The sequence below is a fragment of the Olea europaea genome, chromosome 15 (assembly GCF_002742605.1).
Source record: "Olea europaea var. sylvestris chromosome 15, O_europaea_v1, whole genome shotgun sequence".
Classification (NCBI taxonomy): Eukaryota; Viridiplantae; Streptophyta; class Magnoliopsida; order Lamiales; family Oleaceae; genus Olea; species Olea europaea.
In genome coordinates, this window is record NC_036251.1 from 10,654,708 (window position 1) to 10,717,188 (window position 62,481).

Here is a 62,481-nt window from a genome sequence, read left to right on the forward strand (position 1 = left end):
ATTTCTTAATCTTTATTATTATAGCAATTATTTTTTAAATTTATTCGTCGACATCTTATATTCAACTTTTCATTAATTAGTACATCTCGTCCTTGATGATGATTATATTAAAATTTTTTGTTTCTATGCTTTGAAATGAAGGAAAATATTTTTTCATCCTTTTCTTTTTTTTTTTAATAGGATGAAAAAAATATGTTGTTAAATGCTATTTTAATACACACACACACACACACACACACACACACTAACTATTATCAAATATAAAATGTGTTAAATAATGAAAAGTTCGAAGATAAAAATGTTGTGAAAAATCGTTAGGAGCATAAATGTTATAATGAGTAAAAATTGAGAATCTTAAGTGTATTTAAAATGTGTTGTAAAAAATAAAAAATTGTTATATAAATATAATTACTCTAGGCTATAAGGCCATAACTCTGCCAAATAGAATGCTATTTTTCTATAGTTATTATTCGATTCAGTTTGGGCATCGACTCGATCAAAATATTGGATCATTAATTAGATGATAGGTTGTTGTTTGGAAGATTTTATATGAAACGAATGGTTTCGAAATGTGGGTAGCACAAATGAAAGGTTTAGATAAAGCCTTAAAAAAATGAAATGTTTGTAACAACATGTGCAAATATCCTTTTTATCTATTATTGAGTAAAAACTTTTGCATATTGGAACGATTGTCTTATCAAAAAATTATTTCCTTACGCACACAGGTTCAATTGTTCGCTAACAACGAATGCATCCCTACCTTCCCAACTTATAGAGAGAAATATATATGGATTGACATTTTACTCTATAATCGCATACTTAACTCACATTTTGCCACAAGCTTTCATACGATCAAGTGCATTCTAGGATCTATGTCACAAAATATTTTCCATTTGAATAACCGCAAGCCAGATATCGTACCCACAAAGATTATATTAATTCAAGTTTGAAGTAACTTAGCCTTTATTGAAATTATGAAAATTGATGTTTTTTTATAACTAGATTGTCGCTTCTTAATGTACTTATGAATGCAAGAGTTAAAATCAATGCATGCTTTATGAAAATATGATGATGAAAATCACGCTAGTATCCCGAATCATCTTAAATCAATCTTCTTTAACCTGGAACCTTATGAATTTGGCAACACAATTCTATTATGAAAATCAATATTCCAAATTTGTTGAATAATCTCTCTTGAATAGAATTAAACATATTTTTATATGTGATTCGACTATATTTCCATGACGGATACAAACATGCAAGAATGCAATGATTTATGAATATTTAACGATCACATAAAGTATAACTATATATTTCTATCCATCATCAAATTTTATGACAACTGACGCTATATTTAACTTCTTTTCAATTTTTCAAAGGTAAAACAAGCCATAAAATTAAAACAACTAATGCGCATATAATTGTAGAGAAAAATAAATCAATGTCAATCATTCAAAATTAAAAACATGCTTTAATAGCAAAAACAAGATTTAAAAATTAAGGTTTCATAATACAAGATTTATCATAATGCTATAATTAAAAATACTTTGTCACTTCTAATGTCAAAATTAGATTGATGAAAAATATGTGGTTAAAAATTAAGGAAAAGTTCTGAATTTGCATGTAATATTATTTTTATTGAAAAATGTGTGGTTGAAAATTAATTTTGAAAAAATGAATTTTTAGAATAACGAGGCTCAAAAAAACGCTGATTCACAAATTCCTTGCCTAATTCTTGATGAAATATTGAGCAAAGAAATCTAAAATTATTCTTCAATTCAACTTTTTTGTTTGTGCTTGTACCTTTTTCTTGGCTACCCTACGTGTCTCATTCTTCTTGTCCAGTATGCTTAATTTCAATGACTGGTTGATGTTTGTACGTAATCCCACTTTTTCTTTTTTCTTTTTTTTTTTAAATCCCAACAACAACCCAATTTTCGTGTATATCTTTTTGGGAGAGTTGGTTAAATGACCCAGTCAAACAGTGTATTTGGTTAAATAACCTCCCTTTAATATTTGTTGGTAAAATAGCCTTTAATTACAAAATACAATGAACATATATTATCAAATGTCCAAAATGCCCATACTATGGAAAATACCCAAACACCCTTTTCAATTCAATTAAATTCCTCAATTCATCTCCAAAACCAATCGACATGCTCTTCCTGTGCTTGCAATCCCAAAATTTTTCGACTATCTTCTCCAATGTTTTGAGTATTTGAACAAGATTTTTTTGTTTCCATATTATGTACATTAAAATCTCTAATATGTTTGAATAAAAAAGAAATGCATTTTTAAAAATCTCATGTACATTGGTACTTTTATTGTTGAATATAGTATGAAATCATATTTTTAGTTGATTTTATTTTCGCATTTGGTGTATTTTTGAACTGTCATCAACTATTGGACGATAACGGCTCTCCAGCCGTTATCTGTGATGTAGAACGATTCCACAGTCATTATCTTTTATGTAAAATATAAAAATAATATTCAAAAATTAAATATTATTTATTTAACAACGATTAATTTCGAAACATACACAGTATCAATTATTCATATCATGTTTACATATTTAGCAACATTTGTGCTAATTTCATAACAGTACTGACATTTTGTGCTGTTCTTTTTTTCATGTTGATTAAGTAAGGAGCAAATCTTTCAAATTTTGTAAACAACAGGTCTATCTTACAACATAAATGAGTTCAACTTATCAAATATCGGGACTTGGATAAGTCGTGATTACTCATACTTGTGTTTATAAACGAACGACACACGTAATGTTTAACGGCACTTGTGACTTTTCAGTCGATTTCTTCAATATTTTGCTTCATTTGCAACGCCTCGAACATTGGACCCCAAAACTTAAGAAAGTCGGAAATATTAGTTATATGAAAAATATCGATAAGATTTAAATAGATTATATGATATCGAGTGGGTGACATCACAAACCATGATCTATATTCATTATAAAATATAATTAATGAGCACATTTCTCAAATTTTATAAATGACACATCTATCTTGCAACATAAAAGAGTTCAACTTATCGAATATTGGGGGCACGTATGGATAGTGGCTAGTCATACTCGTGTTTATAAATAGAACAACACATGTGACGTTTAACGGCACTTGTGTCATTCTGTCAATTTCTTCAATATTTTGCTTCCTTTTCACCCCACGACCTCAAGTATTGGACCCCTAACTTAAGAAAGTCAGAAATGTTAGTTATGTGACAAATATCAACAAACTTGACATAGATTATATGACACCGATTGGGTGACATTACAAGTCATGATCTACATTCATTAGAAAATATAATTAATGAGATATCGTTCAAATTTTGTAAACGACACGTCCATCTTGAAACATAAAAGAGTTCAACTTATCAAATATTGAGGCTCGAACAAACGGGTCTTGATTGTTCATACTCGTGTTTATATACCGCAACGACCTTAAGCATGGGCCTCTCTAACTTAAAAAAGTCAGAAATATTAGTTATGTCACAAATATCGATAAAATTGACAAAGATTGTATGATATCGAGTGGGAGACATCACAAGTCATGATCTACATTCATTAGAAAATATAATTAATAAGCATATCTCTCAAATTTTGTAAACGGCACATCAATCTTGAAACATAAAAGAGTTCAACTTATATAATATTGGGGCTCGGATGGGTCGTGGTTGTCCATACTCGTATTTATAGACAGAATGACATAGTGACATTTAATGACGCTTGTACCGTTCTGTTGATTTCATCAATATTTGCTTCCTTTCCACCCAATGACATTGAGCATTGGATCCCCTAACTTAAGAAAGTCGGAAATATTAGTTATGTAATGAATATCGGTAGAATTAACATAAATTATATGATATCAAGTGGGTGACATCACAAGTTATGATCTACATTCATTAGAAAATATATCACCCGTTTAGCCTCCGTTACATCTCATTAAATTAAATTAAAATTTTCTCTCTTCTATTTTCAACCACACAATCTTCAATAAAATAATATTACACGTAAATTGAAAATTTTTAATTCTTTTACAACCATCTATTTTTTTTTTATAAAAAAACACTATTCCCCTATTATAATCAAAATTAATAGGGCCAAATGGGGGCATAATTAATGAGATATCTCTTGAATTTTGTAAATGGTACGTCCGTTTTGCAACATAAAAGAGTTCAACTTATTTAATATCGGGGCTCGGATGGGTCTTGACTGCTCATACTTATGTTTATACATAGAACGACACACATGGCATTTAACGGCACTGGTGTCATTTTGTTGATTTCTTCAATATTTTGCTTCATTTTCACCGCAACGACCTCTTGCAGCTAAAATAAGTTTCGAGATATGGATGGGTTGTGGCTGAATATACTCATGTTTATAGATAGAAAGACATGTGTCATTTTTTTACAGTAATGGCACAAGTGTTGTTCTCGTAAAAAAAATATTTCGATAATGACACTTGTGTAATTTTTTTAGAACTTTTCATCTCAGTAACAGTACAAGTGTCGTTCTAAATGACATTTTCATCCTCTAACGGCACTCGTGGCTTTCTCTCGGAACTTTTTATCTCAGTAATGCCATAAGTGTCATTCTCAACGACCTTTCATCCTCAAACATTAGATCCATAAAAGTACGGAATACAAGTAGATCCGTGACAAAGAACGATTGAAATGATATTAATTATTTGATATAAAGTTGTTGAAAGTATAAGTGATTATATTATTTTCAACAAAATAAAAATAATGAGCATATTCATCAATTTTTTTAAATGTCATGTCCACATTACAATTTAAATGAGTTCAATTTATTATTTCTCGAGGCAAGGATAGGTCGTGGCTGCTTAAACTCATAATCATAGACAGAATGACGCAAGTGTTGTTTTATTATCAATGACGACAGTTGAGCTGTTCTATTGACTTTTCCTTTAGTTTCGTTTCTTTCCAATGCAATGACCTTTAGAGTTGGATACCCGAAGTTGTATGGCTCTCACAGTAATAATATAAGTTTATATTTCAGTAACATCACTTGTGTTGTGTTCTTAAAATTTTTCATCTCAGTAATGGCACTAATGCCGTTCCTAGAGACCTTTTAAATACTATAAATGGTACTTGTTTTATTTTCGTGGACAAGAATAACAATAGTTGTAAAGTTCTTATAAACGTTCTCATTTTAGTAAAAGCACAACTTTCATTTTCATAAACAAGTAAATTTACAATTATAACAGTCGACGTGCCATCATTGAGAGGCTAAACTAACAATTAATGAGCATAATTTTCAACTCATATTTATAGATAGAACGATGGAAGGGTAGTTTTCATTTTAGTAACAGCTCTTGTGTCGCTCTATTGATTTCTCCTATATTATAGTTTTATTCCAGTACAATGTCTCAAATATTGGACCCCCAAATGGATCATAAATATTTTAATTTAAGTAATGGTATTTGTTCTGATCTCATGAAAGTTTGTACCAAACATAACAACACTTATGTCGTTCTCATCTCCCTCTTATAAGTTCAGTAACGGTACTTGTATAATTCTCGTGGATACTTATATTTCTAATAGTGTAACATGTGTCATTATCATGGAATAACAACAAATTAAAAAGAAACGTATAATTGAAACGCAAACATTTAACCTAAACGACATTAACAAAAATGTAAGAAAAACCAAAAGAATAGTACAAGTGCCGTTATTAAGATGAAAACGACCCTTATGCTATTATGAGGTCGTTGGAGACCTTTCTTTTCTTTTTTTTTTTTCAAAAAATGAAATTTGTAATAGTGTTTTGATGGAGAATATTTAATTAAAAAATAAGAAAAACTATTGAATTTGCGCGTAATATTATTTTGCTAAAGAATGTGTAATTAAAATGAGATCAAATTAATGTTCAAGAATGCATTTTGATGAAAAAAATGAGGCTCAAACAAGGGCCATATATCAAAACACGAGTATAAGCAGCCACATTTTATGTGGGCCCCGAGAACCAATATTGGAACTCATTTACATTATTTATGGCATTGTCAATTTTTCTATGTTACATACGTTAGGGAATCTATTATTAAATATTGGTTTGTTGAAAAAATCGGATATAGGTGAAAATTTTGGAATGACGCAAGCATCGTATTGGAGATGAAAATGACGCTTGTACTATTTCGTGTATAAATACGATTATAAGTAGTCACGACACATGTTCCCTGAAAAATAATAAGTGGAACTTAATTATAATGTAATATGTACATGACACGTACAAAAGTTTATGGATTTGTTCATTAATTTAATCGACACATATGAGTGTGATGACTTGTGTTTTCACCATCTCAATAATATAAAAGTTAGGTCATTTCAATCTTTTTTGTGACTAGTCAATCTTCTTGTGTTATATACTTTAGTGAGTTCATTATTAGAGGTCATTTCATTGGAAAAAACAAATTATAGCAAATAACAACTACAGTGGCATTTTACTTTACAGATAACGGCTGAAGTTGTGTTTTGTATTCAAATAGCAGTTGGAGTGTTATTACATCCAATGGTTGCAGATAATATAAAAAGTACACTAAATGCGAAAAAAATACCAACTAAATAACATAGATGCGATTCATAAGAGCATATAATAAAGAACATAATTTTAGGATAACAAGCATGGTGATTGAAGAGAAGAAAATAGATGATTGTAATTTTGAGAATCTAAAATTGAAGAAGATAAAAAGGAAAAGAATATCTTATTTTCAAAAAAAAAAAAGATTTTAAAGTAAATTTGGAAGAGAACTGATAAGATGAAATGAGAAAAATAAGAGGATATTAAGTTAACACGAAAGGAGAATTTTGTCATTTTGTTAACTAAAATATTTCGTATTTTTATTTATTTTTATTATTGGTTAAAGGTCATTTAACCAAATACATTGTCTAGTGATGCTAAATGGCCAAATCCTTTTATCTTTTCCGACCGTAAAATTGATTTTTCTTTCAATGGGAGTCCAATGGATGAATTTCATTAGGAAAAATTCATATCTAAGAGTTTAACTATAACCTATTTCAAAACTAAGAAATAAAGTTTAAAACTTCAAAATCAAATATTATTAAATTTTTATTTATAAAACTATTAATTAAAAATTATTTTATTAATCAAATATATTACAATCACAAATATATACAATTTGGTCACAAATTATCGAAATAATTGGTTACAAATTATTGTTTGGGTCACAAATAAAAAATTTTATAGATCACAAATTATTTTCAGTTACAGATCAAAAATTTTATAGATCACAATTTATTCATCAATTACAAAATCATAAATTATATAAGTTACAACTTATATAACGGCCCCAAATTATCAAATGAATATATCACAACTTAGTAAATTATGAGTCACAATCACATATTTTATGTCACATATTATTTATTGATCACAAATTAATCAATTTATTGGTCATAAATTATTTATGGTTACAATTGACCAAATAATTGGTCACAAACACTTCCCATTCCCCACCCCCATTCAACCAACGATACAATTACACCATTGTCGGCATCGTCGATGCCACCAACCTATCATTCCGCATCCACAACCCATACCAAAAAAATTCCTAAATCTGGGACAAGGGCACCACCACTACTGCCTATATCAACAAGAAATACCGCCAAGTCTAATAAAATCACAGCCATTACCACCACAACTGCCACCATCAAATCTAACAAAGATATCGCCACCGTCAGATCCATCCCATCTAGATCTATCGTTGATCCAATAAAACCCAAATCCACCACCACTAGATCCATCACCATCTCCACAATAAAAACCACGGCCAAAACATGTAACCCACCGCCACAACCATTCACTAAGCGAGGCGCCTCAGCGTGCGACGTCTTTACGCAGCGACGGTGATGTCATTATGGTCAGCGCTGAAGCAGAGAAGCCTCGCTGATGCTACAAGTGACCTTTACGCGTGACATTGTGTAGAGAAGCCCCATCGACGGTGGCGTCCGACGACGACTGTGAGGTAGAGAGAAGAAGAGGTAGAGTAGAGTAGAGAGAGAATGGATTGAGAATGAGGAATGAAATGAATATTAGGGTTTGGGGTTTGGGTATATAATCAATTGAATTTTATAAATATTATTATTTAATATTAAAAATATTGTATTATGATATGATTTTTGTATATATAAACTATAATTCTGATTTTTCAAATCAAACTTTAAAAATAGAGTTCCATGTAATTTCCACAATTTCATTTCCATTACAATTGGTCTAGATCCAATTAATTACAATTTATCTTCCAAGGCCTTACTTCATTATAATTAATGCAACTTAATTCTTCAATTTCTAACATGTAGAGTTTGATCCCAAAATTGCATATTTTATCCAAATTTCGTCATTCGTGATCCTTCTTTCTTTTCCAATTGCTTTGAAATGGGTCCAACACTGAAAGAAATGAAAATGTTAAGTAAAATTTGGCTAGACATAAAAGTTTAGTAATTTGACTCAAATAAATACCCAAAATGCACTTATCGATTTATTAATGGGATGTGTCATTAGGTTTTTGATCGGAACTATCCGTCCAATTTGAAATTGATAACTATAGCATTTATAAAACTTGAGATATTTCCTAGACGACTTTGACCTGACATGCTAGAACTCATCTCTGACATGTTTCACGTGATATTGATTTATTTTTTATTTCTTTTAAATTTTAATATGTGAGAGACCTGATCTCGATATCTAATAGGCACGATAAACTTCATTTTGCATACTCGAGCTAATTAGATCATTTTGATAAATAACAAGTCGAAATAACGTGAAAATATTATGAACTTTTTGGTCAATTTTGATTTAAATCACTTTTCTAAGTTGTATTTTATACCATAATTATCAAACATGCCTAATGCATCGATCCGGCTAAGAAATCGAGTTATTGGATGATTTGCTTGATGTTTGTTTTAAATGTTTTGAAAACTATTAATTGAAATCATAGTTATAAGACCCGACTTGAATATTGACCTAATCAATACAGTGTTCATCAGGTTACTGGTTGAAACGATGTGTCACTATTTGGAAAATTATTTAAGAAATTTCAGAATTTAAAATTCTCTTTGAAAAAAAAAAGTCAAAGTTTTCAAGTTATTTGTCACTAGTTATTGTTATATCTAAAAATTATTGATATTGTAAACACATGTTTTAATATATTGAGTACAATTAGTCCGTGCTTGATTCCCTTTAAAATTTTAATACATTTTCTTTCTCTTCTATTGAACCACATATTATACAATAAAATAATACTATACATAAATCAAAAAAATTTCCTTTTTCTTTTAACGACAAATTCTCTCAAAAAAGCGCTATTCCAAAATATATTTTGTCCAAATTTCTCATTATAATGATTGTCAAACAGAGGCAATTTTATATACTATAGAAATACAATTAAAATTTATATCATTTGAATTCTTGTTATGTACTTATCGATTAATTTCACAAGTGTACAAATTGTGATAAGTAATAAAGTGGAATTTTTTAGTTTGAATATCGTTTCCACAAAAATTAAGTACCTACTATCAATTTTTATTCTAATTTAACTTCAATCTAAATTGAAGTGTTAACGAATTAACAAATCAAATGATTTATAATTAAACAATTTATTCTAAACAAATATAAATTAATCTAAAGTAACAAATTTTTGGAGAACTAATTAAATTAATTGGTTAGAAATTTCTATTTCACTTAGGATATTTAAGATGATGTGTTCAATTAGAATTTTTAAAGACTTTTTGGAATTTAAACAATTTATCGGTATTCTATTTAAACTTTTTGAATCTCTTTAAAAGTATTGATGTGTTTAATTGAGATTTTTATAGACATTAAAAAAAATTAAAAATTACGATTTATTCAACTGAAACTTTTTAGAGGTCTCTATAAATTTTGGATATTCAATTTGTCAATGACTTAAATTTTTTTTTTTTAAAAGTCTCAGGAGTATTATTTTTTAAACAGAAAGTACAAAAATAAAATCTTAAAATTTGTCTCTCATTCATTCAAAGATTTTTGGGGATCTTTTTTCATTTTTCTTTTTATGGACAAAAACAAAAAATACTACTAAATGTATCATTCAAACACTCAACCCTAAACTCACTCACTCTCTCAACTTTGAATCTACAGCTTCTCGAACTGGAATCGTCCACTACCTAATAGTGACCACCGTTAATCAGTCCACTGCCAACGAAGACCATCGTTTTTCCATACGGTTTGCTTTTTCCTTTCGTTTCGCATTTTCTTTCCTTTTCTGCATTTTTTCATTAAATCTATCACAAACAAAAGAGGATAATGTTACAAGTTAATATTCGTGTTCCAATCTAAGAGGAAGTATTTGTTGTTGCTTTTGATAGTGAAGAGTTACTGGACATCTAGCAGTTGAGGATCATCCGAAGCCCTCCTAGTAGACATAGTTTTCTGATTAAACCACTATAAATTCTTAATCCAACATTCTTCCCCCTTCATCTCTGGTTAAATAAGCTATAACATTGATAACCCCTGTAATTGTTTATTTCTTTCATTGTGATTTCGATTTTAGGGTTTGCAATTTGAAATCCCTAATTTTAGATTCTCAATTTCAAGTGGGTAGAGGGTAGAGGTCGTCGGAGTAATATAGAGGTTAGAGGTAATATTGGCCAAACGAGTTGCGTATAATAAATCCTAAACCATATTAGAATTTTATAATTACATATAATTAACTTGTATTACTATTACTAAGTTAAAGACCTTATTTATCAAGTAATAAATAATGTTCTAAAATGCACGTATAGGCATGAGGTGCGGGCAAAACACTTTAACTTGGCAATAAACATGAATTAAGCGGAGTGGTCATATTGATAGAATTGAAAGGATATAAACCAAGAAAAGATATGAAATAAGAGATGATTTAATTTTCTATTGTTGAAACATAATCTTGCTTATAGTTTTCTTTGCTCAATCCATGCTACTTTGGATAGAAAATCCTTCCCATGGCAATTCGTTGAAAATCAAATTCTCACATGTGCACTAACATGGCTATTTCCTTGAATAGATTCCAAGAATTAGTACACTAAGAAAATCTTAATACACTAGTAAGGGAAGATTTACATTAATACACATATTGTAATATTCATGCTTTGACTTTTACCATTAGCGCTTCTGTAACTGGCAAATCTAGAAGTAGGACTATCTTGTACAGTAATAAATTATGCCACAGTTTTACTAACAATTTTTCCTAGGTCAGAATATGAACTCCATCTGAGGAATAAAAGAAAAGAAACATCCCGAAAATAATGATAAGGTCAAGCTTTCCATATTACCATGATTGACTTGTGGAAGGAAACTATTTAACATGCATTTTATCATTTACATGGTTTGATCCATCTTATAACAAAAGAAATGGATAAATTACTATAATTGAGTTCGAAAAAACTGGCAAGAGTAGTTATAGTATTTTGTTTTCCCTGAGTGGTAAAGGTGGGACGTCAGCCTTATATGTTAACACGAGGGGTCGAAATCCACAATAGGGAAGAAAATGGGCTATATTTATAATTTTATCCATTGCCAAGCTGACTTCTGAATGCGCGTCTAGCCAAAACTCCTAAGAAATAGTTCGAAAACTGGTGTAAATTGATGATAATCTCGGAATATATTGAGGTACCACTGCGATAGAATATTTCATTATGATGTTTAAAGAAAATTAGCATAAAATTATTGGAATGAGGGTCTAACTTATTTGATCTCTTAAAAAAAATGATTGAATAGAGTTGTTGCAAACCTATTAACTATTACAATCGAAAAAGTAGTGAATTGAAGGGTCAAAGGTCACAACCCGTTCAAATCGACTGGGTTTTATAGGAATCGACGGCTCATGATTCTTGAACTCGAGACATCAAGTTTAGCACTAGGCTACCTTTATTGGTTGTTCAATCATTGATCAAAACGACATATGTAGTTATGTGGCTTAATTGAGATTATAATTTTGAAAGGTACTTGAAATATTTATGTCATGTAAAAAACAATAATCTAAGTTACATCATGTGTTTTCAAATTTTAAATAAAACTTTTGAAAAGTCATATATACCTCTAGATTGAATATGGGAGGTAAATATTATATAGTTTGAAAATTGAACTACGATGTGATATGATGCCTAATATAAAAGATATTAGAAAATTTATTATATTTTAGTTACTAAATAAAAACTTCTTATGGTAGGAAATTATTGTGCTTACTTTCAATCAGTTTTTGTGATCTTCTTCAGTTTGATTTGTTAAACTCAGATTTCAAGTTCATTTTACACTTTAAACTTGAAAACAAAAATGCAGAACATTGCTTGAAATCGAAACAATATTGTGCTTGTTACTTGTCAAATTGGAAATAATCTTTCTTTCACTTGCAAGTCCATATGTTGTGATGGTACTCGTATATTTCACATTGTGTCTTTTATACATTTGGGTGGAAAATCTTGATAAATACTTGACATATCCGTGGGTTTTAATGCTTTTGTTTGCTTGAATATGGAGTAAGATATAATCTTACTTTTACTTACAAGTCCATATGTTGTGGTGCTAGTATTTGTATCTTTCACATTGTGTCTTTTATGCATTTAGGTGAAAATCTTGATAATTACTTGACATATCTATGGTTTTAATGCTTTTGTTTGTATGAATATGGAGTAAATAGCTCTTGAATAATGCCTATTCACTCAGGTGCGACTGATATCGAGAACAAGCCTAGAGTTTTAGGTAATTTATCAAATGTGTTTTGTGAAACTTGTTTAAAAGTTCAGATTAATAAATGTAACGTCATTTGAGCAGTTCCCATTCTACCTTTTGGCCCATTCTACCTTTTGCTGACATTTTTCTTAATATTACAACTATAACTTAGAAGTATATAGAGGATACATAGAACCATGTTAGGATGACCATGACGGTCCATTGCCTAGTGGGAACTAAGAACCGCAAGGTATATGCATTAATTATGAGGAATTCAAAATTCTAATTCATGTCATCTTATTCTGGGCTACGCAAATGTCAAATATGGAACTCGTTTACATCATTACAATTGTTATTTTCAACCAAATGAAGGATGCTCAGATGATCATGAGGGTCCGTTGGGTACCGAAGTGCAGGATGTGAACAATATGTGTGTTAATTATGAGGATATATATATTGATTCGTATTATAGTATCATCTCATTCCCTAGTCCACAAACTAGAAATATTGAACTCGTGTCCATTAATATTGAGTATGCTATTTTGATGTAGATGGAAGAGGCATGGATCTTGAATAGTCGTGCCCGGACAATGACGAAGTTCCTTCGACTTGTGGCATGACGGAGGTAGACAGTAAGTTTTTTATTAGAAAAGTGTCCATCTTATGCTACATTAAGTGGTTAGCATTTCGGCTAAGTATTTCGGCCCATTTGGATTTTGCGTAGGTGATGTGACTGAATTACTAGTTGAGGCTACTATACCCGTAAAAGAAGGCAATGTTAATAAAAAAAGGCAGCGATCGACACTCCTTCGATGTCCTGCACCTTGTACCAGAACTTTATACACAAAGGAGAGAAGAAAGAGAATAAAGAAATAAGTGAGACGATATATGTTAGTATACTATGAGAATATATTTGTTCTCCTGTTAGTTGATTCTTCGATGTTGTTGAATGAAGGAGGATTATTTGTTAATGTCTATTCTTGTTATTTACATTTGTATGTTATATAATTTAATCATTGACATAGTCTTCGTTAATTGTTTCAGAAGGCTGCCACCACTGTCATAAATTATTCTCAAGAAGCTTCAGATCACATGCAATTCCATATATTATTGTCAATGTTGCTAATATAGAGCTAGATTACGAGGCATTAAATGAAGCTCTTAATGAGATCTATGTGAAAGAGGAGGACTATGACAGATTGCATGAATCAATTGGCTTCCATCATAACTTTGATCAGATTGGCCTTGTACAAAAGGTAAATTGTATTGTATTTCTTAACTTTGCTTTGTAGTTCCTTGATCTTGGGGCTAATTTATGTCATTTATATGGGTTTCAGCAGATTGACAAACATGAGCTTATTCAGATGAGGCATGTGCTGCTTACATTTGTAAAATAGTAGGTAGATAGAAGCAATCCATTACATTGTCAAAGGAAGTTAACATTTACAAAGGTGCAATAGAGCTTGCATTAAAAGTGTAGATACTGTCAGTGGCTTCGCATGGAAGAACTTTTTTTATTTTTCCTTAATGTATAATATTTCCAACTGCTGGTGAAATTTCTGTGACATTGATACTTGGTAATTGAGCAGATTGTCAGAAAAGGTTATGATTAAAGTTGAATCTAAATCTAAGGCCCATGGACACTGTTTGAAAATATTGTATCTCTTATCCGTGGTAAAATATTGGCAATGTTATCCATATTGTTCAAGCTGGCTACTATTTCTTAGTTTGAATTTTGTAATGCAATAAATCAATGTCCTTATGTGTGTGTTCCGAGTTAATGATTGATGCATGATTTTTGCAAATCATAGGTGATTGCACATGAACGCTTTCAATTTGGACATCTTCATAAGTTGTACATCTGCTAGGTGTGAAGCTTTTGTGTTTACTTGGAGCCTGGTTGAATACAAACCTTAAGTTTGATGTAACTAACACTTCATACAAATAATTAACAGGTATCTATGCTATTATGTAGTCAATTAAGGCACGTACGTCTCACTAGCAATTGTAGTTTCCCATGAACATAAGTTTCTTGTTTCTCATATTTGTTGAATTGTTGAAATGATAGAAGAAAAAAATTTTGAATTTCCTGATTGAATTCTGATTATGAATTTTTTTTAATTTGAAAAAGCCATGAGAACCATGCTACAATTAAGATACAAAGTACTAATGAAATTAATTAACAACTACTTGCATGAAACTTGAAGATACAATGGTACACGTGATTTAAGAGTCACAATTTGCATAAATTATGGATAAAGTTTTGGTACCAATTGTCTTTCAAGTTTAGATGAAATTGGACTTGGTGGTTGGGTACTAAATGATCATAATTGCTTCCCCCAAGAAGTTGATTAGAAATAGTAGGGAATCACTTCATTTGAAGTTACATTTAAACATTGCATGATCTTTGTGAGACTTTATACTACTCATATACACAAACAGTTCTCATCCATTGCATTGCATCGAAATAATGGGTTCGTCCACAAGAAGCAACGAGCCGTTCAATTTGAATGAGCCTCTATCAATACCCTGTTCATCCCCATTATTTCCTATCATAATTTCGTCAGATGATGATGAACTCGACTCTCGGAATGGTAGGAAAGCCATTTCTGCTTTTTTTTTCCAATCTGGATGAAGTTTCAAGTAAAGCATCACAGTCACCGAATGGTATGCTCGAAGAGGTGTTTGAGCTCATGGTTCCGTACGAAGATGATTCTGACAATGATGAGTGGTTGGCAAACATTCCACCTCATGAGATAATTGTGATAAACTCGGATGATTCTGATGAAGACAGTTAAGGAGAAGGTTCAAATGTCAAGAAAAAACGAAGTGGGCAATAATGAAATATGGTTGTGTATTAAATTATGTATAGTATCTTTTGTGAGGAATGAATTTGGTAATGTCTTTACCAAACATTCAGCAGAAGCATGTCCCTTATACATCTTATGTGTAGTTAAATTTTCTATTCCAGACCAATTGTCGAGAATAACAGAAGCAATCAGTCGGGATGTTATGCAATATTCTGTTTATGAATCCGTATTTTGCTTATGAGTATAAACATGTCTTTACCTATTTGCAAACAACAATGGAATGATAAATGATAATGTAAGTTGAAAATAATAATATAAGTTGACAATGTGCTAGGGAACATTGTACTACTTTATCAACTTATGTTCGAAAAAGTGAAATTTTCTAATTTGCAACCATCTGTCTAGAATGGCAGAAACCATCTACTGGGATCGACAGTTTAACTATCAAGATGTTGTGTAGTACGTCGATATAAGGATCTATAATTCTTATGTGAACGTAAGAAGCAATAACATCTGCAAAAGATAATGAAAAGAAAATGATAATATAATTTCAGAATGTACAACGCCATGGAGGAACATTTAACACACAACTTCAATCACTTTTTGGATAACAAGCTTATTTAAGCAAGTTGTGTTACATTGAAGTTTGAACATGTGGCCCGGTTATGATCAACTCTACCACAACGAGTGCATTTTTTGAGTCATTTGTGCCGTGTCAATGGTCTACCCAAATGAACGGCGTACAATGGGTGACAAAATAAGAGTATATGCAATTTCGTTTGTAACAACCTAGTCCACTTCCAACGTAATAAGATATATTACATCACTATATGCACCCCTCTAGTATTCAGATGTGTAATAAGAAGAACATAGATCGTACAATGACTTTCCTCTCAAGCAAACAGCACGAGTTCCATGAACACATGGCATACGATTTAGTTAGAACTCACGACAAGTGCACGTGTTATCAGAAAAGTCTACCATGTCTCTGTCATTGGATATTCCAACCTGGATTAAGTTTTTTGTTAACACATGAGCTCGAAGCCGAGTACCAAATTCAAATATTGTCCGTAACTCATTCTCTACCCTCGATGACAATACGATACTGCATGCAGTCGCTTTTGTTCAACATTCATAAAATCACTTCTGGATAGTACTCCAAATGTGTACGACCAAGCAGGTAATTGGTAACGAACGGGCTTGTCTTCATTTTGAGTTCAAAGATTCAGTTTTGTTTGTCATAATGTTGTACCATTGGCTAATGAATAGTGTTCATGGCAAAAAAGAAAAATCTACTCGCTTCAAGTACTTGTACGATCTTTTGCTCACCTTATAAATCTATCCTACAAGTGTTTCAAACTCTTCAACCTGATAAGTTGTAGCTGCTCGTTTGAATAGAAATATTAAACTTGTATTATTGTATCGATGTATTAAGTTCTTTTCCATATGCCAGATAAAAAAACCATGGTGAGACAACAGAAATAACTGAGTAATTGCTTTTTCAATACTGTTTTTTCTGTTCGAAACAAATACGAGTTTATCCAAGTCGTCTATAAGATCTTACAAGTTTGAAATAAATCAGATCTAGGATTTATTGATTTTCGCATCCACATCTCCCATGTTAAGGGATAAATCTGTTTGTTGACATCTTGGGCAGTTGTCAGTAGAAGTGTACCTTTGTATAGACCTTTCAAGTGACTACCGTTAACACAAATAATGGGCCTTAAGTACTGCATGTAACCACAAATTGTTGCACCGAATGCTAGGAAGAAATAATAGAATCTATTACGAGAATCAACTTCAATGTGAGTTACCTTCCCTAGGTTACTCTATCATAGGATGTGACAGTGTAAAGATAGTTTTCAAACTATCCCTCGATATACCATGTAACATATATAAAGCAGCTATCTTCCTTTAAGTAACTGATTTTCATATCGAACTCACATTCCATGTCACATGCAATAGCAATAAGGTCATACAATCAATATGGATTATCCAAGTTTTTCAAAATGTGTTCGGCAATTACAGAACTAGTGACATGTCGATGTGCATTATGATGAAAACCAACGGAACATGTATGCACGTTGTTGAATTTATGGATCATGAAGATTGCAGATTGCTTCACAGTCGAAGCACATAGCATCCATTTGCAATTGTCGTCCATGCATACAATGGTTAACATTTTCATGCTTGACCTACTAACCTAAAATTGGAACTTGTCTTGCAAAACAAGTACAAGAATCTTCGAGTACAACTCTTTTTTGCTGAAGAATATTTGCCTTCCGGTAAGATCGGATATATTCACAGCTGTAATCCATTCATATCTATCTGATGTCCTGACATGTGATGACATTTGCTCGTCAACATCAACAATATTAGCACCCTCTGTACCATGTAACGGGTTGTCTATGATCTCATCTAATGGTGCAGCCTCAATATCAACAATTGGATGTTCGAGTGCATTATTGTTTGAGAAACTATACTGATGATGAACTTTTTGTACATTTTGGTGAACACCGCTGCAGCGAACAAATTCCTTACTCAATTTGCATCCCTCTCCATGTTGAAACTCGGGAGCTCGATTTTCAAAATGGTAACGCAGAGTGCAGTTTCCTTATGAATAGATATGTACCAATTTAAGTCTTCATCTTTACGTATTTTGATCGGAGGTATATTCAAGTTTGGAACTTTGAACATCAATTCAATTTTAGTGCGGGGCTCAGCAATACGATGTTTTTCTTTCAACCGTAACACGAATTCGGCTATGGTAATACTTGTTAGCACTAAAATGGAAGTGGTTTTGTCCCTTCTCCACTTCCATTTGTCATCCAGCTGAACAAACTTTCTTCTATGCGACACAATGAATATCAAATGATTACTCACCTAAAATGTTGGGATTGCAAAAGTAAGAATTCTGTGTATTTCATATGTTGACATTTAATACCGTCAAAGTGGAACTTTTGAATATTTAAATCCATGTAATAGTAAAAAAGGAAATCAAGTTTAAACAGTTTTCAAGTGTCGAGAAGTAGAAGACTAATCAAGAGAAAAGGGAAGACAACCATGAGAAGAAAAATTCTAGGGTTAAATCAGTTTTTTCTTCTTCTCCATGTTCTAGATATTGAAATTGATTATGTGTATTACATTGATCATGTTCTAAATTTCTAATCTAGGGTTTGATGTAGCAATAACTTGATATATGTTTGGATTTTAATATTAAGTATTTCTTCCAGTTTTCGATTAGTTTATTGGTGTTGATTATTGCACATTGCTTTCAATTACCTGATTAATAATTGAATGACTTGATGCCTTAAATTTCGGCACATGAGACAAGAAAATTTAGGCATGATCTAAGAATAGCAACCTGGATTTTATAGGTTTGATAGAAAGTATGAAATCTTTGAAGCAAGTTACACTTAAGAACCATAAATGTGATTATCTCTAGATTTTAATTCGGAATAGAGACATTGGATTTAAAATATAGAGTTACGTTCTATTCGGCATCTAAGAGGGAAATATAATTAATTTAGAGTTCTTGCTTATAAACTTAGGGAAATTGATAGAAGTAGTTTTATAAATTGAGAAACATCATTGATACCGCATGAAATCATTCCCTAGGCCTTCTTCTCTTGACAATTTTCTCGTATAACTTGCGTTAATTCATATGAAATTGCCATCACATCCATTTTTAGATTAGCATAAAAACATTGATTTTTAAATTTGATCTTCTAGATAAAATAAGGGCTAAAATTATTATAGAACTCAGTATGAATTTAATTTCAATCTCTGTGAGTTCGACATCCGAACTTATCTTGTATTACAAAACTTGGTAGCGCACAATTGCGGTAAAATCTATGATGTGGAAAAAACGTAAAAAGTTTTTGGTGCCATTGTCAGGGAATGTTTTATTTGATTTCTATTGATATTATTACCAATTAGCTTTTATCTTAATCTAGATTTTTATTTTTATTTCTATTTTTAATAGTCTCTTTGTTTTTATTTTAAGCTGTGTATGCAAAGAGCAAGGAATCTCGACCTATTACCTGTTGATCTTGAACCAGAAATCACATTCCATTTTCTAAGGAGTATGCAGAGAAATGAACGTGAAGTAACTACAGAACATGAAGCAATAATAGCTAATGAAAATAATCAACAATGGGCTATTAGGGATTATGTCAGACCAATTGTCAATGAAAACTAATCCAGTATTGCATGCCTAGCTGTTGCTGCAAATAACTTTAAATTGAAGTTAGGACTGATACATATGGTATAGAATAATCAGTTCCGAAGAGCTTCAACAGATGATCCAAATGCTCATTTGGGCTCCTTTATGGAAATCTATGATACTGTGAAGATGAACGAAGTCATTGATGAGGCAATTAGATTCAGACTATTTTCCTTCTCCTTGAGGGATAAAGTCAAAGCTTGGTTTCCTTTACTACCGTATGAATTTGTTACTACTTGGAATGACCTGGCTTAGAAGTTTCTTACCAAGTTTTTCCCACCTTCTAAGTCGGCTCAATTGCGAAGTGAGATTTTTCAATTCAGATAGTTGGACTTCAAACCATTTTATGAAGCTTATGAAAGGTTTAAAAACCTGTTTAGAAGATGCCCTCAACATTATTTACAGAGTTGGATGCAGATTGAGATCTTTTATAACAGGTTATATAGGCAGATAAGAACGATTGTGGATACAGCTGTAGGACGTATTCTAATGGGTAAAACAATAGATGCTACATATAGCTACTAGTTGTTGAGTGAGAGATCAAGTGTAAACAGAGTAGCAGGACTCTATGAAGTAGATCTTATCATGGCACTATCAGCTCAAGTTTTTTCACTTACTGCTTAGAGTAATCAACAAAATGTAGGTTCAATTATGGCTATTTCTTCAGCACTTTAGGAGATAGAGATAGAACATGAGCATGCTTATTATGTCAACAACAGGATCTACAATCAGAGATGAAACTATTCTTCCATTCATTATCATCCTGGCTTAGAAATCATGATAATCTATCATATGGCAACAGGAATGAACTTCAACCTCCTCCCAGGTTCAAAGCTCAACAATCTAAAGGAAAACCATCATTAGAAGACCTTTTGGGGGCTTTTATCACAGGGAAGAGATCACGGTTCAACAATAATGTAACAAACATGGGAGCCACAGTGAAGAATCTTGCCGTCCAGGTTGGTCAATTGGTTATATCAACAAAATCTTAATAACGGGAAAAGTTGCGATACAGAGGTAAATCCAAAGGAGCACTGCAAAGCTATTACTATAAGGAGTGGCAAGAAAGTTAGAGAGAACATAATTGTGGAGGAAGAAGAGCAGGTAGCTACAAAACAAAAAAATCAAGCTGATGATATGAAGAAGGCTTACAAGCCTAGTTCTATATCATTTCTTGATAATCTATCAATCATCAAACCAACACTTCCTTTTCTACGGAGATTTCAGAAGAAAAGTTTGATGCACAATTTACCAAGTTCTTGGATAATTTCAAGAAAATTCAAATCAATATTCTATTTGTAGATGCCTTGGAATAAATTTCAAACTATGCTAAATTCATGAAGGAGGTAATGTCAAAAAGAAGTTGGAAGAAAATGAGACAATGAAGCTGATGGATGAATGCAGTGCTATTCTTCAAAAGAAACTCCCTCAGAAATTGAAAGATCCGGGTAGCTTCACTATTCCTTGCATTATTGAAGGCTCCTCATTTGATAATGCTCTTTGTGATCTTAGAGCTAGCACCAATCTGATGCCCTAATCAGTTTTCAAGAAGTTAGGCCTTAGGGAGGTAAAACCAACAATGGTTACTCTGCAATTAGCTTATAGATCCCTCACATACCTACTAGGGATTACTGAAAATGTTTTAGTAAAGGTTGATAAATTTATCTTCCCAACGGATTTTGTAGTATTGGATATGGAAGAAGATCAGGAGATTCCATTGACTTGTTAGGCCATTCTTAGTGTCAGAAAGAGCTCTAATTAATGTTCAAAGAGGACGGTTGACCCTAAGGACAAGTGAAGAAGAAATGATGTTCAATATCTACCGGGCGATGAAATTTCTAGACGATACCAACACCTACCATAGAATTGACTTTATAGATTCAGTGATAAAGGAGAAATAGATATTCATTCAGGAATTCTTGAAGTGTTCTATGATTATTAGTGCAACACAGGAGGACATGACTACCGCGGGAGCTTACATAGGAAGTAGAGGCTTGGTTGATTGTATACTAGCACTTGGATCTTTGCTAGTTGAAAACAACCCATTATAAGGAGAAAATATTAAGCAATTAGTGAGTTTAGAGAGACCAAAGGTCATGAGAACGTCATATCTGAGTTAAAGCAGCTTCCAAAACATCTTCGATATTCATTCCTTGAGGAAAACTCTATCGATCCAGTGATCATTTCTTCATCACTTACCAAAGATGAAGAGGAAATATTACTCAAGGTATTGAGAAAACATAGGGGCATTGGGTTGGTCTATAGTAGATATTAAAGGAATTAGCCCTACAGATTACATGCATAAGATTCGTGTAGAGGATTCCTATAAGCCATCTATCAAGCATTAAAGGAGACTGAATCCAACATTGAAAGGGGTAGTAAGAGCAAAGGTTCTAAAGTTATTGAAAGAGGGGATCATATTTGCTATTTCAGATAGTGGATGGGTCAATCCAGCACAGGTAGTGCCAAACAAAGGTAGGATGACTATGATCAATAATGATAACAATAAGTTGATCCCTACAAGAATAGTCACTAGTTGAAGAGTGTACATCAACTATAACACGTTGAACAAAGCAATTAGAAAAGATCATTTTCCGTTTCCATTCATTGATCAGATGCTGGATCAACTAGCAGGCTATTCTCATTACTGTTTTCTTGATGGGTATTTTGGATATACTTAGATAGCAATAGGACAAGAAGATAAGTAGAAAATGACTTTCACTTTTCCTTATGGGACTTTCGCATTTCGAAGGATGTTGTTTGGGTTATGCAATGCACCGACCACTTTCCAAGGATGCATGATGGCTATCTTTGCAGTCATGTTTGATGAAATCATGGAGGTATTTATAGATGATTTTTTCTATTTTGGTACTTTTTTTGATAATTGCCTTCACACTCTTTCTTTGGTGTTACAATGCTATGAAGAAAAAAAATTAGTTTTTAATTGGGAAAAGTGTCACTTCATGGTACAAAATGGAATCGTACTAGGACACCATGTTTCTAAAAAAAGACTGGAAATGGATAGAGCAAAAATTGATACAATAGTAAGGTTATCACCACCCATTAATGTCAAAGGAATTTGAAGTTTATTGGGACACCTTAATTTCTACAAGAGGTTTATTAAATATTTCTCAAAAATAGCTAACCCCTTTGCAACCTTCTGGAGAAGGATACAACATTTGTCTTTGATAAAAACTGTCTCAAGGCCTTTGAAACTATAAAAGGAAAATTGGTTACTGTTCCAATTGTGACAGTGCCATATTAGAGTCAACCATTTAAAGTCATGTGCGATGCAAATGATTGTGTCGTGGAGGCAGCTCTTGGACAAAGGTGTGAAAAGATCTTTCAGACAACTCACTATGCCAGCAAAACCTTGAATAAAGCTTCACTATGCCAACAAAACCTTGAATTAAGCTCAAATGAATTACACCACAACAAAGAAAGAGATGTTAGCAGTAGTCTTTGCATGTGATAGTTCAGACCATATCTAATGAGCACCGAAGTGATCATCTACACAAATCATGCAGCAGTCCAGTATCTGTTCGCTAAGAAGGATGAAAACCTCATTTAGTTCGGTGGATCTTATTATTATAAAAATTTGATAAGGAAATACGGGATAAGAAAAGAAGTGAGAATGTAGATGTTGATCATCTCTCGCGGTTGGAAAATAAAATGTGATAGATAATAGTGGCTTTTCCTGATGAACTTCTGTTGGCAGTTTCATTTAGACTCCTATGGTACGTAGTTTTGTTAACTACTTGGCTTTTGGAAATATGCCACTTGATTTGACTTCTCATCAGAAGAAGAAATTCTTGCATGATGTTAAAGTCATATTTATGGGATGATTTACTACTCTTTAAGAACTGCATGGATATGATAATTAGGAGGCGTGTTTCATTGAGAAAACAAAATCAATAATGAAATATTGTCACTTCTTATCATATTAAGGCAATTTCTGTCCTACACGTACTGCCTCTAAGATATTACAGTTGGGATTATATTGGCCAACACCTTTCAAAGATTGCTATACTTTTGTGAAGACTTGTGACTGTTGTCAACGCACTGGAAATATTTGAAGGCATCACGATATGCCATCGACTAATATGCTTGAAGTAGAATTATTTGACGTACGGGCTAGACTTCATGGGTCCTTTTTTACCATCTTTTGGCCAAATATACATCCTTCTTTCGGTGGACTATGTACCCAAATGGGTAGAGGCCATTGCCACACCAACAAATGATGCGAATGTACTTTTAAAATTTCTACAAAAAACATCTTCACTCGGTTTGGTATGCCTAGAGCAATATTAAATGATAAGGATACACATTTCTATAACAAACTTTTCAATTTTCTTTTGGCTAAGTACAATGTCAAGCACAAGTTGGCACTTGGTTATCATTCACAATCCAATGGATAAGCAAAGATATCTAATAGGGAAATAAAATAAATATTCGAGAAGATAGAGAACACCAATCGCAAGGACTGGGCTCACAAGCTTGATGATGCTCTATAGGCATATCAAATAGCCTTTAAAACACCAATCGAAAAGTCACCGTACATGTTGGTATTTGGGAAAGCATGTCACCTGTCGATAGAATTGGTACATCGAGCCTATTGTGCTATGAAGAAGTTGAACCTAGCTATGAAATTAGCGACTCCACAATATATGTTTCAACTCGACTAATTGGAAGAATTTTGGAATGAAGCTTATGATAATGCGAAGATATATAAAAAGCAAACAAAGATGTGACACGAAAAGAAGATCCTAAGAAGAGAATTCAAGCCAGGAGAACAAGTGATTCTCTTTAATTCTCGCCTAAAACTTTTTCAGACAAGCTTAAGTCATGATAATCGAGACCATTCATGGTTTATAAAGTGTTTACCTATGGCTTGGTAGAGTTGATAAGCAAAGATGGGACCATTTTCAAGCTAACGGACGTATCAAACACTATTATGGAGAGGAAGATTAGGATGTAGATGAGATCATTCTTGGAGAATCAACATAAGTTCACATCACTGTCTAGCTAATGACAATAAAAAATCGCTTCTTGGGAGGCAACCTTAGTTCTATCTCTCTAGTTTATTTAGTTATATAGGAGTTTATGCATCATTTTCATGTTCTGACTAGTCTATTATTATTGTAGAAAAACTTCTCAAATTTGGGGGGTGACGTCAAGCATGCATAGGCAAGTAAAGGTCAATATATTGACTTTGGAGATAAAAAAAAATAAAATAAAATCAAAAATCGAGTGCCTTGTCCACTAACCCATTTTTCCCGTAAACTAGCGCCCAGCCGCCTACTACCCTTGTACATGAAATTCAGCATCTAGGCACCACCTTTAAATTTGTTTTAATTTTTGTTTTTTTTTTCCTTTTTTTTTTTCCTTCTCTCTTTTCTTCCATTCCCCTTTGTTTCTTTTGAAAATAAACACCACCTACCCATATCCTCACATAATCAAAACGTCCCCAAATCTAATAATTTTTTCTCCATTCTCTTTCTCTCAATCCCGCTCTTCCGATCTTATATTTCCTTCTTCACCTTCTCTCATCTTCTTTTTACTACACACATCCACTACTCCCTTCTCTCAATTCATGTATCCTTAGCCCCAAGGGAGAATATTGAAAGAGTTGCATGATTTTGGGAAAGCTCATCAACCACATATAAGTGTCTAATATTTTTGCAAACAACGGTTGTACTCAATTGTGGGAAAGTATTGCTTGTTTGTTGATTGGAAGCAATTGGGTATTTGGATGTTGGATTTGGGGTGTATGATTACTGATGGACTAAGTTGGATGACTTTGGAGATAAGTTAGACATAATGGTGGTAGTTTTTGCTCACAAAGTGTTTGTAGTACGTCCTGTGAGAATTATCAATTTTGTGAAAGACTTAGGTTGCAAAATTTGGGGCTACATTCCATTGGTAGGTTGTCATTGGAGTTGTTGTCTAGCTAGTGCAAGGTGCTTGGGTTTGTTTGATGATAGTTCAATATGCCTCCGTCACGGATATTTAGTTCCTTACAGTTATCGGGACTGCCCTATGCTAACGCCTAGGCATTTTTTGAAGAGAGCTCGAAACACTACTTCTTTTTCGACCTCTTTTGATTGGTCAAATTCATTCATGAAGATGCTATGGAATGGTACAATAATATGGTGGTGCATAAGACTTGTATTCAGTAGAAAGGCTTTGATAATTATATGACTGAGCAGATAGAACAACGGGAATGGAAAATGTTTTCTCAACAACCACGACTAGCCTTCATTCCAGTTATTCAGGAATTTTATGTTAATACGAGGGAGCATAGAAATTTTTGGGTATTTGTGTGGGACAAGTGGATTGCATTTATAGAACCTCCATTAGTATGTTTTATAACCTTTCGGATGTGGATAATGATGATTATTCTAAGATTCTTGAAGAAGGTTTGGATCCCGGGAAAATAATGAGGGTTTTGGCTAAGACTAGCACTACTTGGAAATGGGTTGACACTAGTGTGATAAAACTTTCTTACCTTAGGTATGATGATAAAGGGTAAAGCTTAGCATCACTTCATATCCGCCAAACTCCTCCCAAGTAGCAACCTTAGTGAAGTCATGAAAAAGCATGTGATACTAAACTATGTTATTCAATGCGGATTATCCATAGATGTTGGTCAGGTCATTCATAATAGCATTCTACACACACTGAAGGGTTCAACGATTGATGGCCTAGGACACTTGGCCTTGATTTATGAATTGTGTAGAAAATGGGTGTTGTGTCTCATCCATCTGAAGAAGTGTTTCATCCCAAACCATCTATCACTAGAAGTTGGACATGGAAGTTCATAAGTCGGCATGGCTCCACTAGTATAGCACCTCCGGAGGTAGGGACACAGCCAACTTGATCACGTCGACCCCATCCAGTCAGTGACCCTAACAATGACCTCACTACCCAGCTATATAGGATGCAATTGCAAATGAATATGATGTAGAATGCGATGTATGAATAGTTCCATTACTAGAATGAGTTTAATTTAGTCTTGGCTTCAATCTACTCAGATAGGATTTTCCTTCAACCACCTCTGCTCCCCGCTGACACTGCTAACCCACCTCATATGATACTAACTACGACGGAGAATATTGATATCTCCACTCAACTGTCCTTTTCCATTCTCTTTCATTTAACATTTGGGACAATATTTTGTTTAAGTTTAGGAGGGATTGGCTTTGTATGTTTGTTAATAGTTTGTGTGTGATTTTCTTTCTCTCTTTTTCTTTTTTGTGTGTGTGAGATTTAATTTGTGTATATTGTTCCATGCTTCTGTGAGTTGATTAGCCTCGTCGGGCCATGGTGCATATATTTGAGAAGTTATAGTAGTTTGTGGATTGTGAACACATTATATGCTTTAGTTGAGTTCTACTTATTCTTATGAAACGCGAAGATCTTGATGCACGTTAATTAAATTAATGTTGTACAGGAAATAAGCTGATTCACTCATGTTTATAGGTTGACATAGGGAATATAGATGCTAAACCCGAACAACCACTAAATAGTATTATAGCCATAAACCAAATTTAGGATAATTCAATTGGGTGAGCTATTTTAGGGAAACTTAGAGATAATTGTGGATTTCATGTGTGCTTTTATATTGTGTCGATCGTCTGAAACCAATGAGATGAAAACCTTAAATTAGAGGTCGTTTTTTGAAAATGAGTGTTTAATAAGGGGCATTGCACTAGTCATAAAAATTGTAAGAATCTTATTGTGAAATATCTCTTCGTAGCCTTTATTCTTAAGTAATTAAGCCTATAAGAGTTTAAAATATGGTGTCTTAAAATTATCTAATTTCAGAGTCATCAATCTAAGGCTTACTATAGGGGTCATTTAGAAAGCTTAATGTAGAGACATCCACAAAAAAAATTAGGTAAAGAATATATAAAAACAGGTGCATAAAATAGAAGATGTACCACATGCCTTAATTAAGCTCCAAACACTTGTTTAAGAAGCTTTAATAAGAGGTTAGCAACTTGGTTTGATTCTTGGAGGTTGAAGCAATCAAATTTAGGAAGAATCCTCATTTAACATTTGTTAAACTGCAATCAATAAATTCTAATCAAACCAGAGAGAGTAAGGAGTAGTGATTAGTAAAAGCAACCTTAGATTACACCCCTAGGAAGAGAATAAAAGAAAACAACTTTGGGGTGTAAGAATCCCATGAGCGATAAAAGGATATACATAACTTCTAAGGTTGGAAATTGGATCGTCTTATTGAATGTACAATGATGCAGTTAATTCTTCACTCACACACCCGATTTACATGGAATGAGTATGAATTTAACTTATGCACTATAACTTTGAAGCGATTTATAGACATGATATAACGCTCTCATCCCTGAGCCATAAGGGCACTCTAGCTAACTAAATTTGTTTTAGATATTGCATGTTTTCAATTGAGTTTGTTTATTTTAATTTATTGTTTGTGTTTGCACGAAGACTAACAAATAATTAAGTTTGGAGGTGTTTGATGAGTGAGTTTCACTAATTTTTTTAATGCCACTTAAGCTTGAAATTTTAGTTGTCTTTGAGAAATTCAGAACATTTTGATGTGGGTGTTCATGTTGTTTTACAGGTTAGGCAATTTGGTAAAAAAGATGAGTTTAAAGTATAGAAAGGAGCCAAAGTTATATGGAGGTGAATGGATTGGAAGAAACGTAGATTTAATCACAGAAGATGACAAAAAATTAACCAAATCAAGAAGGAAAAGAATAGGCAGAAGGTGTGTAGGTATTGCCCAAGCGTCACACTCCCAGCAGAAGGTGGCTGCCTAAGCGCCACACAGAGCAAAGAAGAAACAAAGGTCTGGCTCATAGGCCCCAAACCTATAGCGCCCGGGTACCACATTCCCAGCACCTAGGCATTGCACCGTAGGTAAGGTTTTCGAAATTTTTACCTTTGTTGAAAGCTTAGCTGCAGCCCAAGTCGAAGGAAACAAAAAAGAGCCTATAAATACAATTTTATAGGCACTATTTAGGGGGACTTTTTCAACACCAAAAAAAGGTGAAAAGTAGAAAATTAATCAAGAGAAAAAAGGAGGCAACCACAAGAAGAAGAATTCTAGCATTGAATCAGTTTTTATTTCCTTTCTTCTCCATGTTTTGGATATTGTATTTGATTGTGTATTACATTGATCATGTTCTAAATTTCTAATCTAGAGTTTAATGTAGCCTTAAATTGAGACATGTTTGGATTTTAATATAAGTATTTCTTTCAGTTTTCCATGAATTTATTTGTGTTGATTCTTGCAATTGCTTTCAATTATCCGATCAATAATTGAATGATTTGATGCCCTCAATTTTGACACTCGAGAGAAGGAAATTTAGGCGTGGTCTATGAATAATTCAACCTAGATTTTGTAGGTTTCAAGCGAAAATATGAAATCTTTGAGGCAAGTTCCACTTAAGAACCACGAACGTGATTATTTCTAGATTTTGATTTGAAATAGAGATATTGGAATTAAAATACATAGATATATTTTATTAGGCACCCGAGAGATGGAATAGAATTAATTTAGAGTTCTTGCTTATAAACTTAGGGAAATTGATAGATGTAGTTTTATAAATTGTGAAATATCGTTGATAGTGCGGTGAAATAATTCCCTAGACTTTCTTACCCTAACAACTTTCTCATACAAGTTGCGTTGATTTAATCGAAATTACCATTACATCCATTTTTAAATTTGATTCTAAAATTTGATCTTCTAGATAAAAATAAAGGCTAAAAAACTATAGTACTTAGTGGAATTTAATTCCATTCTCTGTAAGTTCGACTATCCGTACTTTATCTTATATTACAAAACTTGATACCATACACTTGCAACATAATTTACATTGTGGAAAATGCATAACAATTTTGATTGAAATCGTAGACTCAAATTAAGGGAAAAAAATTGAAATAGGCGGTAACATATTTGATTTAGAGTCAATAATATTATTGAAAACTAACAAAATATAATATTTAAGGTTGTCACAAGTTAACTCAAGAGGAAAGGGGCGTCATCTTCGTGTATTGTATTTTATACTTAAAATTTTCGATTTTTGAACAATTGGATTCAGTGAGTAAGTTCAATGACCACTCGAAAACATTTTAAAGTTCAACAAGTAAAGTGTGATGAAAATATAAGTTCAATGACTTATGAAATATGGTGAATGAGTAATAGAGTGCAATGTTTTAATTTCATGGACCATTGGAAAAAAAAATTTAAAGTTCAAGTGATTAAAGAAACATATAGAGTGAGTGTTGAAGTGCAATATTTTAAAGTTGAGTGACCAGTTGGAAATGTTATAAAGTTTAATGTGTAAATCGTGAATGACGTGTAAGTTCCGTTACTAATAAAACATGTAACTCCGGGATTTGTATACTAAAATAAAAGGTCAGTCGTGACATTAAATGATATATTTATTTAAATACAAGATAGTAATTTATTGGATGGTTTGATAAGTATCGAATGAATTAAAGAAAATAAAATTTAGCATAAAAATTTAAGAGAAGAAAATTGTATTCAAATTGTATTTTCAAAACTTAATTTTTATGATTCAAATTTTTTGTAATGAAGAAATACTATAAATGAGAAATCTTTTTATATTACATTTGATATATAAAAATTAATTGTTAATAAATTAATTTAAATACCCCATTAAATTTTTTAGATACATGAATATGAATAAATTAATCTATAATAACTCTAGATTCATATGATATAAAATTCATCAAGTGAAAATTCATTGAATCAAGATTAATGTGAATATTAATTAATTAAAAATTAATAACACAAATTTCATAAACGATAATAATTATATAGTATTTTTTACATATCATTATTGAAATAATTGAATTGTGGAAGGTTAGAATCGTTCAAAAAATGATTCTTCCTTGATGTGATACTTTAATAGATTATAGATTACAGATATTACATACAAAAGAGACTTTGTCTAATCACTATTTGGTGTAGTTAAAAATTTTAAATCAAAATTAATATTTAATTTCAATTGCATTTCATGGAATTCATTTTTTATAATTTTTTATTAAAAATCCAATTTTTAATTACATCACATAAGATTAATCCGAAAACACAGGAAAACAAACGTCCCACATACTTCAAGCTCTATCCCATTTGGAATGGGGCTAGGATTCCAACGTTAAGTTGAAAATTAGAATGGGGATAGGAACGTGGTCATGTTAGAACTTCATTTTTTATTTTTATATTTTTAAATATTAAAAATAAATTAATAAGAAAAACAAGATGGGAATTAAAGATATTTAAGTCACCTTAATTAGACAAATAATTAATTAAAAGAAAAAAATATATTTTATATAATATTTCATGTATTTTTTGATAAAAGAAAGAAATATACAAAGTTCAAAAATCATTATATCCAAAATTAATTATAATTTAATTACAAATTAATCTTTTACATAAGAAATTGGATTAAGAGAAAAAAAATATAAAAAAATTGAATTACAGTTTGATCCTTTTTTGTAGAAAATGAAGGAAAACAATAATAAAAAAAAAAGATAGAAAAAAGGAAAATATAACAAATACAAAAAATAGAAGAAAAATAATAAACTTTTAATAATGGCTCTAAGGCTAGTATGAAGGAAGAAGAATGAGGATATTAAAAGGACAAAAATACATATTTAACAAATATTTTGTAGAAGTTTCTCAAAATTTTGGAGTAAATGAGATACATTATTTTTATTTTTATACTTTTTGCTTAAAAGTTAGTACTCTAGAGACTTTTATCAAAACTTCTAAAATTTTTTGACATTTTGAATACCAAATTACTTATAGAGATTTCTAAAAAAAAATTAATTGAATATAACGAAACTTCTAAACACTTCTTAAACATTTTTACGAGTCTCCATTGCATATATTAATACTTTTAAAGAGTTTTCAAAAGTCTACATTGAATATCATTAAACCTTTCAAATCCTTAAAAATCTAAAAAAGTCCCAAATAAATAAGCCCCGTTAATTCTCATCTTTTTGAAAACTTGGGTGAGGCGAGAGATAGGAAGGTTAATCCCATTCTGGCATGTACCGTTGCCATCCTTAAATTCCTTTATTTGAATTTTACAAAAAAATAAAATAAAATAAAGAGAGACGATAGAAAATAAAATTGGTTGAAATCATTATAAATACAAAATTGCATTACAATTTTGTATATATATCACAATTTAGTATTGCTAACATTAAAAGATTGTTTGAGACCCGTTTTTTAGGAGAATATATTTTGTAATAGTGATTTTTTGTAAAATAAGTATAGAGGAAAAAAATTTCAATTTATGTTTAAAATTAATTTATTAAGAGAATGTGTTATTGGAAATGAGATTAAAAAATAAATAAATTAATTTAAAAAAAAAAAAAGAGTTTTTATAGAATGTGGGCCAGATAAGGTTTAATTCTCTTATAACCCATAAGTATAATGGGCTACACAAAACTAATAATTGGGCTCTACTCAACAAACTCTTACACAGCTCATGGAAAATCAACCATATATAAAGATATTACAATTAGGGTTTTCTCTTTCTCATTTACCTCAAACTCTTCATAGGAAAATTAGTGCATTTGCTGAAGAGTAAGAGCAACGATGGTGGAGAAAGGCAGCAAGGCCAGGAAAGAGGAGGTTGTCTCAAGGGAGTACACCATTAATCTACACAAACGTCTCCATGGATGGTATTTTTTTCTCACTTTGAATATACATTCAAATATGTTCTTGAATATGTCTGCGTGTGTATATCTGTATATATACATGTGCTTTCTAACAGTTCAGATCTGCATTAGTTTGTTTATTGTTACTTTGTCGAACTGTTGGTATTGAGTTTGATTGCTTTCTTGCAATTACGTTGTTCGTTAGTATCAAGTCGTGTCTATTTTTGTTATCATTAATTCATAAATCCGATGGCTATTTATAAAATTCACAGCTCCCCTTTTACCTTTGTGCTTCTGTGTTTGAAAAATTTTGAGAGGTGAATTATTTTTATTGTATTTACATATGAATCTCGAATTTCATATGGAAATATAAATGATTGCAAACGAAATATAGTTTACCTAATATGAATGTATACCTATCAAAGAGACCATCAAGAATAGTGTGTGAAATTGAAGGAATCTTATTGATAACATTCATTTAAGCTGTTGCCCATTCATACTGGACTATTAATGTCCAAAGCAGGTTAAAATGCAATTAGTCTGTGCTATGGATTTCTTTCAGTGCTCCAAACTTAATTCTGTAGAACAATTTTCTGATTTAAGCAAAGACATGCTTATTTTTCATCTGTGTAGTGGGTGGTGGTTTAATGTTTTGTGATTGCACTGCAATTGTTAGCTAAGTGAAATATCATCTTAGTGTGACTGTCTGTCTACCTGAAATGACTGCTTTCATTCAGAGTTTCATACTGTGATAAATGGGAGAGGTCTTTCTGTTGTAGTATAAATATTATATATGTGAATTTTTTGTTAGACAGATGCTTCTTGTAATAACTACAAAAAAGAGTCAGTTTTTGGCTAAATTCCTAAGTGTCCAAACTCTAAAATTAGGAGAGATTGTCATTTTCTTCTCATAGCTACAGCATAAAAGGTGGCTTTCTAAATTTATCTATATTTTTTTCACAATCTGGCTTAAGATCTAGTTGATTAAAGTGAAATTGGTTTCTTTATGATCTCTAAAGGTTTGAAGTTGCTGCATTATTTGGAACCTTGTTTTCATTCGTCTACTGGTCTTTTGATGGATGCTCTGCTATATCTCCACATTTGATTATATTGTTTCGGTAAAAATGCTGTGTTTAATTTGTTGTCTACCGGATCTGCCTGCAGCACCTTCAAGAAGAAGGCTCCAAAAGCCATCAAGGAAATCAGGAAGTTCGCCCAGAAGGCCATGGGGACTACAGATGTTCGAGTTGATGTCAAGTTGAACAAGCAGATATGGAGCCGTGGAATTCGTAGCGTGCCAAGGAGAATCCGGGTCCGCATTGCACGCAAGAGGAACGACGACGAAGATGCTAAAGAGGAGCTTTACTCTTTAGTAACCGTTGCAGAAATTCCTGATGGTGGGTTGAAGGGATTGGGCACCCAAGTTATTGAGGACGAAGAATAAACTTCTGTTTTAAAATTTACTGACGCCCAATTTTGCTATACCTCTGATTTTATCTTTAGACTATTTGATGTATGTTTGGAGACATCGATTTCTATGGATTTTGTCTTGTTATTTATTATTGCAGTTCAGCTTGTTCAGGATTATCTGTCCCTTCAATGCTAGAATTTACTTGATTTTGTTTGATGTCTGCCTCTGAAGTTGTATACGTCAGCCTTAAAATGCTTAGTTTGATCCATAAATTGATTATGTTATGCTGCAAGCCATTTAAATGGTACATGGTGTAGATTGAGTCCCCCAAATAAAACTTCGATTGTGTTCTGTTAAGCAAACAAAATATATAGTAATTGAGACATTCTTTTGTTTGTATTTTTATGCATTGGGTTTTGCTTGAATGCCTAACAGATATGGACTAACAACCGACATATGAGAGATTTTACATGCCAAACAAGTGGCAAATCAAAATCATACTATTCAAAAACAAGATATTGGAATCTTATGTAGGGGATACAATACTATTGCTGGACAATTAGTTCATGTGACCTATCGCACTCCGTGACTGATGGTTTTGGCCAACAAGTTGCTAATCCATAGATGAATCTAATCAAATAAGAGAAATATGGTTTGACATGGGTTCTCGTCCGAAGCAAAAACAAGGGAGTCAGGACTGAACTTCAAGATGAAAGCTTGCTTTCGTTTCTTGAAGTTGAAGTACTACTCAAGAAGTTTTTGCAATTCAATCATAGATGATGGAATCATCAAAGATTTGATCTTTTGGGCACAAATTTGGTGATCTGTTTGAAAAGGTCAATAAGCAAGTTTAAGCAAAAATGTCTTCAGCTACTAATGGTGTTTCACTGTCCATACGAGATTCCGACACATTTTGGAGCTGCTCATAGTTTAGCTGTCTAGAAGCTTCATATAAAGCGATGCCAACACTGACCGATAAATTCAGACATCTAACATATGTTTCAACCATTGGAATCCGAATAGTGCCACCACCCAAAGGTTCACTGTTACAGTCGAGCAGGGCTTCAGGGGGTAAGCCACTAGTTTCAGAGCCAAATACGAGCCAATCTCCTCTCCTGTAGGAGTATTCCTGCATGATGAAGAAAACTTCCATTATAGCAAATTCATATTATTTAAGACTGTTAGATTAGGTGGAAAATATTTGAATTACTTAGAATTCATCACAGTTTGTAATCGTCTCACCCTCCAACAAAAAACTTCGAAAAGAAACTTTTGAGGTAGATCTCGAGACCCTAAGATTTTCGTCAGTTTCTCTGAGGGATACCCTACTACATGAGCCTTTGCATGATCTCTTTCTTGCGTGATTGAAAGTTAAAAGAAAATGTTGCACAACTTAAGGAACAAAGGACTGTATAATCTGAATATGATTGTTGATAGTCATAACCCAATCAAAAGGGGAAAATGGTAAATTTACTTTAGAGCATGCACCAGGAACATGCGGACAAATCCATTTAAAAAGCAATCCAGGTAAATTATTCCATCCTTATATATTGAGGCAAGATATAAAAAGAACAATCAGAAAAAAAGTAAAGGATTGAATATACTGATTTTTTATTCAAGAGCATAGATAGGATCATTCCAAAATATAAATAGCAAGGTTCTGGGGTAAATATTCACCATCTTTTTCAAATAGTTAAGAAAAAAAAAAGAAGGAAAATCAGAAATCAGAAATTATGTAGTTGTTCTCAATTTGTGAGTTCTGTATTCTTGTAGGTGTTCCTAAATGTATCCGATGAAGAAGTTGAAAAGCTAAATCTTTACGGTAAGAAGTGAAAATTCTCATTTGAGCTGATGGTAGGAGGTATCCATGGACGGGATACCACCAAAACCACATGGAATTGGTAATATGAGGAATCAGCAAGATGATGATGTTAGCAAGCTGAGCAATCTTGCTGATTTATATCCAGAGGGGTGAGAATGCAGATGGTGTAGTCATGCTCCTGGAACAGTATAGTTTAAGTTTTAGTGGGGGGGGGGGGGGGGGGGGGGGGGAACCCAGAGTGAAGAAAAGAAATATATGCTAAGTGCTACCAAGACAGAAGGGCTAAATAATGAGATGTGCCAGTAATGAAATGAAGCAGTCAACCAAAATAAGTTTAGATTATGGAAGAAAAAAACTTGTTAAAGCAACAAGTTAAATGTTGGGGCATAAAGGTCAGCAAGATAACAGCTATACGTGTTTTGACCCTTGCAATGTGATTCGAGAACTCATCCCACCACAAGAGAGGCACAGAATGACGCAAGAGAAACGTGAGCATGTAATGAATCTTCTCCCATCTAGGCTGACTACAGGTTGTAAATAAAAAATACACATGGGCACATGAAGAAAGCACAACACTCAACAGAATCAATGACAAGCTCACTAGTAAGAAGCCGCCATATGTCATTTTTCTAAATGACCAAATTACCATGAAGTTTAGAGGGAAATCTATAAAAATCCCCTTCCTCAAAGAGAAAATCGTGCAATTCAAATATTTCTCTCAAATAGTTATTATCCCTCTTGCTCCAAATTTGAGCATTGTAATCAGAGACCTTAAGAGGTGGGAAATCATAGCCCTGCTTGGGTTCCATTAAAAATATATTTTGGGGGAAAATGTACTTTGGAATAATATTTTTTTTAAATAATGTGCAGTTAAAAAATAAAGAAAAATTATCAAAAAAATAATACTAATAATAATAAAAGAAAAGAAAAGTTTTGAATTTAAGTGTAAAGTTATTTTATTTTATGGGAGAATGTGAATGAAAAAATGAGAGAGAAAAATGCATTTTTTTTTTAATGGAGCCCAAACAGGGGCATAATTAGATGAGAGGATTTGTCGATCCAATCTTTACCATCAACAACGTGTAACTGTGAATGCACATGTCAGTGCGTGGTTCCTTTTTAAGAGCACAATGGACGAAAGCTGAGGCACCTAATCACTTTCCTTGTAAAAATACAAAAAGGAAAGAGTCATGGAATAAGACACTGAATCAAAGCTACAGCTACTGACCCCTTGCAATTTCCACAAGTCCATATGAGGTTCTACTTGTGTCAAGCATAGGACGGTAAAATCCATTCCTTAATAAAACTAGACTTCTCTCGATCTTTGACAAACTGTAGGAATCCTTCCCTCAATGCTTCTGTGAAAAATCTAGTTGCAATAAACACCTTTGGGAAAACACAAATGGGTTTGTTGTCTTTGCTTTTGGGAAGTCAAGACAACATATGCTTTAAACATGGAAAAAATGCTGTAAATCAGAGCAACTTCACGAAATCCTCATTGAGCACCCTGAAGTTAAAGAACAATTACAGCCTTCATCAACCTAAAGCAGCCCGATGGTAGGAAATCCTTGATCAATATGTCGGTGGTTTCGCTATAAATTAGACGAAAAGAATTAAAAGAGGAGAGGAATAGCTATGATAGTTTAACTTGAGCAATGGTTTCAGGTGTGCTTGTTTCCAAATTTAGGGTTAATAAGCATCCAATCCGATACATGGACACGGCAAAACATTAATTATTCTGTTACAGAAAATATGGAAGCAACTGGAAGAAGTAGTCACGTTGCAATTGAAGCTAAAAGTTAGTTAGTTGTTAGGGTAGCTAGTCCACATGTAAATTTTGTATTAGCCCTTATAATTAGTCTGTTAAATGATTGCCTATTTATACCACACTGTACAGATCATTTTGAATGGAATGAGATGATCCTTCTAGTATGGTATCAGAGCAATAAGTGCCATATCACCACTTCTTCCTCTTCTTCATTGCTATTAAATTTTGAATTCTATTCCAAGCAGAATTATCATGCCAATTGAGGCTTTTAACCAAAGTCAATCCAGCAATTCATCAGCAACAAGCAATTTCACCATTGATGATAATTCCTGTCCTTATTATCTACACCACTCCGATAGCCCAGGGCTGATCCTTGTGTCACAGCTGTTAATCGGAGAAAATTATGCTTCATGGAGTCGATCTATGAAGATTGCCTTATCAGTCAAAAATAAATTGGGTAACATTGACGGTTCTTTGTCTCGGCCAAAAGACAACGCTGATTTACTTAAGCCATAGATCCACAATAACAACATTGTGATCTCGTGGATTCTAAATTCAGTTTTCAAGGAGATATCAGCTAACATTATACATGCTGAATCAGCATATGAGATCTGGATTGATCTCAAAGAAAGGTACCAACAAAAGAATGGCCCGCGTATTTTTCAACTGAGGAGAGAATTGATGAATCTCAATCAGGGGTAATCTTCAGTAGGAGTTTAATTTACCAAGCTGAAAACAATCTGAGAAGAATTGAGCAGCTACAGAACAGCTTGCTCTCGTGGGAAATGTGTGAATGTAGTGGCAACAGGAAGCTAGTTGATCACTACCATATGGAGTATGTGATGTCATTCTTAATGGGATTAAACGATTCATTTGCTCAAGTGAGAGGCCAATTATTGTTAATGGATCCCATCCCTCCTATCAATAAGGTATTTTGCTTTTGTGTCTCAAGAGGAACATCAACGAAGTGTCAATACAAATGCTGCAACATCTGACTTCATGGCCTTCTATGTCAAGAATGAAGCTAAAATCCCAGTTGCTGGGAAGTCTCACACTAAATTTCAGAAAAAGGGAAAGACCAATTTGTACCTATTGTGGCTATAGTGGACAAGTGCTATAAGTAGCACAAGTATCCACTTGGATATGAGGCCAAACAAAGAGAGTCTCCTAATCAACCTGTTGCAAATAATCATGCTAAGCTTGCTACTGTTAATCAGGTGTCAGAATCTGGTTTAGAATAGACACATGGGAAGTTAGGAGAATTTGTGCAGACCTTGAGTCCTACACAATATCAACACCTAATGAATATGTTGAGTAATCACCTCACAGCAGCCAAAGTTGATGATGGAGTTATTAATGGAGGTCATTTATCGAGTACCTGTTTCTCCATTTCTCTTAACTTAAAAATCAATTCTCCTAGTAGCTGGGTGGTCGATTCAGGAGCAACAACTCATATATGTTTTACAAAATCAACATTTCATACAATGAAGCCTATTCAGAATGCCTACATCACATTACCAAACCATGATAGAATCCCTCTTCATTGGGACTGTGAGGCTCAGCCAAGATCTGATGCTTGATGATATGTTATTTGTGCCTCAATTCAAGTTCAAATTATAGTCTATTAGTTCTTTAACCAGGAATTCATCTATAACTGCAAAATTTCTCACTGATTCTTACATCATTCAGGATCCCAGTTCGACGATGGTTGGCAAGGGTAGAAGGATTGCTGATCTTTACATTTTGGATGCTAATCCCTATACTTCAGTTGTTAATAGTAGTGGTATTGCTCACAAAACACTTGATATAGTAAACAATGTAACCTCACATATATGGCACCATAGACTTGGCCATTTATCTTTCTAGAAATTAGAAACATTCAAGGATCAATTGCAATTGTGTTGTAGTAGCTTTGATAAGTCTGTCCCATGTGATGTCTGTCCTTTGGCAAAATAAAAGAAGACTTTCTTTTACATTAAATAATCATCAGTCTACCAATACTTTTGATCTAATTCACTGTGACACTTGGGGACCATATCACATCCCAACTTATGCAGGCCACAAATATTTCCTCACCTCGGTAGATGACAACACACGATTCACTTGGTTATATCTTATGAAACAAAAATCAGATGCTGAATTCATCATCCCCAAGTTCTTCACACAAATTGAAACTCAATTTCACAAATTGATCAAAAAATTCAGATTTGACAATGCACCAAAACTGAAACTTGTTGATTTCTTTGACTCCAAAGGTGTCATTCATCAATTCTCTCGTGTCGAACGACCTAAACAAAACTCTGTTGATCCCTTTACAGACATTGTTCTACCCATGCCTGTCCAAGATATTAAATTCACTCCTAAAGCATCACATAATATGCATCACATTCCTATCCATAGTACTGATAATCAGCTCAGCAATACTGATGATCAGTCTTCTAATTCCCCCTTACAATCTAGTCCCACTTCATCATTACCACTCATTCCTAGAAGAACAAATAGAATCAGCAAACCTCCTTCATATCTTAGAGACTTCCATTGTAATCTATTGTCCAATCATCCTTCCTTACCTGAAAACAACACTCTCTATCCATTGCATAAGTATTTGTCATATAAAGCCTTTTCTACTGGACATTGCAATTATCTTTTGAATGTATCTTCGAATTTTGAACCTCAATTTTATTATGAGGCAGTCAAGTATAGTCATTGGAAGGAGGCTATGGCCACAAAATTAAAGGCTATGGAAGAAAATAATACTTGGTCAGTGACTAACTTACCTGAAGGGAAACATTCTATAGGATGTAAATGGGTCTATAAAATCAAATATAGATCTAATGGAAGTATTGATAGATACAAAGACCGCTTGGTGGCAAAGGGGTACACTCAGAAAGAAGGGTTGGATTTTATTGAAACTTTTTCTCCAATAGCGAAGATTGTCACAGTCAAAATTCTTTTGGCCATTGCAGCTGTAAATCACTGGCACATCATTTAACTTGACGTGAACAATGTTTTTCTAAATGGTGACTTATTTAAGGAGATCTTTATGGATTTGCCATTGGGGTACTTCAATCAATCTACTGGTAATACACAGAACTCAAACAAGTTGGTTTGTAGACTGCATAAGTCCATTTTTGGGCTTAAACAAGGCTCAAGAGAATAGTTTTCAAAATTCTATGCTGCTCTTACCTCACATGGTTATCATCAGTCAAAATCAGATTATTCTTTGTTCACTAAAGGATTTGGGAATTCATTTGTAACTTTACTGCTTTACGTTGATTATATTATCATAACGGGTTCTAATTGTCAAGCCATAGACTCTTCAAAGATTTTTCTCCATAGTCATTTTAAACTTAAACTCAAGGACCTTTGCCAGCTGAAATATTTTCTTGGACTGGAAATTGCTCGATCTCATAAAGGGATTTTCCTATCTCAACGTCATTATACGCTTCAGATTTTAGAAGATACTGGATTCATGGCCTACAAACCAGCTCTTTTGCCTATGGATCCAAAGGTTCGTTTATGATCCTTTGAAGGTGACCTTCTTGCCGATGCCTCTATGCATAGGAGATTGATTGGCCAGTTACTATATCTCAACATCTCTAGGCCTAATATTACCTTTGCTTTCCACAAATTAAGCCAGTTTGTTACCCAACCCAAGCAACCTCATCTCAATGCTGTTCACCATCTACTCCAATATCTTAAGTCTACCCCAGGACAAGGCCTTCTATTTTCAGCTCAATCCCTTTTCCAGCTTTGTGCTTTCGCTGATGCAGATTGGGGTTCTTGCACTGATACCAGGAAATCAATTGCTGGTTTCGTGTCTTCCTCGGTGACTCTTTGATATATTGGAAAGCTAAGAAACTAAACACCTTATCTCAATCCTCAGCAAAAGCTGAATATAGATCCTTAGCTTCAACCACCTGTAAACTTCTCTGGATTAAACAATTGCTTCTTGATCTTCAAGTTCCATCTCATAATCCTGCTTTGATATTCTGTGACAACCAAACAACCACTCAAATTGCTACCAATTCCATCTTTCATGAGAGAACCAAGCATATTGAGATCGATTGTCACTTCATCCTAGACAAAACCACTGATGGTTTGATCAAACTTCTCCCCGTTCACACTCAACACCAACTAGCTGATATTTTCACTAAAGCTTTACCTGCCAATTTGTTATTTCCATTGATTTCCAAGATTTCGGTTATCAATCCTCACTGTCCATCTTGAGGGGGCATAACAAAAAATATGGAAGCAACTGGAAGTAGTCACGTTACAGTTGAACTGAAAGTTATTTAGTTATTAGGGTAGCTAGTGTACATGTCAATTTTGTATTAGCCCTTGTAATTAGTCTGTTAAATGATTGTCTATTTATACCACACTGTACAAATCATTTTTAATAGAATGAGATGATTCAACATTCCTTCTAATACTTTGAACCATTTTTCTTTATTTTTGTGATAGAATGGTATCCAAATAAAAATAGCTGTTTCATGCAAGTATTTCAGCTTTATTTACTATAATTATAGAAAACCCCAGCATTCTTTTTGTAAGGGAGGAATCATAACATACCTCTACTTTCTACTTTCACTTCTTCCTCTATCTCAACTGTTCTTTAAAGTTTAAACCCCTGATCTTGGCTGTGGGAAATACACTCCCAAAGCAACCAAGACAAGGAGCTAGACACCAATTTGTATTTTATTCCATATTCATTACACTTTCTTAGGATTTTATGATAAATGTACAATATGACATGAATGTTGTATACCTAATGAAAGTGTCAGGTGACTGGAAAAAGTACTTCGACGCATTATGAAGTATTTAGGTAACAAGGAGAAAAGACTTTCTTTTGCACGTGATGGACATATTTAAACTAACTTCTGTACTTTAATAGTAGGCAGGATATTTTTATTCCATTTCATGTTTACGAACTATGAACATTAAGGTGGATCAAAACCTGAACCAGAAAAGGAGAAAAAGCATGGAAAGCTTACCGAGTGGATATTTGTCCCTCTCTTAGTAAATGCTAGAAGCCTCTTTTCTCCTTCCTGTGTGATGAAGAATGTATTTATGCATTCAGTAAGTGGATAACGGCCTTTAATCTAATCCTTTGGGAAAAAGAAAAATAGATAACCTGCTGCCTGAAGTATTCCCGAAACTCTGCCCACGAGCTGTGCACTTTGACTACCACATATCTAATGTAGAGAGTTAATCATTTGAAAAATCCATGAACCATGAACTGTGATATTTTTTTTATACGTACAATAATTACATGCCTAACTTTTTTGTGCTGAATAATCTTTGAAATATAGGAGAAAAACTCATCTAGCGTAAAATTCTTTTATTAGAAAGTAAAGACTCAACCACTTGGTATATTCTCTACTTGAAAAAGTGATTGTAAAGGATACGGCCAGTAATCAAGTCCAGCCCGCTTTAATTTTGCATCGTCAACCTGAAATCCCAATGGCTGAAGCAGAAAAAAAGCTCTAAAATAATCAAACTTTGCAGAAAAGTTAAAGCAGATGAGAATATTAACTACAAAAGAAAAGATTGACTTATTCATCATTCATTTCAATTCTACAGCTAATAATCAAAACCGACGAGAAGGTTGGTAAAATTCACCTCAACTAAATGTAATCCAACAGATGACGCAGCACAAGTTCTGGCAATGCATCCAGAGTTTCCAGGAATCTGCGAAGGGCAAGAGAAATCTAAGGCCCCGTTTGAGCCACATTAATGTAAGACCGATAATGAAAAATATAGTCGTTACGAGCCCCATACAAGAGATACAAAGTTAAATATAGTGACTTGATGTAAATGATAACGGTCATATTTTTCATTTTAATGAGCAAATAATGGGAAATTAACAGGGACTAAGATTCAGTCTTGAGATACTGAAGTTGTAAATCAAGCCACCATAAAGAATGTAATGTAAAATTTTTACCACCTTCTAGTACAACCAATACACGCAAAACGTCTATATATAAAACTTCATTGAAACATCTATGATAGTGTAAAGGGGGAATACCACGTAAGCTTCAGAGATTCATTCGATCTACATCTAATAAAAAGATTCTTATGCCAATTGTATCATTGGTTAATGCTAGATTGCTCTCATTTCATTCTTTTATTCACTGTTATATAGTCATCCATCAGAAATTCTGTATAATAAGTCCATTAACAATATTAAAAAGAGAACGACTTTTCACTTCCTGTTTAATATCTCCCACTTAATAAACAAAATTAATTTAGATGCTTGTTACAATCTACATTTCCATTAACTTCTATCATTTCAGTGGCTAACACAATGGCAAAACATATATGATAATTGGTAGCATACTGTGAAATCATACATCGAGTTAATTTTGGATAACTGGTTAAGTATACCTGGGGTGACACTAATACCACTTGAAAAAATTTGCTCTGAGGATCTTCTTCTGCGACCACCTCACTTACCCCATTCGGCAATGCATTCATTCTACCCCTTTCAGCTGTAATTTCAAAGAGAGAAAAATAAATAAAATTCAATGACTTCATTCATTCAAAGTGTCTATACAGATAAACAATCCAAATTTCAAATGTATTATTTTACAGCAGTTAGTGCAACAACTGAAATTTAAAAGGCTGAGAGAACTATGCCGCAGCATCGGTACACGTAATACATACGCAGAGAGCAAAGCCGAGAGAAGCGTGGAGAGGAAAGAGAGAGCGGGAAGTGAAATGAATTGGGCTTGAAAAATGGGCAGAGGAGGGAAGAAGCTCTGGACCAATAAAGGGAAGACGTGGCGGCGGCTCTCAGGCCGGTGACGTCCATTTTCAAGCTGCCCGACTCACTATCCTCTGCGAGTACAGTGCTCGTTTGGTTAAGATGAAAAGTATATTTTTAACTTATAAATAACTTAAAATCTTCTTGAGTAAAATGTTTCAATGATCACTAAACTTTAACGTGGTGGTTAGGGCTTAGAATATCAGACTCTTTAAAATGTTTCAATGATCACTAAACTTTAACGTGGTGGTTAAGGCTTAGAATATCAGACTCTTTCTTAGAAATGTCCAAAAAATATCATATTCGTAAAGCAAAAACATAGACACGAGGGATAAAAACATCACTAGTATTTGAACTGGAATAAAAAAAGAAAGATTCAACTGTCTTCCGAAAAGGGGCCATGCCTAAAGGCATATCGATTGAAGTAGATTCATGTTTTTTTTTTTTTTATCAACGCACAAAGAAAATATCTTGTTTCCGCAATTTTTTGGATATTAAATACTATTGGATGGGTTGATTCCATTCTGAGAGAGTTGAAGAAACACTATCTCTTCGATACATCTGTCATTTCTCAATGTCGAAAAAGGCCTTGTTCTCTGTAAGATTTATCTCGTGCCTGGTACTGCATGGTTCCACTCCGCAGGAATATCAATATCGTAACATGAATCGTAAATGCATGGATATGATGTACCAAAAAGTTCGCGGACTTGACTATCTACGGTTCCATTGCGTGTGCTCGGGGTAGAAGTTTTGTTACATGATATGCTATCTATTTTAAAGAGTCAATTTTTAAAATCATACATTACAAACTCCTTAAATTAATATTTTAATTTAAAGAGTGATTTTGACGCTCTATATAATTAAATTCATTAAAAATGTTTCAATTTCTTAATAAAATAATTTAGAAAAAAAGTACTTAAAATAAAAGATAGAGAAAAATAATAAATATTTCTTAGGGGTAGTAAAATTAAGGGTTAAATATAAAAATCTTGTTGGAGTACTTCAAATTTTTACTCTCTAAATTTATAGATGCTCTTCAAATGATAAGATATAGTATCTAAAAATAGAGATTTTTTTGGAGATACTCTTATTTATTAAACTTTAAATTGCTTTTAAATGGTCATTGAACTTTCGGCCATTGTACTACATCCATCACTCACCAAATTCCATCATCACTAAAGTTGACATGATAGACAAAAAATACACGTGGAGGAAGATAGCCTTTAAAAAATTGACAAATCAAATTTCAAAAATTAATGCTGAGTGTACAGAATAAAAATGCACAGATAGTGCACAGAAGCCTGACATTTAAGGTGGGCCCCACATGATTATTTTATTGTAAAAAAACCCACCCCAGTCCCACCCCACCTCCAGCTGAGTGTTTTCTGTAAGGCTTCTGTACGGCCTTTATCTGTACGTATATCATAGTTCAATTTCAAATCCAAATCACCTATAGCAATATTCAAAATGCACCGATTTTGCTATGCGTACAGGAAACTCACTATAGAATTGATACAGGGTTTCAAAATTGATTATGTAGCATGATTTAAAAAAAAAAAAAAAAACCCACACGATTTTGCTATATGTACAAGAAACCCACTATAGAACCGGTGAAGGGTTTTAAAATTGACGATGTGGCATGGTTTACAAAAATAAAAAATAAGAAATTCACTCACGAAATTTCCCACAAAATTTGCTTTCCCATTTCCCCCATTCAGTCTCTTCCATTTTCTCTCAAACCTTGTCACGAAATGTCTTTCATTTATCCCAAATCACTCTTCCACACATGCACTCATCGTCACTGTCGATCGGCGTCGACGAAGAGCATATCACGTTAGCAATTGCCCTTCAATCATAGTCACTTACCTCCATCTACACGAATAATCAACCTGCGAACAATCCCCACGACACACTCACCTTCCATCCCGGGCGCCACATGCAAATCCCTTCACTGCCACACTTTGTTCCATCTTCGGTGATAATGTAAGTAGTTCTTCTTTTTTGATTTTGTACATGGATTTTGGTAGTGTTATTTACTTCATATAAATTTCTTCTTCTCGGTGTTGAATTTTTCTGTGTCCGGCCTTAATAATATGACATCAGTAATATGATTTTGTATGGCTTTCATTTAGATAGAGAATCGAATTGTTTAAAGCCTTTTTTGATAAGCCGAATTGTTGGTTTTGAATGGTTAATGTCAGTCATAGAGCTCTGCCTTTCCTGTCTTGGTTTTGATTGGTTAATGTCGACAATCGAATTAGGTAATGGTTTTTGACATGGATGATGAGGTTTAGGTGGTTGATATGAGATTTTGTAATTCAGATGCATTCACGTTTGTTTATTTTATTGTTTAGCTGGGATTGACTACTTTGGACAATGCCGAACAAAACGTCGATGCCCCGTCGTGTAAACACGGTTATCGAAAATGTTTGAGGTTGAACAGGATACGAGTAACAAAGGGTGATTGTTCTTCACTTGTAGTAATGATTGTAGATATTTTGACCGGGTGAAAGAAGAAGTTTCAAGCAGGAAGTCGAGTTCAGCGAATGAAGCGACGAATTATGCCCTGAACGTGGAAGATGAAGAGTTGCCAAGACTCTTTGACTATCTAGCTCGAACTAGCGAGAAACGAGACATGGACATATCAATACACCTGAGTTTCTGCAAGGGAAAGGGAATTGCGAAGTGTGATGGAAAAGGAAAGGGTTCGACTTAAACGGCTGATTTGAATTTGTTGTATGTATTATCGTAACGTACGAACGGTTTGGTCGTTGTAGGCTATAAGATGTAGGATTAATCTTGTCAAAATTGTTTGATCGTTTGACATATGATTGTTATTAAGTTTGTTGTAATATATGTTATGGTTTCTAGAACTTTATTATATACTTGTTTTCGTTTTTGTTTGCAAACATCGTGGTCGAATTATTTAACAAAAAAGGCTTGTGTTTTGTAGTTGATAACATTTGTTATGTCCCCCAAAATGAAAGTTTCCTATACTAAACTAGGCTCCAGGTAAGTATAGTAGACAAGGCAACTCTCGATTCTTCAAGTTAAGATAAGCCCAAATATTTATGTATATATGAAGGATTTTTCGAGGATTGAAGATTAAAAGAATTAAAAGACCTAAAGTATCTTCTTATTGTGTTTAGACTTTAGACTTGTCGCAACTACTTCAATTTACTGTATGTTGAAAATCCTTGTCAATGCAATAATGATAATAAAAATTGTTTACCGTAAAGCAAGTAAATAATATGGCAGAGTGTGTACATTTGAATAGTCCAACAATAAAATACAAATACGTGTACATTTGAACTAAGTTCACAAGTCTTAACACGTTTTTATCTAACATATTGTGTAATAGAAAAAGCTCTTTTTTATCAAAAATAAATGTTAGCCAACTAATGCAAAAAATGTAGACAAAGCATACTAGTTTGTTACAGTTTACAATAATCTATCTCACAAGCTGGATGGACAAAAAACTTCATGTGATAGAAACACCATGATAGAGCATAATTTTCAATTTTTATTACATCATCGATATCTCATCATGAGAGGCTGATGGTCCATGAGATAGCTGAAAATGTTGGTGCAAAAAAATAATAATAATAAAAAATGGATGGTCCATCATCGTCCTCAATCTCCTCCATCTCATCCTGATCTAGGATAGCTTCATCATCAAAGTGATCAATTCATGCTAAAAAGCTCGATCAATAATTCAAACACAATAAGTTACATATTCAGCAATAACTTTAAACAACTAAACAAATGCTTCTGGAAATAAGGACTCAATTTTTTCACAATTATTTCTTCCCCCCAAAAGGTACCATGAAACAGAAATGTTCAAAACACATAAATACAAAAAGGTGAAATTGTTACACAAATACTACATACAACAAAACACATCTTCAATCATAATGGCAAACAACTTGAATATAACAGCTCACAAACTAACTATTATGGCAGTCATGTCTGAAATAGAAAATTGTCGAAAACTTACAACAACTTCTATTTATAAGGTTAAAAAATAAAACAGAAAGAGTGGGTAGAAATCAAATATACCTTCCTGTCAAGGAACACAAGCCAATGTTGCCTTGATTTGGTATATATTGATAGTAGTATGGCATGACATGACCTAGGCTAGAAGATAAAGTTTAGAATATGGTTAAATGGATATAGTCATACATAAATACCTAAGGAACCTGATTAATATATTTACCTTGAGCATTTCTTATAACATTCGTAGGTGGTAAAGCCTGACTGGCATTATAACCCTACATGAAATAACATCACATTTAACACCATCAAATAAGTGGACGAATTAACATAATGTATTCACCAATAAGTGTTGTGAATATTATCATGGCAACGACATAGTACACTGTGGTAGTTGAGATGCCTGAATGTTTGTTGCTTCCTCTTATGTACTGTGAAGCCCAGCTCTTGACTTCTTCCCCTTGTTTGACGTGGAAGTGGCCTGCATGGTCATAAATAAAAATCATTATATGGCTTCAAATTCCCAATATATTAAGAGGGTAAATATAAAAATACTTTTGCGCTCATCGAAGAGGACTCCAATGGGCTTTTCCGTTTTAGTTTCCTTGGAGCACCCTTTCGACTCGAAGCTATAGGATCTAATATGCTAGCTCTACTAGTGTTTTGCGAATCATTACAAGTAGAGCCTAAGTTTAAATTATTTTACGAGCGAGTAGTACTTTCAATACTTGATATTGACATCCTCAACTCTTATGCTTGTGATTTTATCCAATCCATTAAAGTACGTGTCAACCTTTCTTCATTTTCCATGAGGTCTGCAACTTTTGAAAAAGCTCGACACATATCGTAGTACCTCAACTGTCCAAGGTACTCATCAATCCATCGTAATTCACTATGACTCTTGTGTGTGCTCTACTAATATCTCTCATCCATCTCCTTAGTATGGCCATACTCGGTATCGCCGTGATGTCGTTACAAATCAAAACTACGATCACATACCTGCAAATAATTCCTCGAAACTCGAACAAGCGGTGTACAAATCAATTCGCATGACTCCCTCTGAAATGAAACGTAAAAAATACTTTTTTCGGTGCTCGTTTTGTACGACATGCTCCTCCACATCATAAGTCGTCCAAAAACAGTCATTGTTATTTTCAGATATATACCTTCTCAATTAATTCCTGTCTAAATTCTTTGAACTTCAAAATGGTATAAATTGTTAAAATTGCTTTTTCAAAAGATGTTGCACAGGACACCATTTGGGATAATAACTTGAAATTAGGCTGAAACTCCTTCTCAACCTTAGTTCTCAATGTTCTTTCGTACTGTTCAATAAACTGCTTCAACAAGATTTTTGAATGCTCAAAACCCATCAAAAAATGTATTCATATCTCAATTCGTAGGGTTGTGGATGTCCCTGCCGAGAACGTGCTCTTCAAATAACATGGAACCCAACAATCCCTGTTCTTGTACAATTCCAATAATCAATCATTATCGTGCAAGTCATACATATCGAGCATCAACCTCCAACCTTCTTTGAACTCTTCAACAGGATCTAAATCATATACCAATCCATTTATAGCAAAAAAACATTGAGCTCTTATAAATTTGGTAGCCAAACTTTTCCCCGGCTTTTTTATGATGTGCCACAAACACCATCTATGATTTATTTTCGGAAAAACAATCTCAAGTGCATTTAGTATTGCCCAATCTTGATTAGTAATGATTTCATTAGGAGCTTCACCATGCATGTACTCAAACCATGTCTTGAACAACTACACAGAAGTTTGTGTCCTCATTCGATAACAACCCATAACCTAATAGTGTAGATTGTCCATGATGATTCACCGCGATAAAGGGACAAAGGGCACGTTGTACTTATTTGTGAGGTACGTAGTATCGAAAGTAACAACATCGTCAAATTCTTTGTAAGATTACCTACATCTATTATCTGCCCAAGAAATCCATATTGAAGAAAAATTCCGAGCACCGTGCCTGCATCTTTAAAAAGTACACCTATATTGTGACAACATCTACTTTCTCCAAGGCGTATTCGTCTTTCTTGTTCAACATAATTCCAACAATACATCTATTAGAGTCCTTCTTGCGATTGTGACACAATTTGACTTAGAGTTAGAACAACTTGATGTGAAAACTGCCTTCTTGTATGGTTCATTAGATGAAACCATGCATATGACTCAACCAAGATCGTTTGAAATAAAAGGGAAGGGGAACTTAGTATGTCTCTTGAAAAAAATCTTTGTATGGCCTGAAACAGGCCCCTAAGCAGTGGTATAAAAGATTTGGTTCTTTTATACAAAGTTTGAATTTTAAGAAATCAGAATATATCCCTGTTTTTACTATAAAAGAGATGGTGAATCTGAATTTTTTTTATCTTCTCTTATATGTTGATGATATGTTCCTTGCTGGTCATAATTCTGTTGCACTTAACTCAATTAAAAAAAATCAGGATTTGAAATGAAAGAATTAGGACCAGCTAAAAAAAATTTGGGCATGGAAATAAAAAGGAATAGAATAAATGGAAAGTTGTTTCTGACACAAAAATCTTATGTTGATAAGGTAGTCAAAAGATTTTCCTTTCATGATGCTAAGCCTGTTAGTCTACCAGCATGAAATTATCTGTTGATCAATTACTTAAAATTGAAGATAAATATAGAAGAATGATGAATGTACCATATTCTAATGATGTTGGATCTGTAATGTATGTTATGGTATGCTCTAGACCTGATATTGCTTATACTATAAGTGTGCGAAGCAGATTTATGAGTAATCCAGGCAAATTACATAGGCAATGTATGAAAAATCTAATTAAGTATCTGAAAGGGACTAGTTAGTTAGGATTAATGTTAAAAACTAATAAAAATGGACTTAAACTAAAAGGCTACGTGGATTCAGATTTTGCTGGAAATCCAGATAACAGAAAATCCACAACTGCATATTTTTATGTCATTAATGATACATGCATTAGCTCGAAGTCCCAACTTCAAAAACTGGTTGCATTATCTTCAACCGAGGTCGAATACATTGCTGCAACTGAAGCAATCAAAGAGGGATTATGGTTGAAGGGTTTACTTGGTGAATTAGGTCTTATAGAAAATCAAGTGGAGCTGTGTTCTGACAATCAAAGTGCAATCTTCTTAAGTAAAAATCCTATTTTACATGATAGATCCAAGCATATAGATGTTAAGTTCCATTTTATTAGAGGTATTTGATAGGGAAGATATTAAATTGATCAAAATTCCTACTAAGGTAAATCCTGTAGATGCTGGAACTAAGGTAATCCCTATTAGTAAATTTTCTAATTCTTTGAGATTAATTAATCTTGAAGAATACTAACTTTGTTTTCTTTGCAGGTGAATAGAGCAAGTGTAGTTAGATTAAGTTTTAAATCCACTTAAGTACTGTCACAAAATGCAGCAAAAGGTGAAAATTGTGATGTTTGGTTTGCTGAATTTTGTGTGGCTTAGATTAAGTTTCAAATCCACTTATGTATTGTCACAAAATGCAGCAAAAGGTGGAGACTGTAATATTTGGTTTGCTGAATTTTGTGTGGCCCAGTTAATAAAAAATGGACCGAGATGTATGGCCCAAGCTTGGAGGCCCAATTTGGTAATCCAATAAGGTGAAATCTCTAGAATATTGAAACCGGCTCTGGAATTGAAGGAACTGAAACACGTTTTTTCTGTTATCAAATGACTCTTCTTCCAGATTTATGACACGTGGCAAGTGATGGACGGTTGGATGACCAAAAATATGTCACTCTCATATAAAAGGAACGTGAAAAGCCTTTAGGGTTTCAGACAATTTTTGAGCAGCTTCTATATATTCTTCAAGTTTTTCATCTTCTCTGTATTTCGATTATTCTCTCTTAGATCTTGTGTGATTTGTTGAGAGAAATAAAAATTAGATAAACTCTTGTGTGAGTTCATTATGCTATGAGACGTTTTGTGGTGATTGAGAATCTGGAACTGTGTTCTATGTAACTCGAACTCTTTGCTTATTTTGGACGGTATATAGTAGATTTTGAGGTTAATCCTAACGGATGCTCAATGGGGATTAAGCGTTTGAAGCGATCGCCGAACCTCGGGGCCTTTGGGCAAAAAAAAATTGTGTTTTCTGATCTTGTTATGTTTTTCTTGTTGTGTTCGATTTATAAACTACAACACAAATAATTTTCTAAGTATTACAATCATAATCTAACAAGAAGTCATGATTATCATTTTCCATAATTTCTTGTCTTGAATAGAATAAAAATGAATAATGTATAAGTTATCAGTACTTTCACGCCAAATCTATCTCTATTTATTTACAAAAAACAGTAAAGATATATGCATGGAGAAAACCAAATGGAAAAATAAAATGGATCAATTCTGCTGAGTGGGGAGCACATGGCTTATTGGTGTATGATTAATTTCAACATTTACACAGTAATACAGTCCTAAGATATGTTTTTCAAGTTCAGCATTGATTCGGAAAAATTAAAGGGTGACTTCGAATAGTTTAAAATCGTCTCCCATGGTGTTCACTCACAACTAAACTGGAAGACCAGAAATTCATTATGCTCTATTGAAGTTTTGAAACCCTGTACCAGTTCTGTAGTGGGTTTCCTGTAGGGATGTGTTAAGGTGGGCCCAACACATGTGACAGGGCCACCATTATGTACCCTTTATTTACACAAGGGTTCTCCTTTCCTTTAAAAAATAAAAAAAAAAAAAAAAAAAGGTTGAACCCCAATTTTGAGAGCTCCCACCTCTCCCCTAGAGTTTTGTGAGGGAGGTAAATAGCGAAATGTGTCCCAACAGGTCAGAGAACAAGAGTTGTCTGTACATTGCGCCTACAAGGAGTCTATTTCCATGTATCAGAATCGAACCCTCACATTGCGACGTGAAATAACCTCACTGCTATCCTTTGCACCAGTGGACTATACCCCGTGGGGCAGGATTTTCCTTTCCTGTACCCCCACACCCTACGACTTTGCACCCCTAAACAATGTTTCACCCAATTGAATTAAAAATCCCCAAATTATCACCTCAAATCCCTAAATTGCGATTGCTCCTAAAAATTTGGTAAACCTGTTTGCTTCATCTTCTACCCTACACACGGCCCAACCAAATTCGTGAAATAAGGACCACTTTCATTGAAAAATTCACACCGCTCAAATGGAGGGACCTCATAGAGGTACATTTTTTGACATTTATACACATTTATGCATTCTCGTAAATAATTTGTCCCTATGAGGAAATACTTTTTTACATAAATAATATTTTCGTTTTGTAGTCTTTTTGTGCATGCCCCACACCAATTTTATTGATTTTATATATTTTCTTTGTTAGTGTTAAACTTGAAATGTTCAAACGATGTTACTCGATTATGATTACTCGGTTTTATTTTAAATGTGCATGCAATTCCGGGAATGAGAAATATCCGGACTTTATTACCTCTATGAATGAGTTGGATTTTGAAGAAGACGATGCTCTCTATGATGAGAATGTGACTGAAGAGATTGAAGTTGATTTTGACGGGATGATGAGCAAGACCCGGACTTCAATGATTTTGAGAGGGAGTTAAATTCAAATGATGATGATGATCTGATATTCGAGCATGTTGTAACAGATGATAATGACGACCCAAACTTTATTGCATCTAAGAATAACTTAGAAGATGACATATTGGATGACCGTTATGTAAGGGAACGGATTGAAGTTAGTCTCAATACAAATGATTTAGGACATGTAGATGAGACAGGGAATACATCTCAAGCTGAAGGAGTTTGAAGCGGATGAATTGGAATATCCACCTTCCGAAGATTTAGTATTTGGTGATTCATCGAACGACGAGGTTGGCTGCAAGTTCAGATAGTTTTTGGCCGAGACTCATATGAGCAATCTCAATTTAGGCATTGGAGGTGATGATATGGTAATTTTATTGGGTGAAAAATATTTTTTTGGTATTCAAAGTCATGTGGTGTAGGTGCATTTTTTAGGTTATTTGGATTAGAAATTGGATTTGTTAATTTTTAAGCGGCCACTGCCCTTCACATGTGTTTTCAGTCCACCACGTCAACTTCGATGGTAACGAAATTTGGTGAGTGATGGATGTGGTGCAACAGCTGAAAGTTCAGTGACCATTTGGAAGCAATTTGAAGTTCAATGAGTAAGTTTTGCCCATGTTAAAATTCGGTGATTATTGAAACATTTATTCATTATTATAAGATCATGTTCTAATTTAAATATTTAAGCATTCTTATAAAATTTTGACTAATATTATGAACAAAGGCGAAGCAAGCCTGAAGAAACATATGAAATCAAAATTTTTGAACTAAACTTGATAATGTGTAATGTGCTTTGAACTAGAAAAGTCAAACAATATTGTCAAATAATTAAGGGATAAAATGTAATTCTGTATTGTGTTTAAAGTCTCTTTATGTAGCAAGAAATGAACCATTGGTGTAAGCATTTTGTGACTATCAAGAAAGTTTCAACTCCTATCCTCTCTCTTTCTTTGTTTTTCTGCAGAATATCTGCTGGTTTATTTCTTCTTCATTATATATCAGTTTTTGGCATTTCATAGCCGAAACTACAGCCAACATATTTGGTATTAGAGCATCTTGGTTATATCTTTCCATTTGCAACTGAGATTTGGCAGAAAGAGTTTTTTTAAAATGTTTTTTGTAGAAAAGAAGATGACAAGCACCAGTGGTTCAAGTGAGAGCTTACAACAATCACTTGTTCCGATTTTTTACGGGCAAAATTATGATTTTTAATGTGTGAAGATGAAGACTTCATTTCTTGCAATGTATGTATGAGATATGGCAGAAAGTGGCTTTGAAGCAACTAAAAATAAAGAAGGGCTATCAGATGCCGAGAAGTAGGAACTTAAGGAATTTAGATATAAGATGCAAATACTTAAGGAACTTAAGGTGACTGATTCAATTTTTCCAAGACAAATTAGGGCAAACAAAGCAAATGATACTTGGGAGATCTTAAGAAAAGAAGATTAATGAGATTTGAAGGTAAGAGCCATTAAACTTCAATCTCTTAGATGAAAATTCAAAAATATGAAGATGAAAGATAATGAATATGTTAAAAGAATTTTTCGATAGATTTAATGAACTTGTAAAACAAATGAAGTCATATGGTGAGAAGGTTTCAAATGCAAAAATGGTGAAAAATATTCTGATTAGTTTGCCTGAAAAATTTGATCCACCAGTGGCTGTGATTAAAGAAACCAACGATTTAGAGAAGTTGGAAGTAGAAGAATTGATGTGTTCTTTGAAATCATTTGAGGAACAATTAAATTGATGCTCTGAAAAGTTAATTGCAATCGCATTTCAATCTAAACTCAGTGTTGGTCATAAGAATGTTGAAACACAACAATATTGTGGTGAATAATGAGTAAAGGTGAAAGAAGTGGTAGAGGAAGATGAAGGAGAAGAGGTCAAGGTAAAAATAACTTTGAAAGGAGTTTTAATGAGTGATATTTATCACAAAAGTGTAAAATCTACAAGAAAAGCAACCATGACGAAAATGATTGTTGGTTCAAGTGTAAGTCACAATGCCACAATCGTAAGAGGTTTGGTAATCTGAAAAGAGATTGCAGAGTAAAGAACACCAAACAAGATAATTATGCAGCCAAGAAGGACAGTGAATCAAGCTTATTTTTTGCTTCTATGAGTGCAGAGAACTGACAAATGTTTGATGCTTCTCAAGTTTAAATTGCTTCAAGTATCAAGAAACTCTATGATTTTTGGATAGTGGATGCACCAATCATTTGACATCGAACGACAATATCTTTATTGACATAGAGAAGTCAAATTCAAAAGTGAGATTGAGGAATTGAGATTTGGTAGATGTGAAAGGAAAATGAGCAGTTGGAGTTGAACAAAGGAGGGTTCAAGATTTATTGGGGATGTCATGCATATGCCAAATTTGGATCAAAATTTACTAAGAGTTGGACAGCTTGTAGAGAATGGTTATTCTTTATATTTTGAAGATGATACTTGTGCTATTTGTGATAAAAGAGTTGGGAATTTGCTCATAGCAAAGCTGAAAATGAAGAATAGAAGTTTTCCTTTAAACTTCAAACATTTGATTGACAAAGCTTTTGAATGGTGGATAATGATTCATGGTTATGGTACAAAAGACTTGGTCGCTTGAACTTTCAAGGCCTGAAATTATTACGGCAGGAAAAAATGGTGCAGGGACTTTCAAAAATTGAGGAAAATATGAAATTTGTGAAGGATACGCACTTGGAAAGCATCATTGGCAACTGTTTTCAAAGGGAGTAGCTTGGATGGCAAAAATGCCACTTGAATTGGTGCACGGGGATTTATGTTGACCTATGCATACACCATCTCACTATTTCTCTTTATTGACGATTTTACAAGAATGACTTGGGTTTATTTTATGAGACAAAAATTTGAAGTTTTTACAATATTTCTAAAATTCAAGATTTTTGTTGAGTAACAAAGTGGCAGTTTAATAAAAGTTTTAAGATATGATAATGGTAAAGGGTATGCTTTAAAAGAACTTGATATATTTTGTGAAGAGGAAGATGTTGAAAGGCAGTTAATAGTTAGCTATACTTCGCAACAAAATGGGGTATTGGAGAGAAAAAATCAAACTGCAATGGAGATGGCAAATACTATGCTACATAAGAAAAAGCTTCCAAATGTTTTCTGGGCTAAAGCAATTTGTATATCTATTATTTAATAAATAGATGTCAAACAAATCTTGTGGAATAAAACATCAATAAAAGCTTGGAATGAGAGAAAAACCATCGGTGAAGCATTTGAAAGTGCTCGGGTGCTTTTGCTGTCCTCAACTAACAAAAGAGAAGCAACACAAGCTTGATGAAGCAAGTGAAAAGTATATTTTCATTGGATGTAACTCACAGTCTAAGAGTTATAAATTATACAAATTGAGGACTAAGAAAGTGATCATTAGCCGTGATGCGTTGTTTGATGAGAATGTTATATGTAATTGAGAAAATGAAGAAGTTGAAAGAAATGTTGCTGACCCAATAATTTAACCTCAAAATTGAGCCAATGATAATTTGGAAAATGAAGAAAATGCAAGTCAACCAAGCTCATCATCATCATCACCAAGTAGCCCATCAAGTCCCTCTAGTTCTAGTTCATCACCACCGAGCTCAATTCCAAGAAAAATGCGAAATTTGAATGATGTTTAAGCAAGATGCAACTTTTGTATGGTTGAATTGAAATTTTTGAAGAAGCCATGAAGGAGTGTTGGAAAAAAAGCAAGGAGAAAACGATAGAAATAATTGAGAAAAGTAAAACTTTGAAGCTAGTTAAAGGGCCAAAAAGGAAAGATGGCATAGGTGTAAAATGGGTCTGCGAGATGAAGCATAATTCAGAATGATCATTCAAGAGAAATAAAGCAATATCAGTTGTCAAAAGGTATGCACATCAACCCAGGATCGACTTTGATGAAACTTTTGCTCCGTTATTCATCTAGACAATATAAGAGCACTCATAGCTCTTGAAGCCCAAAAAAGGTTGGTTATTGTACTAACTTAATGTTAAATCAGTGTTTCTAAAATGAAGAACTGAAAGAATGTGTATGTTGAACAATCTCAAGGTTTTGTTGCAAAGGGATAAAAACCAAATTGATATAAGCTACAAAAGGCATTGTAGGGGCTCAAACAAGCATTGAGGGTTTGATATAGCCCCCATTTTGCCCCCATTTTTTGGTAATGAAAATGGGTGGAATAGTGTTTTTTTGAAAAATGAGTGGTTGAAAAAGAAGGAAAAGTTTTCGATGTATGTGTAATATTATGTTATAGAAGATTGTGTGATTGAAAATAGGAGAGAGAAAAATAGAGTGGAATAGAATGTAATTTAATGGGGGCCAAACGAGAGCTCTAGTCAAATTGATGGTTATTTTCAGCAATATGAATTTCTTAAAAGTAAAAGTAAGCCAATATTATACGTAAAACATTGAGGTAACACCGATGTACTTTAAAATTGACATGATGAAAAGATATGAAATGAGTGATGTCCAAACAAGCACCGAGAGTTTGATATAGTCAAATTGATGGTTATTTCCAGCAATTTGAATTTCTTAAAAGTAAAAATAAGCCAACATTGTATGTAAAACATCGAAGTAAAACTGGTGTACTTCAAAATTTATACAATGAAAAGATATGAAATGAGTGATTTAGGGCTGCTACCTTTTCTTGGTATGAAAATATATTGAGATGGGAAAAAGTGTTTATATCTTAAATGAAATATGCTTAAAAGTGCCTAAAAAATTCAGACTATTTGGGTGTAAAAGCGTTGAAAATCCACAAGTTTCTAGTGAGAAATTGATGAAGGATGATGGAGAAAAGAAAGTGAATGAAACTCTTTATAGAAGGTTGATTGAAAACTTATTTTATCTTATCGCTACAAGACTGGATGTCATGTATGCAGCAAATTTACTTTCAAGATTCATGGATGATCCAAGCCATAAGCATTTTGGTATTTGAAAAGGAGTTCGGAAATATATAACGGGAACAACAAATTTTGGGATTAGATTTGAGAAGAATTTGGAAGTGAAGTTAAGAAGCTTTTGTGATGGACTTGAACAATACAACCGAAAACCCATATGTGAGAAATATTACGTGACCAAATAATGCAAGTTGCAAAAGTAAATTTTGATATTGAGTAGTTGATCATATACGAACCAATAATGCATCATGTAATATAACATGATCCCAAACAGAAATTGAAAGTTTTGTATGTGGCTATATGCAACTGACTATTCAATGGTAGTCACAATTAACATACAGTAATCATTGAATGCTTATAATATAAATTCACCAGCATTTTCAAGACAACTTGTATTGATTGAGTAATCGAAAAATTAAGCTTTTAATTTTACAATTTGGGCAAGTAGTCTAGCAAAAGCATTCCTAGTAGAAAATAAGCAAAAATGTGACAATTTAGTAGAAGAATCAATTAACACTATAAAATAACGAAATGGTCTACATGGTGAATGTATTGGCTCACATATATTTTCATGAGTTCTTTTCAAAAAAGTTGAAAATTCAATGTTGACATTTCTAGTTGAAAATCTAATGACTAACTTATCTTGTAAACAAGCAATACATGAATAATCATTAAGTAAAAAAAAAAATGGTTCTTTAGTAAATGGTCATGTGTTGTTGATTATTCGACGCATTATTATAACTATTGAAAGTCTAAGTAGATCATGCCAAATTGGGGGGGAAATAAAACTTTTTGTATCAACAAACTTCTGGTTTGTATAATGTTTAATTCGATCATTTTTATTAAAAGAAGTTATGCAAAAATATTCTATATTATTTTTTTGTCCATTGCATCAGATATTTTTAAAACTAATCAATTTTTTTCTGATTTATTCGAATAAAGTACTTCGTCAATAGATAATTTTATATTATTTGACAAAATAATACAAGCTCTTCCCAAGCCTCAACGATATTTGATATACCTAATATTGTATTAATATTATTTTCTAGTTATGTTAAGTCAAAAAATAAAAATAAAAATTCTTGAAGAATAGTACGTGTAACTGCACTATCAACTATACATGTCTTGGCAATTCATCCCGAATTTATAAATATAACAAAATAAATATTTTCAAAAAATTAATTTTATAATTAAAATGAGTTAAGCAATACTTTAATCAACTAGCAATAGTTTAACTATATAATGTCTCGAACTTTAAAAAAATTAAGAAAAACATTATTCAGACTAATTTATAAATCAAAATAAACTATTAAAATACTAAAAAATAAACTAATCAATATTATCGAGCATATCACCTCCTATCAAATGATCAATACATTAAACCATCATAATCAGTGATTCTCTCTACTTTTCCTTTTTCTTCGATTGATTTTGAATAGAGATCCATAAGATATTTTGTCGTAAGACTTATACGAGCCAAATGTCATTTCATTCCATATCTAAAATAATTTTTTATGCTCTTTTTTGGATATACTACTTTTGTTTGTTTTATACCTTTTAAATTGTTGCATTCTTGTTAATAGTTTTGTTGTTATTTCGTCCATGATTTCTCCCACGTTCGTGTCATCTAAATCCGTGTTCACGTCCACGTTCATATCTTGATATTGCATTTACTTTAGGTAATGAGTACCATTTGCTTCAAAAAAATACAGTAAATTTTGATTCAGGCAATGGTACAAAACTAGTTAGATATAACTCGTGGTTTTTTATTAGCAGATAATTATTTTGTTCAACTGTAAGTAAGCAAGATATGAATTTTTAGTACTTTTAAAATCACGCTCACGATATTGCTGATGTAAGAGCACATTCGAGACTGAAAAAAAGTTTTCTCTAACATATCTTCATTAGTAATTATTTCTCCACACACGATCAATTTTAAACATATTCTGAATAATTCGTAATTGTAGTCACTAACAGTTTTAAAATCTTGCTAACTAAGATGCATCCATTCATAATAGGCATTGAGGAGGACTGTATTCTTCTAGTGGTCATTTTTTTTTAAAGAACTCGTAAATCCTTCATAGTGAGTCGTGAGGTATTTAATTTTCAATCCATCATGAAATTAGCGACGAAGGAAGATAAGTGATTTAGCACGATCCTACATGGATTCTTTATTTTCTTCTATTATTGTCTCTCACAGATCCTTTGAGACAAGGTAAACTTCAGTATCGAGGACCTATTACAAATAATTTTTGTCAAATATATTCAGTGTAACAAACTCAAATTTTATGATATTTGACATTTGAGTGACTTATATATATATATATATATATATATAATGAATTGCGAAAAATATGATAAAACATTTTATAACACATAATTGAAAGTGATATTCTCTTCGAAATTTTGCTCATTCGAGGGCATGTTGTATTTTGTTATTACTTCTTCTAAAGCAATATGCCAATATTTTTTTGAAATGCCGAAAATTATAATTCATGCTCTTTAAGAGTAAATAATATTCTTCTAAAATATTAATTATAATGTTATCCTACTTCAAGAGCAACAATAAAATATTTATAGTAGATAGATGTACGAGTAATATTATTTTAAAATGTTAATTACCCCAGTTTGGCTCCCATTATTTGAGATTATAATTTTTAAAATAGTATTTTTAGAAGAATCTGTGGTTAAAAAAGAAAAAAAATTGAGTTTACGTATAATATTATTTCATTAAAAAATGTGTCGTTGATAAGAAAAGAGAAAAATTAATTATAATTTTAATGAGATCCAAACAGGACTTATAATATTGTGCTACTTTAAAAGCAACAACATGATGGATTATCAATTTAATGTTTATAAAAGAACATCTATAAATAATTAATCAAGTTAATAATATTAATTATCATCCAGACATGATATGAATTTATATATAAAAATTAATTACCAAATATGAATTAAATGTAGGTGTTTCCTCTAGATGTATGAATTAAATTGATTGCAGCATTATTTGATTGTGGTCATATTTAAGGTTTGACAGATTCTGGCAATGTTTCTACTAGATGCATGTGGCATGATGAAATTGTAGAGAAAAATGTTATTTGTACATCGAGGTTGACATTTCGTTGTACACTCCCCTCACATGAGGGGCCCACGTCCAATAAAAAAATCGTGGAGCCCCCTATGTGAGGGGAGTGTACATCGGGTGTACATGTAACAAAACTCAATTATAGATGTGCGTATATGAATTAAAGCGTGAATTGATTGTTGCAGCCTTTGGTACACACAACTTGATTTTGGTAGAAGAAGTAGCAGTCTTGAATTATAATGCATATGTATAAAAAAAATAAAATCACACGTCATCAAATTAATTTCAGTGTGCGTAACAGATGATTATGCTTATAAAAATTATTACCAGATTCTAACTAATTCACTTTGATTTTGATAGATACGAGCTGATAACATGTTAAAAAATAGAGAGAAAGGAGAGGAGAATAAGAGAAGTCAATAGATTTATTTATATTTTATTGAGAATTAATGATATAATGATAATAATAAAGAAGGGAATAGGAATATAATTGTTATTCACTAGTAATAAAATTATTTACTACTATTTATAGACACTTGGAAACAAAGTCCACGAACATGTGACCACACTGAACGTGCTTAAATGCAAGTCTTGTCCTATTCACGTAAACAAGAAGTCAAGACTTCACGTGTTTAACACAAGAAGATAGCACATTGAATAAGGTTAGTGGGAAATAATATATTTTTCTTTTCAAATACTGAAAAAAGAAAAAGAAA

General features: G+C 32.9%; 2 protein-coding genes across 2 annotated transcripts; one reads left to right on the top strand and one right to left on the bottom strand.

Moving 5' to 3' along the window:
- Positions 1-32,314: 32,314 nt before the first annotated feature.
- Positions 32,315-34,076, top strand: LOC111410127 (60S ribosomal protein L31-like). The gene is made up of 2 exons (XM_023040342.1): positions 32,315-32,473; positions 33,614-34,076. The coding sequence occupies exons 1-2, from the start codon at positions 32,388-32,390 to the stop codon at positions 33,891-33,893; spliced, it is 366 nt and encodes a 121-aa protein (XP_022896110.1). The 5' UTR covers positions 32,315-32,387; the 3' UTR covers positions 33,894-34,076.
- A 153-nt stretch (positions 34,077-34,229) lies between these two features.
- LOC111410126 (putative tRNA (cytidine(34)-2'-O)-methyltransferase) lies at positions 34,230-44,328 on the bottom strand. Its single transcript, XM_023040341.1, has 7 exons — positions 44,117-44,328; positions 43,838-43,941; positions 43,073-43,141; positions 42,859-42,917; positions 42,585-42,645; positions 42,445-42,498; positions 34,230-34,989 (listed from the first exon to the last, which is right to left on the bottom strand). The coding sequence occupies exons 1-7, from the start codon at positions 44,262-44,264 to the stop codon at positions 34,711-34,713; spliced, it is 774 nt and encodes a 257-aa protein (XP_022896109.1). The 5' UTR covers positions 44,265-44,328; the 3' UTR covers positions 34,230-34,710.
- Positions 44,329-62,481: the final 18,153 nt, after the last annotated feature.

What these genes read in the sequence shown, in the direction of transcription:
- LOC111410127 (XM_023040342.1), top strand. Translation starts at nt 32,388, where the DNA reads ATGGTGGAGAAAGGCAGCAAGGCCAGGAAAGAGGAGGTTGTCTCAAGG. An exon ending in CACAAACGTCTCCATGGATG is followed by an intron (nt 32,474 to 33,613) that starts GTATTTTTTTCT and finishes ATCTGCCTGCAG; the next exon opens with CACCTTCAAGAAGAAGGCTC.
- LOC111410126 (XM_023040341.1), bottom strand. Translation starts at nt 44,264, where the DNA reads ATGGACGTCACCGGCCTGAGAGCCGCCGCCACGTCTTCCCTTTATTGG. An exon ending in GCTGGACTTGATTACTGGCC is followed by an intron (nt 42,646 to 42,858) that starts GTATCCTTTACA and finishes TCTCTACATTAG; the next exon opens with ATATGTGGTAGTCAAAGTGC. An exon ending in GGGAATACTTCAGGCAGCAG is followed by an intron (nt 42,499 to 42,584) that starts GTTATCTATTTT and finishes TTCATCACACAG; the next exon opens with GAAGGAGAAAAGAGGCTTCT.